The 72089-nt window shown below is 36.5% G+C and overlaps 1 protein-coding gene across 1 annotated transcript; it reads left to right on the top strand.

Moving 5' to 3' along the window:
* The first annotated feature begins 31450 nt into the window (after positions 1 to 31450).
* On the top strand, positions 31451 to 58543 carry Dsg3 (desmoglein 3). The gene is made up of 16 exons (XM_026400761.2): positions 31451 to 31498; positions 40898 to 40933; positions 41447 to 41578; positions 42443 to 42598; positions 43042 to 43186; positions 43836 to 44002; positions 44837 to 44965; positions 45225 to 45410; positions 47414 to 47685; positions 48591 to 48730; positions 49868 to 50095; positions 51553 to 51810; positions 53831 to 53970; positions 54266 to 54329; positions 55674 to 55921; positions 57929 to 58543. Exons 1-16 carry the CDS (start codon positions 31451 to 31453, stop codon positions 58541 to 58543), a joined length of 2964 nt encoding a protein of 987 aa, XP_026256546.2.
* The last annotated feature ends 13546 nt before the right edge of the window (positions 58544 to 72089 follow it).

Here is a 72089-nt window from a genome sequence, read left to right as displayed (position 1 = left end):
GGGGATAACAAAGGATATGTCAAATCATTTTTACAGAGTTTTCCCAAATTTTCCTCTCAATAAGAACTTCAATTTTTATTTCCACCAACTGTTCTTGGCAAGATTGCTTAACTATAAATAATAACAATTGATTTATTGAACAAGTATTAAGGTTTAATAACCTAGTATGACTTGATTACTTGATGTTACCCATCTATTATACAGAATCTAATACTTAGTAAATATAAGTTGACTAAATGAAAAATAAATCATTAAATAAATTTTATAAATTACCATAAATATTTAAATAGACTTTTCTTACAATAATATAATATTATGTATGCTGATAATTCTAATATTACAGCTATCCCACTCTATTATTTTTCAGTATGTTTTGGTATTTTGTAGGTACAATACCACTAATTTCTTTTTTTTTAATTATCTGGACATTTCTGATACTTAAGCTAAAAATATAAACTTGAAGGATTTTATTAGAAATATCTAATTAAATTGAATTTATAAATTAATAACTTTGAGACCCTCAAAACTTAAGCATTAATCTATATTTTTGCCTTTTATAGTATGAATGTTACATAGAATACTTCAGAAAAATGTTAAAACTTCTGGAAATTTGCAAGAGAAAGCCAATTGATTAAGAGATTGCCTTTCATTATAACCATTGGTTGAATGACAGCTTATATTTTCTTTCAAAAGTATTTCTTATTATAAATTCATAAAAACAAAAGATCACTCATCTGGAGAAAAGTAGAGTTGCCAATATTAAAATCAGTATAAAAGTTATTTGCTTTCAGTTATAATATATTTCTCAAAACAATCATAAAAGCCAACCAAATGATCCCAAAATATCAAATTCCCATGCTCCTGGAAAAAAATCCCATTCCTAGAAAGCCAACTTATTATTACAAAATATGATGTAATCATTTTTTTCATGGATGTTATAAGATCTAAATAACTACTACCATATTTTAAACATAATCTAAATGTTAAATACAGATAATGAAAGTTACTTTGCTAAGACATCTTCTTTAAATATTGTTTCAGCTTACTTGAAATAATAGTAGCCTGAGTTTATATTGGGAAGGAGTAATTTAATTGGCAGTGACTTTGCCAGGACTACTGTGGATAAAAATAGCAAATACACAAAAGATTGTAAGAAACCATGCCATTCTTTAAAATAATACAATAAAAGCAAGAAAATTATCTAAACTATTTTACAAATTAATTCTGTTTTATGGGTTAGAATGATTCTCTGGTTATTAATGTGTTGGCAGACAGCCAGCATGTGCTTAGACACCAGACAGTGGTTGCTCATTGGTTCATATGCAAGTTGAATTGTGCATAAGAAAGGCAGTCTAGGAGGGTCAATATATGATGTAGATAAAACAAGCTGAACTAAAGTAGAACAAATGAAAATTAAACACCACAACCTATATTTGTGGCTGTTGGCTTAAAAGATCAACCTTTTTCTTAGAAAACGGATCACACTTTGGTTACGAATTCATAGAGCTAAACTTCTCTGTGACTAATAGATGACTAAGTAAAAGGTGAGCGAGATGTTGAATGTGTGTCTAAAGGCAGGCAGTGAATATGTGATGATTGATGGTGGGTGTTGGTAGAAAAGTCACAGTGCACACTGTGTGATCAGCATAAACACTGATTGACTGGGATGTCTCATTACACATTAAACAGGGAGGCACTGACTGGGAGGAGACTTGAGTATCGGTAAGGCATGAGCCACCAGGTGAGAGGAACATGAACCTAGATAGGGGTTAGAGAAAAGAAAAAGAAAAAAATAGAGAGAGAGATTATCACATGTCTAGCACAGTGCTGGTTTCTTTTCAAAATCTTTTTCATTCAATCCACTTCATGATCTTCTTTTTAAAGATGAAGGAAATTAAGAAAAAAATTAAAAATTATGTAGAAACCACTGTGACCCATGAGCAGTTCCAATGTTCATTCTTCCATTGGCTAACTGGGGTTTTTTTGTTTTTGTTTTTGAGGAGATTTCGCTACTTGCCAGTGAGCTAAGAGCAGGGGTAGAGAAGTAAACTACAGTCTTCACCATCAAGTCTTCATAGAGAGATAACAGGAAGAAGTGAAGAGTTAAAATAGAGTCAAGCAAGTATTGTATTATATATATATATATGTGTGTTATGGATGCGTGTTGATGGAGGAGAGAAGAAGGGTCCCACGTAGTGGACATGAGGAAGACTTCTCCTCAGAACTGACCTTTGAGCCCAGTCCAACAGGAACCACAGGAAATAGCCAGATGAAGAAATGAGAAGGGCATTCCCAGCCAACAGAATGGGAAAGACAGTGGGATAGCTATATTATTAGAATTATTAAGCCACAGGGAAGGTGAAGAAAGAGATTGGCTCCTCCAAACCCTGAAAATAGTAAGACTGAAGGAGGAAGGAAGATGGTTCTACCAACAAGCAGTGAGATGCTTGGATGTGTGTGACATGCTAAGGAATAGTTATTTCTATCTGAAGGTTGAAGATAATTATCAAGCTATTTAAAGGAGAACAGTGAATTTGAAGTCACTTATGAAGTTTGCTCTGGTATGATTGGGAGAGTGATAGAGCTATTCACAAGGAGACCATCAGGGAAGATGTTTTAGTGAACCAATATAATCAGAAAATGATTAGTTTCATCTACATCCTAACCCTTAGGGTAACTGATTTATTAATTGCCCATATCCCCAAATCATATTACAATTGTGCCTTTGTCATCAAATGGTGGTAGTCAGTTAGGCCAACTTTGTCCCAAAGAGGGCACTGCAGCCTAAAATCACAGAGCCCAGTGAATGCCCTTCTGCAGGACTCTACCTGCAGGGCCATGTGCTGGAAGAGCAGAACAGGGAAATTCAGACCCAGTCTTTCACCTTCAGAATAATATGCTTTCTACATTTAGAAGGAAAAGTAGTGAAATCAAAAGAAAAGTCAATGTTGAGACTTTGAGCCTTTTTTTTTTTTTGCTAGTAGTTAAGCACTATTTTCCTAGTATAAAAGTAATGTGTGCTATTGTACAAAATTTGGAAAATATAAAGTAGAAATCATGTCCCATTAGCCAGAAACAACTACTGTTAATACTAAGATTGTTTTCCTCAGTTAATGCTAACACAGTTCTATCTTTCAACTGACAGCTAGTGTCTATGAAATCCAAAGTCATGACTGTTATTGAATTTTTCTCTACACCTTTACTCTTGTATATATTTTTAAAGTTGAAATTATCATATATAAAGGTTTGCACTTATTAGTCTTTGTAAAAGCATTTTAAGAGATAGTGCATCCTATGCATGAGGTTTTCCCCACTCTTTTTCGTATTATGAATAATGATGTGATTAATATCTTTGTGCATGAAGTTTTATATGCATTTTATGTCCTTTCCATTGGAATTGAAATTTCTGGTCAAAGAATCTGTGTGTTACAACATATTGTTAACAAGCTCATTCTTGATATTAGTGAAAACCTTATATACCAATTTGCAATAGTCATAGTTATATGAATTACTTTCATCTCTGGAGTTCAGTTTCCTTTTCAGTTGTGGGATTAAATCTGTAAGACTGAGTTAAAAATATAATATATCATATCACTATGACGAAGAACTAACACCAATCCTACACAAATTATTCCACGAAAGAGAAAAGGAGGAAACCCTTCCAAAAGCATTATATGATGCTAGTATCACCCTGATACCAAAACCAAAGACACATCAAGGATAGAAAATTTCAGACTAATCTCTCTGATAAACATAAGTGCAAAAATTCTTAATAAAATACTGGCAAATTGCATACAAAAACATTAAAAAGATAGTGCACCATGATCAAGTAGGGTTCATCCCAGAGATGCAAGGTTGTTTCAACATTAGGAACTCAATAAATATAATTCATCACATCAATAAATGCAGAAAAAAACATTTGACAAATACAGCATGCATTCATGTTCAAAACACCTGAAAAAATAAAGATAGTAGGAACATACCTCAACATTGTAAAAGCTACATATGTTAACCCAAGTTCAACATCATTCTAAATAGAGAAACATTGAAAGCATTCTCTCTAAAAACTGGAATTAGACAGAAATGCTCTCTTTCACCACTTCTATTCAACATAATCCTGGAAACTCTAGATAGAGCAATTAGAACAAAGAAATTTAAGATATATGGGTAGGAAAAGAAGAACTCAAACTATTTCTATTTGCTGATGACATGATTCTATATTTAGAATACCCCCCCCCCCAAAAAAAAAACTCCACCAAAAACTTCTAGACCTCATAAATGAATTCAGTGAAGTGGCAGGATATAAAAATTAACAACGAAAAATCAATTGCATTCCTATATATCACTAATGAATCAACTGAAAGAGAAATTAGGAAAGCTATCCCATTTGCAATATCATCAAAGCGGGGGGCGGGAATCAATCAAACAAAAGAGGTGAAAGATTCTATCATGAAAACTACAGAACACTAAAGAAAGAAATTGTAGAAGATCTTAGAAGATGAAAAGATCTCCCATGCTCTTGGGTGGGCAGAACTAACATTGTCAAAATGGCCATACTATGAAAAGCACGATACAGATTTAAGGCAATTCCTATTAAGGTTCTGATGACATTCTATGTAGAAATAGAAAAAGCAGTCATAAAATTCATTTGGAAAAAAAAATAAAAGAGGCCCAGAATAGACATACCAATCCTCGGCAAGAAAAGTGAAGCAGGAGGCATCACAATACCAGACCTTAAATTATACTACAAAGCTATAGTAACACAAATGAAGCAGAGCACAGTGGCAGAAGCTTATAATCCCAGTGGCTCGGAGGCTGAGGCAGGAGGATTGGGAGTTCAAAGCCAGCCTCAGCAAAAACAAGGCACTAAGTAACTCAGTGAGACCCTGTCTCTAAATTTTAAAAAATACAAAATAGAGCTAAGGATGTGGTTCAGTGGCTGAGTTCAATCCCTGGTTTAAAAAAAAACCAGGGATTTGGTATATATGGTATATATATATATATATATATATATATATATATATATATATATGGTATATATATATGGTATATATATATATATGGTATATATATATATTTTGGTATATATGGGAATCCATATATACCAAAGTGTAAGACCCCTATCTCTCATCCTGCACAAAACTCAGCTCAAAGTGGGTCAAGGACCTAGGCATTAGACCAGAGACCCTGTGCCTACTAGAAAAAAAAAAAAAAAAAAAAAGTAGGCCCAAATCTACATCATGTCAGCTTAAGAACCAAATTGCTCAATGAAACTCCTAAAGTGTAAAAAGTAAAATCGAGAATCAATAAATGGGATTTTTATCAAACTAAAAAGCTTCTTCACAGCAAAGGAACCAATCAAGAACATGAAGACAGAGCCTACACAGGAGAAAATCTTTGCTACCTATACCTCAGAGAGAGCATTAATCTCCAGGGTATTGTTAGGAGGAGCTGCTTCAGAAAACACTCAAAGTCCGAATTCAAATCAAAGAGAGCTTTATTTACCTGGCCAGGGACTGTCACCCACCTGTAGAGACTGAAGCTCTGTGGGAGAACAGCAATTTCCTTGCCTATGTCTTGGGAATTTAAGGACAAAAACCACAGCTCAGGGACTTTTCTCAGCATCATGCAAGCTGCCAATCACAGAAGCTAAAACAGTAGTTTCCTGTGAGCCCTAAGTAGGACTGGAATTTCCCAGTTAGCAAGCAAGAAAGTTGGAGAAGCTAAAAAAAAAAAAAAAAAAAAAAAAGCTGTTAACTTGCTACTCAGTTAACTGCATCTTGGATCTGAGCAACTGTTAGACAACTGTATCCTGAGTTTGAGCAGGTGGCTAGTGGGGCTGAGAATCTACTTCAAAGTCATGTAGGTCACCAAGACCACCATATCCTGGATTGAGTACAATTTGGGGGGAAAATTCTTAGGCCTGTCTATGACAGTTCTTGCTTTATAATTGTCTTTCTCACTTATCAAAATCTTATATCTGTTATCTACATTTTTTACTAATCTATAACCTGTAACTTACACTCTTATTTATTTTACTGATTATTTCGTATCACAACAGTATATAAAAAGCTCAAAAAACTTAACACCAAAAAAAAAAAAAAAACAAATAAATCAATGAATGGCAAAGGAACTGCACAGACACTTCACAGAAGAAGAAATACTATTGCTCAACAAATATATGAACAAATGTTCAACATCTCTAGCAATTAGAGAAATGCAAATTAAAATTATATTGAGATTTCATCTCACTCCAGTCAGAATGGCAATTATCAAGAAAACAAGCAACAATAAATATTTACGAGGATGTGGGGAAAAAGGTCCACTCATACTTGCTGGTGGGACTGCAAATTGGTGCAACCGCTGTGAAAAGCAGTAGTGAGATTCCTCAGAAAACTTGAAATGGAACCACCATTTGACCCAGTTATCCCACTCTTCATCATATACCCAAAGGATTTAAAATCTGCATACTACAATGACATAGCCACATCAATATTCATAGCAGCTAAGCTATGGAATCAACTTAGGTGCCTTTCAATAGATAAATAGATAAAGAAAATATGGTATATATACACAATGGAATATTACTCAGCTGTAAAGAAGAATGAAATTATGGCATTTGCAGGTAAATAGACGGAACTGGAGACTCCCGTGTTAAGTGAAATAAGCCAATCCCAAAAAACAAAGGCCAAATGTTCTCTCTGATATGTGGATGCTGACTCACAATAGGCAAAGGTGAGGGAGGAGTGGAGGTTCACCTGATTTGACAGTGAGTGGTGGGGTAAAGGGAGGGGAGTTGGGAATGGGAAAGACAGTAGAATGAATTGGACATGACTTTCCTATATTTATCTATGAATACACGACCAGTGTAACTCCACATCATGTACAACCACAAAAATGGGAAGTTAAACTTTATGTATGTTTAATGTGTTAAAATACATTCTATTGTCATGAATAACTAAAAAGAGCAATTAAACTTTGTTTAAAAAATGTTGAGTTTTATCCCTTGAACAAAGAAGATGGAAGGCCTGGACATGGGAAGAAATATTTGGCTCATACAGTCATCAATTTCCTAGTAACTATAAGCTTGGGTGCCAACTCCCTGAAACAAATATCTCAAGCTAATAAGATTCATTAACCTTTTTTTCTGTATGGTTATTATATTTTTATACAGCAGCATAATCTCCACAACATCTTAACAGTGATTCTGAATACTTTCACTAAGTACTAAAATCTAACAGTACTTGAGGGCCAAATCACGCACACAGCAAGCACTACAAAAAGTTTACTGGAGGGGAGGGGGAGGGAGTTAACTGGAAATTTACACCCATCCCAATTTTGTAAAGATGTATCAGTAGGGTTGAATTCGTGGCTCATTGGTACAGTGCTAGCCTGGCATGTGTGGTTTGATCCTCAGCACCACATATACATAAATAAAATAAAAGATCCACTGACAACTAAAAAAAAAGTAATTAAAAAAATATCAGTAAAGAATAACTAATTATTTGAAGAAATGAAAGAAAAGGAAAATCCTTTATTTTATCCTGGGAAACTCACCTGGTTTAGTTTAGGAGTTGTGCCTCTCGGGTCAACGTGAGGAATCTGTGATAAGTGGTGCAAGGAGCTTCTTTTCTACTGGAGAAAGCAAGCTGAGCATCTGGAAGAGGGAGCAATTCTATAGATGAACAGGAGGGGGCAGCACACTTACCTTCTTTGACTCTAGCTCGTCCAGCCTCTTCAAGACACCAGTTCCCTTCTGCCCAGCGCAGCAGGCTACCTTCAAAGACAAAGTCTGGGGAGCAAACCAGATTCCTCCCTCCACACACTTCCCTCCCCTAGGGGTAAAAGGAGGGGAAAGGAGAGAAGATTCCAGGAAGTCCCACTGGCTTAGGAGTTGTAGTTTCTGCAGAATAAAAAAAAAGAGAGGTCCTTTCTCTAAAGATGAGGGTGTGTTCACTTCACTGTGTGCTTTGGCAAAGGGCTCGTGAAGCACCCTCTGCTAAGGCCCCAAAGCATGTGGCTTAGCAGGAAAAAGACTCAGAAATGAAATCTGAAGCCGAAGCTCCTAAGCTCTGTGATATGCATCTCACTGATTCACAGTAAGAAGTTGAAAGAGAATCTCACATCTTTCACTGTCACCTGGAAAATCTAGTCAAAGTAAGGAAATGCTTTATAATAAATTTTGAAATCTGGAGAGTCTTAAAGTTTGAGTGAATAATTAGTAAGAACTACACTTTCTGGATTTTCAAGACAGCTCATGATTATTTTCACCACCCTTCTTAGTCTTATGATGGTCACTTGTTGCCACCTTATATAGAGTCTTGTTAGGTCAAGTTGAGTTTTAAAAAAATATAATCATCATAAAGGGCTTTCATTAAATACTTATCAATTAGTTTCACATGGCCAGTCAGTTATACATTATCTTTCACAACATGCACTGAATTCTTTTCTTTTTTCAAATCTGTAGAGACCCTAATCCAGGATTGCATCCCTATCTCTAAGTTCAGGATGTGCCTGGCACATATTGATACTTCATAAATGCTTGTGGAATGAATATTTGTTGATTGAATTATCTTCATCACTTCTTAACACTGCTAAAAAAATTATCCCTTCTAATAGCTATAGGTTGGTAATAGGAAAATCTAACTTGTTAAAACATAAATCATAAAAAGATGTTGTCAACCTATAAGGGAAAAATAAAGATCAGATGGTTCAAATTCCAAGGCTTATACCTCTGCATGACTAGATTGATAATTATATTTATATTTGGGCTCAATTCTTGGAGAAGTCACTAAAGTCTTTTTACCTTACTTTGCTTACTTATAAAATTAGGGAATTGGATTAAATCAGTGGTTTTCAGATTATTGGTCAATCTGAAAAATGTTATGAAGTCAGTTTGATATGCCTACCTATACTGTTTCTGTGTGTGTGGGACCAGGTATTGAATGAACCCCAGGGCTTTTCTCACAATAGGCAAGCACCCAACCACCCAAACTACATCCTCCAATCCCCCTGTTTTTTTGTTTTTAACAATATCTCACTAAGTGGATGCGGCTGGCCTGGAACATGTTATCATCCTGCTTCAGTCTCCTGAGTTGCTGGGATTACAAGTATGTGCTACTGCACCTGGCTATATTAACTTTTTTTTTCTTTTTCTTTTCTTTTCTTTTCTTTTTTTTTTTTTTTTTTTTTTGGTACCAGGGATTGAACAGGAGCACTTAACCACTGAGATACATTCCAGCCTTTTAACTTATTATTTTGAGACAGGGTCTCTCTAAGTTGCTTAGTATCTCACTAAATTGCTGAGGCTGGCTTTGAATTTGCAATCTTCTTGCCTCAGCTTCCAAAGTCTCTGGGATTACAGGCACGTGTCACCAGGCCCAGTTTATACTAACATTATTAATGGAATTAAATAGAACATTTAAAAATCAGAATACATTACACAAAGTAACAGGATTGTTCTATAAAACTTTGGTTTCATTTCTATATATGTATTTGTGTAGGTATGTATTATTGATGACATCAACTATGTTTTTGACCCTGATTTGTGGTTGGAAGAAATCTGTGAGCTATTATACTACTTCACCAGGTTGCTTCAAGTTCTTAAGTGCCTGAATTCAATAGATAAGTTGAAAGAGTTAAGAAGTGTTTAATTCTAGGAATGGGGAAGCTATCCCTAGCTTCCACACTAGTCACAGGGCAGTACCTCTTAGAGCAGATCAAATACTATATATAGGAAAGGTACTTCAGTGCACTTGATATGATTCACATTACATGAAGGTCAGCACAGGATAGGTCTTTTATACAGAATACCTCTTCCTAGAAAATGCTGGGAAGAAAGTAGTCACTCCCCTGGAGTTCAGTGGAAGAATTTGTAAAAACGAGAATCATCTACCATGGGCCTATTGTCTTTGTCACTAATAGGAGACAGTTGGCCTACGTGGAGTATAGGCAATGGGTTGTAGGTGTCTCATATTTCTTTGCTCATTTGAATTAAACCAAGCAAACCTGCTTTTCACTCCCTTTTTGTTTTGATCTCAACCTTTGGAGTTATACACAGATTGCATTTTGTAAAGGTTGATACATGGACCCATTATCCAGTGGTATTTTGTCATGGTAACCTGAAAATTGGGGATGAGATTCTGGCTCAGGTACCACCACAAATGAGTCCCTTCCCTCTCTGGGCTTCATGGTCATTGTTTTCAAAAAGTAAGTTCCTTGGACAATATGGTCTGGGGCATTCCAGTCATTTTTTTTTTCAAGAGGAAATAAATTCTGAAGAATCTCCTTTGTGAGAAAACTCCAGGTATGAAATTCCCACCATGTTTATGGCCAATTGAGTAAGTTGGGAATGAAGCCTCCGGGAGGGCAACGAACCATTGTCCCTAAGGGATAGACCTAAGGGACCTAAACATTGTCCCCAAGTTCTGAAAGACCTCAAGAATCCCTTGGGATGTTGTGCTACACCCTCCACTCTCCCTGTACTGGTGTCCTAAGAAAAGGGACCTGAGCTCCAGCAATCCACCTGTTATCGGGGTCAGGCTCAGGGCAGCCATCCCACCCTCACCCCCAACTCATAGTAGCCTATTTTTAAGTTCTAACATAGTGAGGTGTTTGTTTGTTTGTTTGTTTTGGTACCAGGAGTTGAACTCAGAGGCCCTAGAACACTGAGCCACATCCCCAGCCCTATTTTTTATTTTATTTAGAGACAGGGTCTCACTGAGTTACTTAGTGCCTCACTTTTGCTAAGACTGGCTTTGAACTCGTGATCCTCCTGCCTTAGCCTCTGGGAGCCACTGGGAACCGTGCCCAGCTTAACATGGTGGGTTTTAATTAATTCTAAATGATGATCAAGCAATTTAATTAGTTGATCTTCTAAAAGTGTGGAAGGGGGCATTTGGGGGCATTTACTTTTGTAAGTGAAAATACAAAACATAAAACTTCCTCTGATCAACTGGTAATACAAACTTGAACTTACATTCTGCCCACAAGTAGTAAAGAAGAGAGACGAGACAAAGGGAAAAAGTACTGGGGGGTCGGGGGCAGAAAGACAGGAAGGAATAGGAAGGAAGAGGCAGAGAGGGGGAAACGGGAGTATCCAGAAGAGAAAGAGGGAGGAGGAGGCAGAATAGAAATCACAGGGAGAGTGAGAGCAGGAAGGGCGTGCCCTAAAGGCATTAGAAGCCTGTGCTCACCTGCCTGCAGGAGCCTGCTGTTCTGCCCAGCCTTCTTCTTCAACCTTACCAGGAAGCCAGCACAGGGCAGAGCTGGAGTCCTTGTTCTAGAACAGAGAGTCACTTCTGAGTTTGGAGTTGGGTAACCAAAATAGTTGCCTATACGGATTCCTGATGTATTATTCCTATTTTGTACCCTATTTCTATTTTTTTCCAGTGTGGATTGTTTTTTTGTTTCTTTCAACCCAGTCTTTACTGCCAAGTCTTTTTCTGATCCTACATCCCCTTAACCCTGACTTGAATTTCTAAATACTATCTTAATGAATACTTTATCAGCCACTGAACCTTGTGCACATCCTAGAGTAAGACCTTGTATCTCAGACCCTGATTTTAGACTTCCTCCCAGGACTCCCAACCCTGTTCCTTGATGTCATCCTCAGAAACACAAATTTCAGCCCACATTTTGCTCAGCATTTCAATCTACCAAGTTTACTTCGGTTCCACAAATATTCATTGGACATCTACCATGAATCACTGAGTCACTGGGCATACAAAGAGAAACAAGGGACAGTCCACACTCTTGGGGATATTGCAGACTAATCAATAGATTAACTAACAGATCAACTCTTAAACATTTCAGTGTAACCCTGAAGTCAGCTCTGGGTTCAGGACTGAACAACGGTAGTTTTCAGTGGTAGTGCTCTTGCCTGGTATGCATGAGACAAGATGCCTTAATGCCCAGCACCACACACACACCAAAAAAAAAAAAAAGAAAAAAAAAAAAGAAGAAGAAGAAGAAGAAAAGAAAAAGAGAAAGTCTGCTCTAGCAAGGTTCTCTGGGCATGAAGACACAAATACAGGGCACAAGCTAGAGTGGGTAATCAGAAATGCATACCTGGAAAAGTGCCCATGTATTCAGAGCTTAGAGTTAGGGTAGTGCTACCAAAGAGGTGAAGAAGTGCGGTTCAAGGGAGTGGGGTTGGCAACCGCCAGCAGTCTGCAGTCTGCTGTGACACAGGCAACAAAGAGCATGAAGTGCATGCCAAGAAACACAGCTGGAGATGTTCACTACTGCAAGATGAAAACTCTGGATTCTAAAAAGCCACAAGTTCATCTTGCAGTAGTGGGGGAGATGTTGAGGGATTTAAGCAAGGAAAAGCACGTTTGGATTTGCATTTCCCATGTGCCTCTATGATGCTGATTTTGTGGATAATAAAATGAGAGGAAAGGAGGAAATTGAGCTGACTCATCTTTCAGGTTTGCATCTGCCCTCCTGTCTGAACCTGTATAGTCTGTGATCTATTGAGCACCACTGGAGGCAGTTGAAGGGCCAATGAGTTAGTTTAACATCTGATATATTTCTGAAACTTTGCACAACAGGTTAATATTTTGGAAATCAAGTCATAGTTTAATAGACCATCACTTCAGATCTAGAATCTTCTTTGAAGTTTGAATTCCTTGTTTTAACCTGAACTAATTTGCAGTCCGAAGACCAAACAGGAGAGAGAGAGAAGAGAGTCAACCAGATATGACTCTATCTTCTAATGCTGATGCAGTATGAAGTATCCAGAATGCATTCTGCACAATGTTTGATTTGAGTCTCACAAATCTTTAGAGATAATAAGGAAAATACAAAGGACTATAAATATGTAACAATAAGACAAGTTAAAACCAAAACAAAGGTGGGACATTTGTAGGATAACTGACTCAGCTTTTCAACAAGTTGATATCATTGAAATAATGAAAAGTAGAAGGACCCTACTAAAGTAAAGGAAATTTGAAGTGTAATTTTCCTGAATCAGATCCTGATTTGGACAAATCATCTATATATAAGTCATTTTTGTCTTATTTGAATTTTGAATATGAACCAAATATAGAAAAGATGACTATATGACATGACAAAGTAGAGATAATTCATAGGTCAGAAAAAGCAAGTGACAAAATAGCAAATACAGTAGAATCTTATTTTGGTTTTTAAAAAAATGAATACATGTAACTAGAAAAAAATTTCAAGAAGAAAGGGGAACTAATATTCACTAAGTACTTTCTATGTACTTAAATGTAATGCTAAGTATTTTAAGTCATTTTTAAATTACTTTATTCTCCCCCAAACTCTGCAAAGATAATTGTCTCAATGTTCCAGAGAAGGCATAAACATTAAGAAGTACATTAATAGAGGTAATCTGTGGATGATTGAAATTTGATGACTTTATTTTCTTTTTTGTTTGTTATTTTCTAACTTAAAACCAGGCACAATGACTTATTTTGTAAAAAATAAATAAATGGGAAAAGCATGGAATGTATATACCAGAAAAGAAGGAAGATCTAAAATAAACAATATAAGGTCCTACTTTAAGAAACTACAAAATGAAGAATGAATTAAATCCAAAGTAAACAGAAAAAGAGAATAATAAACTTTCTAGATCAGAAATCAATGAAATTAAAAACCAAAAGAAAAGGTCAATGAAACCAAAATCTAATTCTTCAAGATGATCAAGAAAATCAATAAACCTCTAGGCAGACTAAGAAAAAGAGAGGAAACGCAAATTATTAATCAGATATGAAAGGGGTAACATGACTATAGATTCCATGGACATTAAAAGAATTATAAAGGAATACTGTGAATAACTCTGTGCCCACAAATTTGATAATCCAGATGAAATGGACCAATTCCTTGAAAGGCACATTCTTCCAAAGCTCACAAAGATTAAAAAAAAAAAAAAGACTACTATCTGGCAAATTAAAAATCTGTATTTATGATTCAAATTAAACCCTTGCCTATTTCAAAACATATATATTTTCATACACATTTTCATATGTACATTCTTGTGAATATTCATGTTTTTGATATATATATTCATTCCCTAACCCTATGGCTAACCCTACACTATTCCTAAATTTAGTTTTATACATAAAACTACATTAATATAATATCTATTAAAGAAATCAAATCAATAAATAACAACCTTCCAAAACAGAAAACAATGGGTCCAAATGGGTTCACTGGTGAATTCTACCACACATTGAAGGAAATTACACAACTTCTCTACAATCTCTATCAGAACGTAGAAGCAGGAGGAATACTTCCTAACTCCTTAATAATGATACCACACAAAGACATCACACACATACACACACACACAAAAATACACAAACCAATACCTCTCAGGAACATAGTTGCAAAAATCCTCAACAAAATATTAGGAAATCCAACAACAATATATAAGATGAACTATACACCATAGATGAGTGGAATTTATTCCAGATATGCAAGGCTATTTCAACATTCAAAATCAATCAATGTAATCCATCACATCAACAGGATGAGAAAGAAAAATAGCATGATTATATCAATATATTAAAGAAAAAAACACATGATATAGCAATATATTCAGAAAAAGTATGCCAATGCCCACTCATAATAAAAACTCTCAGTAAATTAAAACAGAAGAGAATATCCTCACTTGATATTTTTTTTCTACAGAAAAAAAAACTAACATAATACTTAATGGTAAGAAACACTAAGTTTTCTAATAAGATCAGGAATGCAAAGATCTTCCCTCTCACCTCTACTTTTGAACACCAAATAGAAGTTCTGCTTAATGCAATAAAACAGAAAAGGAAATAAAAGGGATATACATTGGAAAGGAAAAAATAAAGCTGATTTTGTTGCAAATGTCATGATTGTTTATGTAGAAAATCTGAAAGAATCAACAAAACCAAAATGAATCTCCTGGAAATACTAAGCAATTAGAGCAATGTTGCAGAGCACAGATCAATATACAAAAGTCAGCCACCTTCCTATATACTAGCAATAAACAAGTAGAGTTTGAAATTTAAAACAATACTTTTTAAACTAGTATCCCCAAAATTAAGTATTTAGTTATAAATCTCATGAACTATGTACAAGATCTAAATGAAGAAAACTATGGAGTTTTGAAAGAAATCAAAAAAGAACTAAATAAATAGAAAGATATTCCATGTTCATGGATAGAAAGATTTAATATTGTCATCATTATTCCTTACATGATCTTATAGATTCAATTCAATCCCAATCAAAATCCCAAGAAGTTATATGTTGATATTGACAAATCAATTCTGAAGTTTTTGTGTAGAGACAAAAGACCCAGAGTAGAGAAAAACAATGTAAAAGTGGAAAAGTCAAGTTAGAGTACCTATCCCACCTGACCTCCAGACTTACTAGAAAGCTTCAGTATTGATAGTGTAATACTAACAAAAGAATAGGTAAATTGATGAATGGAACAGAACAGAGATCCAGAAAAAAATCCATATACACATAGTCAACTGATTTTTGACAAAGAGTAAAGGCAAAACAATGGAGAAATGATAGTCTTTTCAACACATGGTTCTGAAACAACTGGACACTCACATGTAAAATAAGTGGACCTAGATATAAATATCACAAAAATTAAATAAACTAGACCATAGACTTAAATGCAAGATGCAAAATTATCAAACTCCAGGAAGAAAACATAGGAGAAAAATCTAGATTATCTTAGGTGTAGAAATGACCTTTTTTTGCAAAAATCCCAATAATTGATAAGGTAGACTTCATTAAAATTAATATCTGCTTTACAAGAGATAATGTGAAGAGAATGAGAAGACAAACTACTAACTGGAAAAAATTGCAAAAGATAAACTGATAAAAGACTATTATTCAAAACATGAAGAAATCTTAAAATTCAACATTAAGAAAACCTGTGTCTCTGCAGAAAGTTAGGTCTTCATCTACTAAGGAATGTTCATGGCTCTTAAATTGCTCATGAGTCTTCATTACAAGAGCCAAAATATGACTCCAACTGATGTCAGTAAATGTAGCAGGTGAATAAAGAAGGACAAAGAAATAAGAAAGAAAGAGAGCAGGGGGTGGGGGAGGGAGGAAAGGAGGAGAAAAAAGGACAACTGGTCAACTTCAAATTTTCCAACTCATCTGCATCAACAGAAGCAAACTGTTCAGAGGGCTATACTCCCTGATGTCCTTCTAGATACTAGTGATTTGCAGGGAGGGAACTTATCTTCTGTACCCTGCACCTGACAAGTCCAAGATGAACAAGTGACTCTTTGGAAGAGGGAGGAATGAGGAAGAGGGAATGTTTTAATTCATGCAATTGAAAAGTACAGAGGAGAAATCACTTCAGGCATTAGCACTAGCAACTCCCTCCATGTACGGATTTCCCAGCTCCACATGCCTCAGTTCTGACTTCATTTTCCATCAGCTCTTCCCGCAACAACTCCACCCTGAGACTTAAAGCTTCTGTTCTGCTAGTTTAGCAACTTTGGATGAAGTGATTCAATTTCCTGATAAGACCCGTGGCACAACCCTAGGATTAAGTACATGGCAATTACCAATCTCCAGGGTCTGGGGCATGGACTATGATGCTAATTCAACCTGAGTCGCTTGCCTCATCCTGGATTTAGCATACATATACCAAGAAAAGTGACTTGTAGTGTAATCTTCCAGAAAAACAAAATAAAAGTGATATCTAAAACAACAAAACCTCAAGAACTGGGAGCTCACAGTCCATCACTCAGGCCTTAGTGTATTTTCTTTTTTTTTTCTGTATTTTCTTAAATAAAAATAAAAATGATGGTAAGGAAAAGACGAATAAAAGATAAAGAGTTCTATACACTACATGGAATTTCAGTGGGGGAAACAGTGTCTGAGGTTTTAAGAGACACACATTAAATGACCTCCAGGTCAGTGTTTTCAGCAGTTGACAGATGTATATGTATATGTATATGTATACAAGCTTTCATGCATATGTACAAAGCAGGTTCTCCCCTAGGAACAGTGGAAGACTTCAGCCTACAGAATAGAGCACAGGACCCAACTGTATCACCTGCTAATGTGCACTGCCTACTTTTGAAAAGTCAAATGTCAGCTTCTTTGAAATCAAATGACAGCTTCCCTGTCCATCACTCTAAAGAATGGCTATATATAGTACATTCCTTCTGCATAAATCATATAAACCCACCTGCTACATTTGCTGACATTAGTTGGAGTAATATTTGGGGCTCTCGTAATGAAGACTCATGAGCAATTTAAGAGCCATGAACATTCCTTAGTCAATGAAGACCTAACTTCCTGCAGAGACACAGGTTTTCTTAATGTTGAATTTTAAGATTTCTTCATATGTTTTGGATACTAGTCTTTAATCAGATTTGTCTTTTGCATTTTTTTTCCAGTTAGTAGTTTGTCTTCTCATTCTCTTCACATTGTCTCTTGTAGAGCAGAAGAGCTTTAAGTTTTCACGAAAAGAAATGATAAAACTTTTTCATAGAAGAAAAAGAGTTTCTAACATTCATCTAATTGATTTTGATAATAATGACTTTGATTAAAAATTTAAATTTTGTATTGCAAAGATTAGCTCTGTTGGAGCTGGGAGGATCTACTGTTTTCTTTGCTTTACTTTCTTTCTGATATTGATAGTGGCTTCCAAGTTTTAATGTAGCCTTTCTGAAAGCAATCAGAATGTCATGAAAAACAGAATGTTCTTTGTAGCTTTGGTCAAAGAGATTTTTCTGTTGCCTTGAGTGATAGACCATCACCCTGTCTCATTCCCTTCTCCACACTGAAGCCAAAGCTATCATTACAGTAACAAATGTCACTTCATTTCCCCTTCTTAAAGATTTTGGTGATCTTCCACCCAAGGATAAAGATCCCTGATGATCCAATGTCTTTCTACATTGTCTCCTGCTATCACATTGCCCAAAGCACCCTTGTGCCAACTATACCAGACAATTTTGGCCTCCAGAGTGAAGGATGGCCTGTAATTTGACACTTCCTTGCCACCCTGTTGTTCCCTCTAGAATGTCCTCCCTTCTAGCTCCTACTTAGCTTCAGGAAGATTTCCTAACTCTTTAAACCAAATGAGAGTCCTTCCCTGCGTCACGCTTTATACCCACAGCAAGTAAGGCACATGTCACATGGTACTGTGTCCTCAGTCCCCTATATTTAAGGCTTCTAGAAGACACAGTCTGCTTCTTATTCAACTTTGAAGCCCCAGTGTCTTTTTTTTTTTAAATGGGCCAAGACATGAGCAATTACCTCATCAAAAAAGAAATAGATGGCAAATAAGCTTATAAAAAGATCCCTCGTGTTTTATATCATCAGGGAAGTGCAAATTAAAAACAGAGATACCACTACACACCAATTAAATAGTCAAAACACTGAAAGCATCAAATGCTGGTGAGGATGTAGAACAAGAGGAACACACATTCATTTGGGGGTGAAAATGCAAAATGATACAGCCACTTTGGAAGATAGTTGACAGGTTCTTACAAAACTAAACATTCTTACCACGTGACCCAGCCATTGCATTTCTTGGTACCAACACAAAGAAGTGAAAACTTACATCCATACAAAAACCTGCACATCATTGTTTGCAGCAGTTCGATTATAATTGCCCAAACTGGGAAGCAACCAACATGTCATTTAGTAGGTGAATGATAAACAGAGTGTACATCCAAACAATGGAATATTATTCAACACTTTAAAAAAATGAGCTACCAAGGCATAAAAAGTCGTGGAAGAACCATAAATGCATATTACTACATAAAAAAGCCAGTCTGAAGAGACTACATACTGTACATACTGTATGAGTCCAACCATATGACAAAAAAGAAAAGGCAAAACTAGGGAGACAGAAAATATCATTGGCTACTAGGGCTTGAGAAGGGAGAAGAATAAATTGGCAGAACACAGGATTTTTAGGAGAGTTAAAATATTTTGATATTCTAACAGCAAATACATATTATTATATATTTATCCAACCCACAGAATGTACACCACCAAGAATGAAGTCTTATATAAGCTATGGACTTCTGGTGATTACGATGTGTCTAAAAATATAAAGCTTTTAAAATTTTGGGGGGGGGGCTGGGGATGTGGCTCAAGCGTTAGCGTGCTCGCCTGGCATGCGTGCGGCCCGGGTTCGATCCTCAGCACCACATACCAACAAAGATGTTGTGTCTGCCGAGAACTAAAAAGTAAATATTAAAAATTAAAAAAAAAATTTGGGGAGGAGGGCAAGAATAAGCAATTCCTAGCTGAATATTAAGAAGTTGTAATTCATCAATTGTTTTTAGTAAACTTCCAAAATAAACATTTAAAAATTAAGAAGAAAGTGAGCACAAAATAGGCAAATACAATTGTGATTGTCAGAAAAACAAAGTGTCTACTTCTCCCCCTTCTTTTACACCACAGCAACACTTCAGTGACCTCAAAATGGGTGGGGATTTCTCTCCCGCCCCCACCAAGCAATCCATCAACCCTACAGCATACACCAGAAGCTGTCCTCTGGTTCAATTTAGTTCAGACACTGTTTGTCTGGAGATAGCTTCAATCCCACAGCTGGGGGCTTTGGCCCAGGACCTGATATATTTTAGATGCCAGTCCCCAAATCCTGGAGTGTTTTACTTGTTTTTGTTGTTCTTCTTCTGGGGATTGAACCCAGGGCACTTTTACCACTGAGCCACATCCCCAGCCCGTCTTCGTTCTTATATTGAGACAGGGTCTCACCAAGTTGCTTCTGAGGCTAGCCTTGAACTTGCCACCCTCCTGCCTAAGCCTCCTGAGTCGCTGAGATTACAGGTGTGCACCACCACACCCAACTTTACCTGTGTTTCTGGCCACAGACTATCAATCACGTTTCCCTACAACTCCCTCCTCAGGTTATATCAATTTGCTGGAGCTGCTCACAGAATTCAGGGGTATATTTTCTTACCTTTACTGGTTTATTACAAAGGAATCAGATGCAGAGATGTATTGGGCAAGATCTGTGAAAAGAGGCACTGATCTTTCAGGTCCTCTCCCGACATATCACCCTCTAAGAGCTTCAATGTGTTCAGCTATGCAAAAGCTCTCTGAGCCCTGAACTTTGGGGTTTTAAAGGAGCCTTGGTTGCTAATAGGCTGGGTGGGGAAACCCTGCAAGGTCTGTCTGCTTTAAACATTTTTCTTGGCCTTCTGTGCAGCGTTCCTCCCTCCAGGGTGCGGGGCAGGACCCTCTGGAATGAGGAGTGTCTTCTGGCCTAGGATCCAAAGGCATAGGTCAGAAAATTTCTCCATGATCAATTATAAGACAGAGAGGCACAAGAGAAGAATGGGTTCTATAACCCACCTTGGGAAGTAGAAATTCAAGTCTCTACAGCCAGCCTTGGAGAGGGAGTTATAGAATAAGAGGGGAAAGACCAGATACATGTTTCACACTATAACAATATTTGCAATATCCCATTTTGATATGCATATGAATCTCTGCTATCTGGAATTCCAGAAAAATACCATGATTTTAGGAAACCAAAGGAATGGTACACAAGTAGATTCTTCAAGCACATTGCCTTGAAATTGCTGACAAGGACAGCTAGCTGCCATAACTACCTGTTGGGATCTGCCTACTTGCCTTGAGCCAGGCCCTCCACCAACACAGCTGGGATAATTTCTAGAAATTTCTATGCTCCTAAAAATGGCTAGCAACTCCCAGTGCACCTAGTAATGTCACTTTTTATTAACACCCCTTGCTAGAACAGCAATTCTCTTATCTTCTGCAATAAAAAAAAAAAGTGTTATTTCCAAAATAATGAATGATGCTCTTTGGGAGTTTTATTTCAAACTTACTGTAAAAATAATGCTCCTTTTTATTTTTGCTCTTGTCTCTCTCAGTTCTCATGCACTTCTCTACCAGTCATACCAGAAATAAATGCACACAATAAATCGATCATTCTGACAACACTTTCAGCAGCATGTGTATAGCTGATTCATATTTCTTTAGACCGTGTTGTTCTTATTCAAAGCAAAACACATAGTTCAAAAAATTTAATAGCTTCACATTTTCAGGCTATTTTTATTACAAGACAAGCCCATAAAATAATAACTACGTATACCTTTTCAGGTTTGGGGTCAAGTCCATTTTTATGTAACTGGTTTTAAACATCAAATAGAACATCCCTGCTTTCTTAATAGTTAATGCTTTGAAAGGAAAAAGAGTAACTGTAATTTCTCAAAATGTTATTTTTCTTTTTAATATTTTATACATGTATATTTAATTTGACATATTTGGCATAGATGAATAAATGTGATGTTACCAAATATTCTGTCAAAAGTTGTCAGTGAAATCTTTCTTATTCCGTTTCCTTTTTAGTTTAATTACCTCCCCTCTCTCCTGAACACATATTTGTGGTTTCTTTTTTTTTTTTTCTTTTCTTTTTTTTTTTTTTTTGGTACCAGGATTGAATCCAAGGGTACTTAGCCACATCCCCAGGGTACTTAGCAGGGTACTTAGCACCAGGGTACTTAGCACCCCAAGGGTACTTAGCACCCGGCCATAACTGTGGTTTCTTTTTCATAGTCATTCATTCTAGCAGCTTGGTATTTGTCCATCATATTTTCTCCATGTTCAAATAATCATTTACAGTCCTATAAAACATACAAATCTATGTCCACATATAAACACATGTAACAATGTTAGATATACTATTCTACATCTTGCTCTTCTCACTCAACAGCAGTCAGTTGTTGACCAACAAATCAATAGACATATCTCAAATCAATTCCTTTTATTGTCCACAGAATATTCTACTTTATGCATTCTACTTAATCCATCCACTTCTAGAACAACATCATCTTTGTTAGATGTTAGGGCACCAACTTCTCTCATCTTCTTATATGGGAAGCAATTGCGAAATAAGATAGAGGAAACAGACAAAAAATATGCTTTCTTATTTGTACCATAATAGATGTGAATGGGGGGCAACTACAATGAGCATCCTGAATCTCAAGTCAGAATGAACGTACTCAATCACAGACAGCCACTGATACCACGGCAAAGGCTGTGGTACACCCTGGCACACCCCCACCCATGAGCTTATAGCTAGAAGAGGCACAAACTGCATCTGGTGAACAGACTGCTTCCAAAAGAGACAACCCTAGATGGAGAGTCCTGGGGACTGAGCCCAGCAAGTTCAGCTCCTTTTCCCAGGATCATCAATTAGATGATTTATTTCTCTATCCATAATTAGGAACTAAAGAGGGATGGAAAGCTAAATCAGCCTAGCCTTGCTGTAGCCTAAGTTCTCCCACATGGAAACACTCGATCCAGAAGCAATGGTTGTGTCTAAAGTTTGTTTTTCTGGATTACAGTAGCATTAAGTTTCCATACCTGGTAAGGCAAGACCCTTCCATATTCTTTTTATTCTTAGTTTTTTTTTTCCTGACTCATGGCCTATATGTTATGCTAAACACGCACACATTCTACCACTGAACTATACCCCCACCCCCACTTATTATTTTATTAGCTTTTAGAAACATTTTTTTCTGCCACATAAACTTTCAGATTTGAAAAATCTTCCTCCAACCTCCATCCCCTATTTAGACTAGATGTCAAGTATGAGATTTGCATTAACCTTTTGTTAATAGGAATTGATTATTTTATTTTATTTCTTTTCATCCAGGAATGTAATTATATCTTTCTATTCTCTTTGATCTTATCCTTCATTAATATTCTTCTTTACAGTTTTAAGAAAGTTACTCCTAAGTATTTAACAATTTTTAATTGTGATTCTTTTTACTTCCTAGAGTCTCACTGCTAAAATTACATTTATTCCTTAAAAATCCACCATAAAATGTCTAGGAAAAGTGCTGTGTGCAAATATGTGATAATAAATTTAAAAATTCTAAAAGATGAGAATAATTTCTTAGCAAAATGTAAATTATCAAAAGATAATTCTCTCCATCCCCAAAAGGAAAACTCTTGATAGACCAATTGAATATTGACGAGCTTCAGTATGATAACACTTAGGAATTAGAGGTAAGACTTCATAAGCTCAAGGCACTTCCTTCAAATGAAAGCTGACCAACCCAACTGAACTTAATTTGTATCACTTCAAAGTCTAAGTAAACAGAAGAGTGTCATGAGAATCTGACTTCACCCTGGAGAGTGGAAGATTAATATTAAGCTTCAGAGTTGAGCAACATGTACACATATCCATAAAATTGGCCTTTTGTCTAAGGCATCAAAAATGAAGCCTAAACTGACTCATGAACACGCTGTGCTCATAAGAGACAATAGAGATGGAATTTCTCTCTCTCTCTCTCTCTCTCTCTTTTTTTTTTTTTGTTTCCCCAGAATGATGAGAATCAAACTTGTGAGCCCTTGCATGCTTAGCAAGCACTCTACCCCTGAGCTACAATCCCCAACCCCCTTTCATCCCTCTTTAGGTAAACTTTCCAGAACAAGTCTATATATGTTGCAGCTTTCCCAGTCTTTGATCAAAGAGCAAAAATTCATGCTGCAGGGATTGTAATTTGAGAAACACCTATAATCAGACTAAATGAACCATAGGAATCTTTAGAAATTTCTATAAAGGAAAGTAAACTGAAATGATGTTTTTAAAAAGTTAATGTGATCTTCTTCTCATGCTCTTCCTAGGAAGAGAGTTGGGAGGGAAAAGGAGGGAGAAGGGGAATTGCATGAATTGCACCGATCCTGAAGGCATCAGTGCATGATGCCTAAGAACAAAGCTGGTGACGTGTGAGTCCTTAGTGCAAAAATGCACTGGCCCTGAAAAATGAAATACGATCAGCTGCTTATGGTGGAAGGGGACCCTCATCGTTATACAAAATACATGCATGAAGATGTGAGAAAAAAAATAGTGTTACCTTAGATTAGTGGGAGGGGAGGGGAGAGGATGGGGGGATAGGAAGGATAGTAGAATGAAACAGACATTATTATTACTATGTGTATATATGTGACTGCATGACCAATGTGATTCTGCAACCTGTACACTCAGAAAAATGAGAAGTTATATCCCATCTGATTCAGGTCTATGATATGTCAAGGTCATTGTACTATCATATGGAACTAATTAAAACAAATAAAAAATAAAATAAGTTAATGTGAAATATAGAAAAAATATAGAAATAATATAATATAGAAAAAAATTATATAGGGAAGATTTATAAACAGTTCAGGTAGGTAATGAATTCTAATCTTTGTTTGTCAATGGATGGGATAATGATGCTTATTCAAAGGAAAGCCAACTAGAATGTCCAAAACTATTAGGGGGAAAAGTGTTTAAACTGAAAGTCAAAGTTTTCCTACACACTAGGTAAGGATGAAAAAGATCTATATAAGATGGAAGTATTGTTCTTCCCCTTGAAAAATATCAACAACACAATATACTTAAAATTTCTGTTCTCTCTGATTAATCTTTTCAGGAGGTTTAGTAGCTTCTGGTTAGGATGCCAATAGTAAAATACAGAGTACCATAACTTGTGCAAGTTTTACAGTTTTGACAAACCTACTGGGAACTTGCTGATCCTGAGGCATCAGTGTATGAAGCCTAAGTACAAAGCTAGTGACATGTGAGTCCTTGGTGCAAAAATGCACTGGCCCTGAAAAATGAAAAACGATCAGATGCTTATTTTCAGAAAGCATCCCATTTCCTCCCACGCTGAGGTAGATGGTTCTCAGTAATTCACAGTGAGATTGTTTCTTCTTAATTCCGTGCTGCTCCCAGACTCAATTATCCTACAGATCAGCATCTGTGGCAGAGCATGAAATTTAGATGTTGCTTCCAACAAACCAGAGTGTCTACTGGCAGTCACATCTCCTGACAGCAGAATATTCACCTTGCTATTTCTTCCCATGAGTGGAGAGTTGAGATTTAATTTAAAACAATTATTTTTCTTTCTGGGAGTGGTAGCATATGCCTGTAATCAATCCCAGCTCCTCAGGAGGCTAATGTAGGAGCATTTTTTTGTGAATTCAAGGTCAGCCTTAGCAACTTAGAAAAATTTTGTGTCAAACAAAAATTTTTTTTTTTTTTGTGGTACTAGAGATTGAAGCCAGAGACACCCTAGCACAGAGCCATATCCTCATCCCTTTTTATTTTTCATTTTTATTTTTTGAGGCTGGTCTCAAACTTGCTATCCTTCAACCCCAGCCTCCCCTTAATGGGATTATAGGCAAGAGCCATTGCTCCCAGGTTCAAGGTTAAAAAAAAAAAAATTAAAAGGGCTGGGAATGTAGCTCAGTAGTTGGTTCAATCACTTGGTTCAATCCCCAGTACCACTAAGTAAATGAGACAATTTTTTAAAAAAAAAATCTGTCTCCTCAGGAATTAATAATAATAATAATATTGATACAATTTGAGCACTAGAAAAACAGAAGTCAAGGCTCCCATGACACTTAAAAATACTTGAGAATGTCTGGGGCTACGGTTGTGACTCAGGGGTACAACTCATACCTAACATGCATGAGGCACTGGGTTCGATCCTCAGCCCCACATAAAAATAAAATAAAAAGGTAATGTGTCCACCTACAACTAAAAAATGTTTAAAAGACTACTTTGGAACCACTGTGAAATGCTTTATCATCAAAAGGAAGATTTACAATGTGTAAATGAAGAAGACATAAGATAATTGGAGAACATAGTAAATTCATATTGATTTTGTATACCTTGTTTCCATACCTTTTTGTATCATATCATTATATCACTTGAGATGGCAGAAAGGCTAAGACAATGTGCGCCAAGTTTCCTGAGTCTAACCAAGATTCAGAAATTGGTTTCTAAATCTAGATTCTTAAATTGACGTATTCATAATTTTAGTCTTATTTTAATTCTTATAGTCTAGCAAAATATTAGCACTTAAATATCATTTATATCTCTTTTTTATTTTATTTGTTCTAATTAGCTGTACATGATAGTAGAACACATTTGATATACATAAAAGGAGTGTAACTTCTCATTCGTCTGGTTGCACATGATGTAGTTACGCAGGGCATGTAATCATATATACTATCATTCTGACCCCCATGTCCCTCCCTTCACTCCCCTCTATCTAGTCAAAAATACCTTTATTCTACCAACCCCTCTTATTGTGAATTAATATTCACATATCAGAGAAAACATTTAACCTTTGATTCTTTGGGACTCACTTATTTTGCTTAGCATAATATTCTTCAATTCCATCCAATACCAGCACATATTGGAGAAAGATAGCCTCTTCAAAAAATGATGCTAGGAAAACTGGAAATCCGTTATCTAGCAAAATGAAATTAAACCCATTTCTATCACCCTGTACAAAAATCAACTCAAAGTGGATCAAAGACTTAGGCACTAGAACAGAGACTCTAAGCCTAGAAGAAAAGTAGGCCCTAATCTCTACTATGTCAGCTTAGGAACTGATTTCCTTAACAAGACTCCTAAAGTGCAAGAAGTAAATACAACAATCAATAAATGGGATGGAATCAAACTAAAAAGCTTCTTCACATTTATATCTCTTAATAATGCTAAAATATATTTTTTTCATAAAAATACTCTTTTCTCATAACTATTCAGAAAATAATTACCGGTGATCCATTTTATGAGAAAGAGGACCAAGAGGAGGGACTGGCACTCTCCTATATTATCAATAGGAATATAAATTGGGACTATAGACCTTGAATGACAATCTATTAAAATTTTGAACTATATCTTCCCTTTGACCCAGCAACTATACTTGCACAGATTTCATAAAGATATTTTTATTTATTTATTCTCCAAAGTCCTGAAACTATTCTAGTAAATTAAGTAGGCCTGATTTCTCCCGATGAACCTCACAGTATGATGGTGGAGAAAAAGCATCATAAGAAAATAACAAATTATGCCATGTGTGCAAAGCTCTATACAGGAAAGAAATTGGGATGGATGATTTAAAAAAAAAAAAAAGAAAGAGGGTGCACTAATGTTAGGAATAACAAGGAAAGATCTCTGGGAGAAGCTGCCATTAGCTGTCAGCTGGTGAATGAGAAGTCAGCCAGTGAGGAGAGGGACGGAATGAAAACGTGAAGTAGAACTTATGGATTTAGAAGACTGAAAAGGGGACATTTTGAAGGGAGGAGGGATTGTGTGATGTATTTGGTAAGAAAATTAAGGACTGGGTCAGGCAGTTTCCTATAAACTATAATGGATTATAGTTTCAATTTTGTTCCACGTACACTGAAAGCCATGATCTTTCTAAGAATGGCACTCAGGCCTCCTAATGAGGGGTGACCTGGGCAAGAGTCCAGAAAGGAAGAAGGGCAAAGTTATAGATAGATCCACTCAGCTCTGTGAGAGAGTGTGGCTGGTGAGGGAGCTCAGAAAAGGAAGCAACTACGTGGCTTCAATATATATTTTGTAAGTAGGTTCAACCTTGTCCATTTTACCTCCAACAAACCAAAAAAAAAAAAAAAAAACGCTTTTCCTGCAGAAAACGTTTTGTTGAAGTGAGCAAGAAGAACATTCTCTGGAAAATTTATAATTCATACTCCCACAAATAAGCAATTGCTGAATCAGACTAAATCAGAGCAAAGAGTGGTCAATTCCCTATTTCACAGTGTAAGTAAACTGTTTAAAAAGATACATTCATCAATATTTACCCTTCTGAAGCCTGGATTTGAATCAGTATATGATAGAAATTATGCAAATCTTTAAAAAAAATAATTCCAGGAATCACAGAAGTATGATGAATGATGTTGCATACAATCCAAAAGGATATTGGGCCAGCAGTCTCACTTTTGCCAATTATTGAAGTACAAATTGTTTTCTACAATCACACGTACAATTTCGGACATGCCTGGATTCCTTCAGGTGATGATCCTAATGGAAGAGGTGTATGATTTCCAATACCTTGAAAAACAAAAAGGGGCAGATCACTTACTTTTGCAGGCCATTTCAAGATATATGTGTAATAACATCTCAATTCATGGATTTGAGGAAAGCACAAACATCATATAGTAGTAACATGTGACATATAAGATTTATTGCATACATGTTTCCAGGCAAAACAAAATCCAGTGAAGGCTTGCCTCTGAAGCCAAATTTTAATTAATGTTCTCTACTTCATGGGCAAGAGAACTGCTGCAGATAATGAGCATTAGAAGCAGCATGGAAACCTCTGAGGACACTGCCTCTTTGAATAAATATTCACTCTCTCTACTTTGCTTCTTATGCCACAGTGTGACATGGTTGGATTTTCAGCAAAGAAAAGTTTTCTTTAGCTTTTTCAACTTGCGATGTGTTGTGCCTACTTTCTGACTCTCCTGCTTTCAATATGGCACATTAATTGAAGCATAGCATACACATAAAACGATGTTCCCTTTTAATGAGTATTATTGTTATGATTCTTGTTCTTATTTCAGCCTCTTGAACAAGAGCCAGTTTCAAGTCAGGCTTTCGTTTGCAAAGTCATTATCCAGAGAGTAAAAACTACCACCCGAGCAGAAGCTGCTGGAAATCCCTCCCTTCTTTCCTTTATCTAAACACAAATTAAGTGGCAAGAGAAAGCACTGCTTACCCCAGAAAACCGTGCAAACGCTCCTTCCAGACAACCTCCCTAGCACCATGCAACTGTGACCATAACACCAAGGTGCTTTGAGGTCCACATCTTCCAATGTCAAGGGCACATATAAAAAAGCACAGAGAGTTCTGTTTGTCTATGGGGTGCTCAGTAAGATTTGTCACTGATTTCTATGACCTCCCTTTGGTTGGAACAAGTAAATGAACCAGCCTGCATCAAACGAAGAACACTGTATTACTCTCCTATCGAAGGTGCCCATACTCTCTATGTATCACCTCACCAAGAACCTTTAGGGTACATATCAAAATACCAAAGTTCAATACCAATGAGTTCTTTAACTTTTATTCAAGTAAGGAAATAAACGATAACCCTTTTAAAACCTGCATTCATTAAATTGGTCAATACAATGAAATTTTAGGAAAGATAAATCAGAATAAAGTGAGACATATCTAGAATTTAGTCTACAATGCAACTCAAATGCCATAGGCCTATAAATATTGTAATTCACTGCTATTTTTCTATGTCCTTTGTGATTTGCACAATGATACTCTAAAGAATTGCAAAATATTATATTATGGGCAAGAACTGGAAGTTTATTAATTTTGCCCCTTTTCCCCTGCTCCAGAGTTTAGAATATTATTCATGAAGATTTGCTTTCTTCACATTAATTTCAAAATAGTTTTTTAAATTGTAAAATGAATATGTTCTCATTACAATACAAAATCAGAAAATATGTAAAGATGCAATGAAGAAAATAAACAAAATATAATATATCCATAACTCTCTAATTAGAAAAATAAGTTCTAGTGTATTTTGTTAGTCCCATCTAGAGTTTGCTCATACTGTTTTTCCTCATTATACAACATGAGAAAAAAAAACACACACCCAAACCTCTCCCCACTGTTAATCAAATTCAAACACTAAACTCAGAAAGGTAACCAACATTTTAGTAACTGAGTTTCCCATTATACAAATCATTAATAAATTCAGTAATATTTGTCCCAGCTTCCATTCACTTGTATTTGCCCACTAGTCTAGTTACAGAAAAATCATTTATTAATTTCTCAAAACTTTGTCCCATGCTTCAACTTTTCCATTTTGGAAAGGATTCAGTCATTGTTCACTTTCTGATTTTATCCAAAACGGCATAATATAAGTTTATGGAATTTGGAGGGAACTCCACAAAGAATGTCAAACATAATCTCTTGAAGTTTTCCTTCTAAGAAGAAACTGATTTTAAAGATTCACTCATCTTCTTCTAGACTCAACACCCCACACATTTGTCACAAATGTTATTCAAAATATATGGTGTTGGCCAGTTGCAGGGGTGCACACCTATAATCCCAGTGACTTGGGAGGCTGAGGCAGGAGGATCCCTGGTTCAAAAACAGACTCAGCAACTTAGTGAGACTCTAAGCCATTAAGGAAGACCATGTGTCAAAATAAAAAGAGCTGCGGATGGAGCTCTAGAGCTCAGTGATAAAGCACTGGGCTAAATTCCTAGTCCAAAAATATATATATGGCATCATTCAGGGGTCAGCAATTTTTTTTCTTATAAAGAAGTCTAAATATTTTTTACTTCATGGCCACACTGTCTTGAGTCCAACTACTCTGTCTTGTAGCACCACAGCAGCCATTCACAAAACAAAATAAATAGTCACGGTGTGCTCCAATAATATTCTATCCACAATAACTTTATTTCAAAAACAAGACTTTTCTAGAGGCAGATGGTGGTGATGGTTGATTGCACAGCAATGTGAATATTCTTAACGACACCAAACTTGCGCTTAAAAATGATAAAGTTTATGTGCTGTATATTTTTTCAAAGTTTAAAAGAAACAAAAACTAAATTTTTCCTCTAAGATGTTTTCCCAACTCCTGAACTATGTGATTCTTTCTGTCCAAATAGAGTCCCTGAAACCAAAAAGCTTCTAAAACCTGATGCAATACACACTGCCAAAAATAAAATTGATAGTTTACCAACCAAAATTCTTTGGATATTCTGAAACTTTTAAAATTAGCAAAACTAACTAAAAATGATGTTACTAGCTTTGCCCCACCACCCTAAATTGGGGTAGAGTCCAAAAGTTGAGGAGCTTAGACGTATGCAGAAACAGGCAGGTTGACTTCTGGGGAAAATAATTAAAACAACACAAAGATAACCCACCTTACTATCAATTTGTTTGTTTGCTTGTTTGTTTGTTTTTAATTCACAAATTAAAAGAAATACAATGAGAAAGATGTCATTTAAGTATTATCAGAGATCTGACTTTGCCATGCATGATTTCTACATCTCATATATACATGGTACCATTGGATCCTTCAATTTTATTTCTAATTGCTTTACTTGGAATCTACATTAATAATTGCTTAACATGATTTTTCCCTGTATTTTCAGATGTTTTCAGTGAAATGCATTATTACTTAAAATATTCTATTTAATTTTAGATGTACCCACACATACTCAGTCTGAAATCACATACTTCTCCACATGCAGATTTTGGGGGAATTTTGTATGTCTTGTTTTGTTTTTTCAGTTTCAATTGTAACCACAAAAAATCACGTAACTTCTTTTTCAGGGTGGTCAGGGCTAGCCGCGACACTTCCACATTCTGATTAATTATCACTCATCTGGTACCTTCCCGTTCAACTTTGTCTTTAGCCTGTGAGCTTTTCTTTCAGCTTCCAACAAAGGATTGCATTGCTGGAGGAAATGAGGTGTGTCGAGTTTTTACCTGGGAGAAAAGAGTGATGCAAGTGTTTCTGTTGGGACCAATCCCTGGTTTAGGGTGGGGAGGAACTGCCTAACAGGCCACCTGTAGACTCCTGGGCAGACAGCAGAGACAGGGCTTTTGCAAACATCACAAGCAGACAGCTCTGAGGACAGCCACAGTGGATCTCCTGAATTAGCTCACCAGGGAAATCAGAGACCAACTATGGCTTGGCTTTTCCCCAGAACCACAGGGGCTCTGGCTGTTTTAATGGTAAGTCCTGTCTTATTTTCTGATAATAATCACCAACTTTCCTTGTTCCCTTTCTTGCTAGAGTACATTACATTTGATTGCTAAATCCCTATTATCAAATTCCTAAACAAAAACAATGGAACTAAAGGTTATAAAATGAAACTGCCAAAATTTTCAATTGCCTCCTTTTGTTTTTTGTGGTTCTTTTTTTTTTTTAATGTTGTATTTTACAAAGAAAAGTAAACCAGAAAGGAATTTCGAGTAACCATTTTTGGATTTTAAAGTAACCATTCAGTATTTCTTAAGTTTACCAATTAAGTAGACCTAATCTCCAATAATATTTTTCACAGTACCTTCATTTTCCTCAAAGTAATGCTCTTATTCTTTTTTTTTTTTAAACACACAAAGTAAAACACACGAGAATCCCTTCTGTTTTCCAAGATTACGTGTCTCTTCTAAAGCATATGACTAAGATCTCTACATGTCTGGACTTTAGTACCTGACATGTTTTTAAAATAGTTGAAGACTGGGGCTGGGGTTGTGGCTAGGTGGTAGAGCACCCACCTAGCATGTGTGAGGCGCTGGACTGTTGAATTAAAATCAAAGTGATTTTGCTTTTAGAGAAGTTGGGGGATTATTAAGAAATCAGTTTCTATGCTTAGCCACAGTGTGCAGATCATATCCATCCTTTTGCAGGGGGCAGGGAAGACATGAATCATTGTATAATGTAAAAATGTTCAGGAGAGTAATATTTGTGATGATTGGGAAAGTTTGATAGAGTGTGGTCTAAAAGAGAAGTGGAATCTAAGGAGCAAAACAGGAGCCTAGATGTTACAGGCTGGTCTATACCTTAACTATATTGTATTAAAAGGAAAAAAAAAAAAGATATGTCATAGCATTATCAGCTACATGAAGACAGCCAAAGAGCAAAACAACCATAAATGAATATCGAAAGATTCCTAATGCTAATTCCGCTTTGTGGATGGTAAGTGTGATTGGCCTAGGCATCAGCTCATTTCATTTCCTCATCTCAAAAGATTGAAATAAAGGAACTTCCAGAAGTTACAGGGAAATTGATCTCAAGGAAAAAAAAAAACTTTCTAAAAACTACAAGTTATCTAACAGAATGCCTTATGTGGTAGAATCCCCAGCCTTCCCTCTCAAGACAAGGTACAGTCAGAAAATGAATGCCATCCCTTCCTAAGACTCTTTCTATTATGACAATGTAACTGCTTTGGGTATCTCGTGAATTTTTCTGACCCAAGAATATTGTAAAGAGAATGTGATAGCTGCATGGCTGTTCCACCTTTTCAGATGGGAAATTTCTGGACTGAACTGCAGGTAGCCTGATCAACCAGATGTCCAAGTTAGGGACAAAGCTCAAGAAGTCAGGGGTCATGTGGCCAGGGATGTCAGAAGAATGTTGTGATAAGAATGTAGAGTTGGCTCACCATGGCTTAGGAGAGCTTTGACTTCTAGTAATCTCTCTTTTTCTACAGTGACTGTGAAATTCTTACAACAGGGTTGTTGCTTCATCTTTAATAACTTTCTTACAGAGGACACAAAGTTGTTGGCAGGATGAATAAATGATGGAATAAGGCCTAAACCTCCTTCTCTTATAATGCTAGTGACATGGGGGAAACTGTGACATGGAAGACATTTTTCTCCACCCAGGAAAATTTCACACACACACACACACACACACACACACACCAATTTAAACAATAGTATAACTTCACACAAAATATTAAAATTAGTGATCCAGACCTGACCTGACCAATATGGTAGCCACTAGCTACATGTGGGTATTAAGCAATGGAAATGTAGTTGGTCTGAAGTGAGAGGTGTCTGTAAGTGTGCAATACACATCATAATTTAAATACTCAGTATGATAAAAGGATGTAAAATACATCACGAATATTTTTTCTTGATGACATTTAAATGATAGCATCTCAGATATAGTCATTTAAGTAAATATATTGTTAAAATTCATTTTGAAGTTTTTAATGTGACTATCAGAAATTTTAAAATTATTCTACTGGCTGGCCTTTGTGCCTCTCATTACATTCCTATTAGAGAGTACTGGCCTACTATGAATGTTATTAGTGGAAGGCAGTGTCAGTCAGGAGTGAGGGTGGTAAGTAAGGTTCCATGAATTCATTGAGATTTGAGATGTGATAAGTGGAGATGGGTCCAAGGAAGATATCTTCTGTTTTCAGACCAACATAAGCAAAGACAGGAATAATTATGGTATTTGCCTAGAGGCAATGGACCCAACAGTTTGACTGGAGTAAAAATTTGTGTTGAAGAATCTGGACATGAATTGGAAAGGTAGATTAAGGTGAGATTGAAAAGTACATTCTGTGAAGGTGAACGTAATCCTTTCAGAAATGGGGAACCACCCAGAGTTTTGAAATAGTGTGGTTATGGGAAAAAAAGCAATGTTCCCAAAAGCACTGTTGAGTGGGAACGCTCACCTTTTGTTGTTGAAGGGTGGAGTCTGAAGGTTGGAAGACATATCTGGAGGTTTTGAAATTCTGCCATTCAATGACCTTACAAGGGTGGCTTAGTAAGGTGAGATAGAGCAACTAAGTCATTGGCTTGGATCTATAGCTGTTCCACTGACTCATTCCACGCCTGGTGGCCACAACTGTCAAGTAAGAATAATGTACTCCACCCTCTGACGACTTAAAATGACCATAGTGAGAATAAAGCAGAAAGTGTGAAAAAAAAAATGCTATGAGAAATATAAATTGCTTTGTAAGAATCTAATATTAATCATTTGTAATATTGTAGTAATCATGATAATTCCTGACATCTTCTCAATATCGTGTCTTCAGATATTTTTTAAAACCACCAAATTTTTAAATTAATTATGAAATTAATATTTTTGAAATTTGACAGACAAAAATAATAGCTATATTTTAAATGAATATAATGATAGGGGGAAAAAGGATATTTTCAAATGTGAAACTTTTCACAAAATTTCAGCTATTGTCTTCTGAATTAATTATTTGGAAGGGGAAGGCATGAAGAATACCTGCTTATTCTTTCTTTAAAAAATAAAAAGTCTTATTTTTAATTTCTTACACTTGTCTGATATTTCACATAATACAAAATGATAAACAATTTTAGGAAAAGATTTGTAGTTGAAAATGCTTTACCCTCAGAGATAAAAAAGACTCTTTTAAGAGACAAACCTCTTAAAAGTTTTGTCTTCAATGGAAACCATTGTTCACTGTTTTGCAGTTCACAAATATCCAAAACACATTTTGTCATCTAGCATTCCTGTAAATATTTGAATAATGAGCCATCTGATTTCATGTTATTATATTACATAAAGCTTTACTCACTGCAAAATTAATAGAGATGTTTGAAACCCAAAGATTTTTAATACAGTTGTTTTAAAGACACAGAAGGAATTTAAGCATCAAGTTCAGAGTAGAACGTGTTCTAAATACAGGAGAAAGATCTTCAACCACCTTTTCCATAAAACATTCAAAAATTAAATTTTTAGAAAAAGGGTTTTAGGCTAAATGGCCCATTTTAACAAAAGGAAAATCTTTTCTTAACTAATAAAACAATTGTTTTCAGTACTAATAAGTCTATGAAGATAAGTTTCCTACAGAACTTTTCCAAAAGTTAAGACTCTAAAATAAGGATAACCTTGTCAACGGATTCTGCCCGGCCCTGCCTGACTTGGGCAGAAGTCAGGAAAGGTGTAATTACTTCTACCAATTAGCGCTCCCACTTGCTTCATACCTGAAACTGGTTTTCATCTGGAACTAGAACACACAGTGTCCATGAGATTTCTCATAAACCTCTTAGCCTTTGGCCATTTCTTCCCGGTAAAGAATCAATCTGCTAGCCTAGGGTAAGGGCTTGTTTTGGGAAACTCATCACAAGAAAATTATATAGACAATTGGTTACTATCCATAATTATATGATTAAAAAAAAACTGAATCTATCTAATACACACGTTTTTCCTACAGGTTCGCTGGGCAGCTGTCCAGGTTGTGCATTGCACAACTCCAGTAGGAGTTCCCATAAACGACAGTGGGAACAGTACCCCCTGGAGTTGTGCAAGGAGCAGCCTACACAGTTGTGTAGTGGAGCTCTCTTTGCTCAAGAAAGAAAGTGTTCCTATGCGCCTTGTCAGAGATGACCCATATTAGTCAAAGTAGCTCCCCTTCCATTTTGTTTTGTTTTGGTTTAGTGACAAAAGTGTCTTTTGGGGGCCGGCGTATCAGGGATTGAACCCAGGGCACTTAACCACTGAGTCACATCCCTAGCCCTTTTTACTTTTTATTTTGAGACAGGGTCTCATTAAGTTGCTTAGGGCCTCACTAACTTGCTGAGGCTGGCTTTGAAGTTGGGATCCTCCTGCCTCAGCCTCCCAAGCTGCTGGGAATACAGTCGTGCACCATCGCACCTGGCTCTGTTTAACAGTTATTAAGCACTTATTATGGGCCAGGATGGGCTAGGGCTATCAATTAATTTTTTAAAGTCTCACAAGTATAAGGGCAGTAAGATACCTATATTACAGATGAGGAAACAGAGGATGAAATAATGTCCCCAAGTTTTACAATTGGTACATGGCTGGAACTGGGATTCAAATTCAGGTTCGGGGTCCAGTTTTGCTTTACCACACTAGGCTGCATCCTAAAGAGCATTCTAAAGGAATGTTTGCATATATCTAAGGGTATTTGATTTTCTTAGTATCTCCATCATAATGCAAAGTTTAACTTTCTAATTTAATTGAGTTTATAAATCTTTTATTGGAAATTTGAATTATCCAAAGTAAATAGTTTCTAAGTAATGAACATGTATAATTTTGACTCAATAAAAGAATTTGTCTTGATGGAAACAAAGTTTATTAGAATGTTTGGGGGTTCTTAAATTTGAAAAATTCAATGCAGATAAGTCCAATTAATGATAGTTCAACTCGTGAATTTTCAACTTATGTTGGTGAGAAAGCACACCCAAACCACCATCCTGTTTTTCCCTTTCAGTATACAATTCAATAAATTACATGAGGCATACAACACTTAATTATACAGCAGGCTTTGTAATAGACGATTTCCCAAATGTAGGCTAATGTAAGTGCTCCGACCATCTTTAAGGTGGGCTAGGATAAGCCGGGTGTTCAGTGAGGTAGCTGTATTCAATGTATATACAACTTAATGATATTTTCAACTTACAGTGGGTGTATCAGGACATCATTCCAACATAAGTTGAAGAACATCTGTTCAGGGAGAAATCAGGAAAGATGAAGCACTCACATCTTCCAAATTGTGTGTATATAATTTATTCATCAGTTGTGTATGGAACCAGTTCTGTGATCTGATACATTCACAATCACTGTTTTTGACCAATTATAGAAATAAAACCACCATCATATGTGGATTTCAGGACTTTTATGCAAATACATTAATAAAATAAAAAGGAAGAGTCGTCATAGACTAGCCTCCTGCATCTGATCATAATCTAATAATCCTCACACTAAAGTTTCAGGTAATTCTAGTCAAAATCTTGGCCTAACCAAGTAAAATATCAGGTGTCATTACAAATGGTCTATAAAAATGTAGCCACCCATATCCTTAAATTCAATTGAAACATTAATAATGATACTATGCTCACTAGCAAATAGGGTACATGAATATTAAATTACTTTATTTATATGCTTTCTTAATAATCAGGTTTGCTTATATGTACTTAAATTCCTATCTATACCAAAGTAGTGAGTCTGTATCAGTGCTCTAAAAATCATGTAATCAAAATTTATAAATAATCAGGAAACAAAAATGAAAAAGAAAGGTACAGAAGTTCTCAAGATAAGAAATACATTTCCACATTGGTATTTCCAATCCATGTTATAAAAAGAGAAAACTGATTTAAGTTGTCAGGAAACTATATATATTATTTACTAGCTCAATTTAGCTATTTCACAACGTATACTTATTTCAAACAACATTGTAAAAAGTTTATACAACTTATTTTATAAATAATTTTATAAATTGTTTAATAGAATTAATTATATTAACAATTTAACTAAAATAATTACCTATCGTATAAGCATTTGTTAACTAAAAATAACATTGTTCAGAATAATATTTTTTAGAAAATACTATTCTAAACAATGAGAGACTTTGATTATATTTCTAATATCTGAGGAGCATAGTAATACTCAGAAACATATCTTACCAACTACCTCTTATTTCTAGAAGAAAAAAGAAAAAACAAAAGCATCACAGTTTTTCAGTGTTTTCTAAAATTAGAGACATTCTTGGTGGTCTGACTTTAAAAGAAAAGACAGGAAAGAGTAAAGACTTAGAAAGAATAACCTTTCTCAGCGCTCTGATTCTAGAAAAACATAGAAAAATAAATAAATAAACATCTGTCTATAATGTTAATTGTGCATAGTCAAGGGTTTGTCTCTCTTTTGCTTCCCAGGAAAATATAAATTGTGCCTTACTGCCTACTAGAAGAATCCTCCTCTCTGGGGCTGGGACAGACATGATTCATATTTTCTGGATGACTCTGATTTTCCTGTAAAGGCCAATGTGCCTGGCTCATCCTTCCCCTCACGTGTGGCTGAGTCTCTCCACTTATGATCTGAGGAAGGAGTTGTTCAATCACTACCTTGCTAATAAAGAACAACGATGTTGTAAAAATCATTTTGAGACATGTTATAATGATTCCTTTTCAGGACAATTTGAACACACACTCTTTGAAATCAGAGTTTCAGTTGAAAGGTTTAGAATGGAATATTCCGGACATCCTAAGACTGACATGATTAATCCTTTGGTTCAGACTTGGACTTGCCCTTTCATTAAAACCTTTGAAAATAAAAAAAAATGTAATAAATTTATGTTGTTTCAGGAGCAACCCTAGCCTTTAGCCAGACAGAAACCTAAACTGACTATCATGTAACTTTCTTCCCACTACTAGTTTTTTTTTTTCCTATGTAATTCTGCCAACTTTGGTTAGAATCTAGTATAGTGCTGATGTACACACTCTGGGGTCAGGCTGCTGAGGTTTAAATCCTGACTCTACCAGGGCCAATGGCTGGAGCAAAATATTCATTCTCTCATGGCTGCCTTTCGTCATCCATAAAATAGGGATTATAACAATAGAATCTCCTTCCACACTGGCTTCTGCAAATATTAAACAAGATAGTAAGTGTAAAGCTCTACGAATAAAATTAATAAAGTCACATAATGAACATTAGCTACTATTACTAGTCTTCTATTTTTTTTTCTTCTGATTGGTTTTCCACAGTCATTTTCAAACCAAATTCTCTTTAGGTTGCATAATCAGTGGATCACCAAATAATGGTTAAACATCTGCTGAAGGAAAAAATAGTAAGATAAAAGCATGAAATTTGAAAATTTGCAATTCTCTTGGCTTAACTGAGAAATATTTAATGCACATAAAACAGTAAAAAAAAATAATAATAAATCATGATAAACCAAAATGCTAACTTGCATGGTATAGAATGTGAGTTGCACAAACTCAAAAAAGGAGACATCGGTAAAAAGAGTTTCATGGAGTATTTTAGAATTTGAACACAGACCTTAATGGATGAATAATATTTAAGTGGAGGGGAAAGAAGAATGAATCCCTGGTGATAAGCAAGATGGGAAATTGTACATGTGATGGTCCCATATGCTCTTGAGAGTGGGAGCAGTTTGCCTGACTTCAGTAATTCCATTATACTCTTTTGGCTCTTGTACAGCTAAAGAAACTGTTCTATAACTGAAGCTAATATGGTTTGCTTTTGCAAGCCAGATGGATAGGTGATGATCTTTAATCAGCTCCTATGACCACTTTCTTACTTGTTTCCTGAAACAATGCCTTCCACTTATCAGGGAGAACATTTGGCCTTTGGTTTTTGGAATTGACTTATTTCACTTAGCATGATATTCTCCAACTCCATCCATTTACCTGCAAATGCCATGATTTTATTCTCTTTTAAAGCTGAGTAATATTCCATTGTGTATATGTACCACAGTTTCTTTATCCAGTCATCTACTGAAGGGCATCTAGGTTGGTTCCACAGTTTAGCTACCGTGAATTGACCTGCTATAACCATTGATGTGGCTGTGTCACTACAGTATGCTGATTTTAAGTCCTTTGGGTATAGACTAAGGAGTGGGATAGCTGGGTCAAATGGTGGTTCCCTTCCAAGACTTTTTTAAGGAATCCCCACAGTACTTTCCAGAGTCTTTGTACATTGCCACCAGCAATGTACGATTGTACCTTTTCTCAGCATCCTCACCAACACTTATTGTTGCTCGTATTCTTGATAATTGCCATTCTGACTGGAGTGAGATGAAATCTTAGTTTTGATTTGCATTTCTCTACTAATGAAGTTGAACATTTTTTCATATATTTGTTGACCAATTGTACATTTCCTTCTGTGAAGTATCTGTTCATTTCCTTAGTCCATTTATTGACTGGGTTATTTATTCTTTTGGTGTTGAGTTTTTGAGTTCTTTGTATATCCTGGAAATTAGTGCTCTATTTGATGTGCATGTAATAAAGATATTTTCCCACTCTGCAATTTCTTTCTTCACATTGTTGATTGTATCCTTGCTGAGAAGAAGCTCTTTAGTTTGAATCCATCCCATTTATTAATTCTTTACTTATTGCGCTTTAGGAGTCTTGTTAAGGAAGTCAGGACCTAATCTGACATGATGAAGATTTGGGTCTACTTTCTCTTGAATTAGTTGCAGGGATTCTGGTCTAATTCCTAGGTCCTTGATCCACTTTGAGTTGGCCGAATGTTCTCCTTGATAAGTGGATGCTTATCTATGATGTGGGGGCATGGTGTGAGAAGAATAGAGGAACTTCAACTGAGCAAAGGGGAGAGGGGAAGAGGGGACATGAGGGTAGGAAAGGTGGTGGAATGAGATGGACATCATTACCCTAGGTACATGCATGACTGCACATATGGTGCAACTCTACATCATATGCTACCAGAGAAATGAAAAGCTATGCTCCATTTATATACAATGAACCGAAATGCATTCTGATGTCATGTATAACTAATTAGAACAAATAAAAGAAAAAAAGAAGAAATACCTTCCATAGCTTCTGGGAACTGTTCAGAGAACAGCCACAATAGAATATCTGGTTGCTGCAACTGGTTGTTAGTATAGTTTTGCAAAGTCCTTCTTACATTACTAAAATTCTGTAGTCAGGTTAAAGAACTGGAAGAACTAGTTTATACTGAAAGCAGCATTCCTTTTCATGATGGGAATTTATGCTTTAAATACCACCTCTCCAAAACTACTTCTTTTGAAATGGAAACAAACTATAACATGAACAAGAAAATGAAATAATTAGGATAATTCATTGTTTATAATTACTTATTTTAAGAACTCATATAATTTGACTCTATTTAAATGTCTACAGGTGGTGGTGTTGGTTCATGGAGAATTGCGAATAGAGGTAAAGTATGAAAAATTTTTTGCAATTTAAATACAAGTTTAATATTAAAACTTAAAATTGTATTTAGGAAAGATGAGTATTTAATGTTTAAAATCATTTGATAATTTAATTGTGAAAATACATGAAATTAAAATTCTAGTGACCACACCAACAATACTTAGAAAAAGATCATCTTTAATATTATTCTTTTGATTTATATCATGCATTCTTTCTTCTTCTCCTTAAAAAACCCAACAGGTCAAATCCTATGAATCTAAAACACTTAGATATTGTGAAGCATTTAAAAAATATAAAATATGATTAAAATGCTAATATGGGAAGTCATATAACTTTGTAATTATTTTAGTTACTTAATTTTTTTTCCTTAAATATTGGGTTGAGCAAATTGAACATCTAACAGTCTTAGTTACCTTGAAACATAGGGCATTCCTCAACACAGGCGTCCATAATCAATATTCAAAGTAAAAATTGCCAACAATATGCATTAAAAAATGGAATTCCTTTTTGCATAAGACAAAAGGACAACATGGAGAAGACGAGACAGCAATGCAACAAGCCAGAAGAAGATACAAACGTGAATGGGTAAAATTTGCCAAACCCTGCAGAGAAGGAGAAGACAACTCAAAAAGAAACCCGATTGCCAAGGTAAATCATATCAGCAGAGATGTGTGAAGTTTTTTTAAATAAATGCATTACATGTAAATTAAAATAATATAGAGATCCCAATGTCCATAAAACAAATGAACTAGAATATCCAACCAAAAAGTACAATAATTATAACAACATAAAAATGAGAAAGAAAAATGGAGGAACTCTGGCTTCTAGAATTACAAAATGGAATTAAGAGACATATTGACTAATTTTAGTGTTTAAGCTTATTTGGATCTAGATTTAATAAAGAAAGAAAAAAATAGAGATAAGACAATTAGAAATATGGTTGGTGGTAAACATCGGATTAGCCATGTATGGATAATTGGTGAAGGTGAGTGCTGAAATGTATCAAGTTCATTATACTGTTCTAACTTTGTGTACATATTTTAAATAGCCCCATTTAAAAACTTAACAAATAATTTTAATGCATATTTTCAACACCTACTATATAATTCTTTTCTCTTTCTTCCTCTCCATTTCGTCCTCTTTCAGCTTACAGAAACTTTCTCTTTCTAATGTTATCAGGTAAGGAGGGACCTAGCCTTGCCAATTGGCTTTGTTAAGTGCCTTTGACCTTCTCTTAACATTTTACTGTCACCGTTGTGGCCACAATCTGAGTAAATATTCTAAAAGTCACAATGATGAGCACATATTGGTCCATGCTGGTCTGCAGAAGCAACAACTTGACTTTATTTCCTCTTCCTACTACCTGATAAGACAAGAAGTAAATGCCACAGTATCAGAAAGTGGACTAAGGGAACAGGTGACTGAACTATGGAAGGAAAGGAAGGCAGAGGGGAGGAAAAGACCTGAGGGATGATCATCACCTTATCAACAGCGGGTTATTTTTGTTTGCAGATTTCTTCAGATTTCCAAGCAACCCAGAAAATAACCTACCGAATTTCTGGAGTTGGAATTGATCAATCCCCCTTTGGAATCTTTGTTGTTGACCCAAACACTGGTGATATTAACATAACATCCATAGTTGATCGAGAGAAAACACCAAGCTTCCTGGTAAGTTTGTGTCTTCAACATCAGTCTACATTCTCCCTGTACTTCCTGGCTTTAGAAGGTGGCTCTTCTACTGGTGAATTTATGAGTACATGAGTCAATTCAATAACAAGTAACAACATTAGTTCCCCTACCAAGAGCGTCCACTGATGGTTTGTGCACCTGAAGGAATACCTAAATGGGGAACAAGAGTGAGGGCCAGACTCCAGCACACAGCCTGCCAGGAGCTTTGTACTGCTGGGAGACACATTAGCCTGGAGGAAGGGACAATTTGCCCCATGGCAAGAGTGGGCATCTTTTTCCATTTTGTCTACCGTTTAGGGAAGTATTTTTCTTCTTTGCACAAAAATTCTGTACATGCCAGCAGAGACTTTATGTATACAAGTTCTAATAATATGCAAACTAAGTTTGTAGAGTAATAATGAACATTTTCCTTCTGTTTCTAGATCACATGCCGAGCTCTAAATGCCTTAGAAAAAGATGTAGAAAAACCACTTATACTAACGGTCAAAATTTTAGATATTAATGATAATCCTCCAGTGTTTTCACAAAGCATATTCCAGGGTGAAATTGAAGAAAATAGTGCTTCAAGTAAGTCTTTTATGCTATCTACCACTTCTAATTCATCTGCTTTTCAAATACAAGTATCACTATGGTGTCATTCATAGAAAATAAGTTATTCTCTTTGTTTCCTCAGTAATTAAAAAAAGATCAAGCTAATTTGTTTGTTCCTTTGTAAATGTTGTAGTTCACCTGATTACTCAGCACCATTGTGTTTCTAGATTGTAGTCCTGTTATAAGTTGATAGTATTTTATTCTTCATACATAATTTACATGAGTATCAGGAAGTCACAAAGCTGAGGGGGCATCCTCAGGCAGCCTGAATGCATGATCTAAGCTTTTTTTAGTTTATAAGGGGCAGAGACTTTCTTGCATTATTTGGATAACTTGGGAAAGGGGGAGAAATATAAGACCATCCATTAAGGGAAGAAACCAGTACAGAAAATGGTCTCAACTGCCACAAAACCAGGGCTTAGGAAAATCAGAGGATTTTTATGGAAAGCAGCAGGTTCTATCTAGTTAAGAGAGAAAGCTATCACAAGTGATATGCAATTTTTGAGTGTATGGGTGGTTTTTAAAATATTTTTAAAAAAACAAAGTGAAACTGTGTTGAATGTTTAATTTGAACATAATGTCAACCTTTACATATGCTTTCATGAATATTTTCCTATATTTGCAGACTCACTGGTGATGATACTGAATGCCACAGACGCAGATGAACCAAACAATCTGAACTCGAAAATTGCCTTCAAAATTGTCTCCCAGGAACCTTCAAGCATGTCCATGTTTCTCATAAGCAGAAATACTGGAGAAGTCCGAACTTTGACCAATTCTCTCGATCGAGAGGTAAAGAAAGTCACTTGGAAGCATGAAAAAATAAAGAATTTGATTTTAAGAAACCCAAGAGAGGTGACTCCATTTTAACTGGGAATAAAAAGAGAAAGGAAAAGAATGTGCCAGTACTTACCTGAGCTAACCTAGGGACATGGTTTGTCTTCTTGAGTGTGAATCTGGTGGTATGAAATGTGTGCCTGTGACCTGCTGCACCATCAAATGCACCCTACATAGCCAAGGAAATTAAAATGACAGCAAAAGAAGCCATTGTAACTTCCTTTGCTATATGTGCACCACATAGAAATAAATAAATAAAAGGTATTGTGTCTAATAAATAAATATTTTTTTAAAAAAGAAACCATTGGCTTACATGCACAAAGGAAGCACGTGGCCAATTTCTCAGAAAATGGAGAAAGGAAATCTCTTAGATGGAGGAAGATATTTCTATCTGGAATCAAGCCTTCTCTGATGTTATACCAAAGAGTCTCCTTCCGCTTTTCTTCCCATCCCCTCCCACCACCACATCTGCTTCTATGACACGGGCTGCCCTGTCAGATCCCATATTGCTTTCATGCAAATGGTTTTCCCAATAGACTAACGGAGAAGCCCCATAAGTGAGCTTTCCTCACATCATCATTCCACCAGACTCATTGATGTCAGAAGTTTACAAAACAGGGAACTGTTCTAGCCCTACAAACTTCCTTTTTTATGAAGAGCTAAAAGTGCTTGTGATCCAGGGACCATGAACTTCAATGTCTCTACTGGCTTATCGGTGGAAAGAAAGTAACAGCCTTTCACATTCTTAGAAGATTGATAATACGTCTTTTTTTTTTTTTCCAAATTCAGCAAGTTAGCAGCTACAGTCTGGTTGTGAGTGGCGCAGACAGAGATGGAGAAGGGCTGTCGACTCAATGTAAATGTAATATTAAAGTGAAAGATGTCAACGATAACTTCCCAACGTTTACAGAATCTCAGGTAAACCCATTATTCCTTGAAGAATTGTGTTGACATTTATTTAATACTTTGCCATCCCCATGCAGTATTTGCCTACTTGTCGGCTCTTAAAAGTTTCTGAGCTTTCCTTTAAAAATAAGCTTCATGAAAATATTTGGGATCTAGAAGGAAGGCAATACATAATTTGAGAGGTAATGACTAATGCCATTTAAAATAACTATCATCCTTATAGGTCAAATCTAGCAATGTGATTCTTAAATCCTGCTTTTCTCTTTTTCAGTATTGGGCACGTATTGAAGAAAATGCTTTAAATTCGAACTTGCTTCGGTTTCAAGTGACAGACTGGGATGAAGAGTACACAGATAATTGGCTGGCCGTGTATTTCTTTACCTCTGGAAATGAAGGGAAATGGTTTGAAATAGAAACTGATCCCAAAACCAACGAAGGCATCCTGAAGGTGGTTAAGGTAAAACCTGAGTTGCTTTCATGGGTAGAAATCTTCAGTACTGACCAAAATCATCACTTCTACAAATAAACTTTATTAATAATAATGCCACTTCATTATACACAACAGCAAATGCATAAAAGTAGACAGACTTTTAAAAATCCCATGACAGAGTCATTCCTAAAGACAGTCTCTCTTAACATGATGGTTTATTTCCTTCTAGGCCTTCCTACTTTACAGAGTTCACGAGTCACAGGAAAGCAGGGAGCCGAAACTCCAAACCTCACAAGAAAACTTTATTATAGGTGAAAATAAAGTAAAAGCAAGTGAAGCTTAAGCAGGGAGCACGTTCAAGAGAGAAAGTGGGCTGTCTCCACACAGAGAATGACAAAGGAGAAAAGCTGTCTCCAAGTTCATTACTGTTTGATGTTGACCAGGAGAGCTGGGGACCACCTTCTGTACTCTTTGCCAATCAGGTGTTCAACCCCTCCTTCTCATCTGGAGTTTTTTACCTTAGTTGGTCCTCTTCAAAATTGTCATAGGGGTCATCTTATTTAGGGGGGCTTCATCTACAAGTCAATCCCATGTTAAAGTGTCACTGGGGTCAAGAGCTGGTCAGAATTTACCTGGTGTGCCTGCATGATAAAGAAATCTTCCTTCCCAGACAGAGGAAGACACTTATAACTATAATTCCTAATTTTACACTGACCTCAGTGGACCCTGTCAAGAGTTATTCCTATTAATCCTTTTTTCTTGACACGTTTTACAAATAGCTCCTTGCTTTTTTTTTCTACAGATTAATTGCCACCATTTGATTTCTTAAGAGAGTTTAAAGAAGGACCCTAAAGAAACTTAAAGAACACTTTAGGACCTTCCCTTGCATTTCACCGCTCATTGATGGCTACTACCTAACAACATGTATGGGCGGGCATGCTTTCAGCTCAAGAGAGCAAAGTACATTTCTTCCATTAATAAAATTCATTATCTGCAATCGAGTTGAAGTTAGCAAGGGATGAGAATACACACAATTGTGGCTTGCACGTTTGTCAACCTGGTTTAAATGAGGTAGCTGTAATGATTGGAGAAAAAAAACCCACAATGTCTAGAAATTAGGAATGGATGAACAAAACCTTCAAGATAAAAAAAAAAATAGATAACTGTGTAAAGCTTGCATTTAACAGGCTTCCCTGTGACACACAAGGATATTTCTGCCTGAATATAGTATAAACCAGAAAAAATAAAGACAATCGGGTGACATTCTTTGACAGGACTTTGGGCCATATGGGAGCTTTTTTATTTAACTCCTTAAGTCCAGTGGAATGACAGATTCACAATGTTCCCCAGTCTCTTAACAAGGGAACTGCTAGAAGATTTGCAGACTGTTCCTTATGACTTTACTTTTCATACTCTGCCACAGCCATTCCTCCTTGCAAGTGTTCTATTATAAACTTCTAGCACTGCCTGGGAATGAGATGTTCCCTATCTCATGTATCGGTGTTGTTCAGTCTCCCAGACTAGAAATCTGGGTCTTTCCCTTGAACTGTGACATTTCCTGACAACACACAGCCAAACACCTGACTGAGTAGAACATCCTTTAAAATATCACTCCCCTCAACCTTCCTCCCACCAGTCCTCCATCCTGGCCTTGCTGCCTCTAGCTAGACAGCTTCAGTCTTCACAACCTGATGAGGTAAGGTTTGTTTTTAGATGTGAAAACTTGAGGGTCAGAGAAGGTGAGTATTGTGCCCTGAGCCACACAGCACTTAAGTAGCAGAACCCAGATTCACACTCTGTTACTACAGCAAATTTAGGATTCTTTCCCCTGTACCTCACAACCTAAAAAGACTACAGTGATGTTTTGCTAGCGTAAACAGGAGAGATCCTGCTTTGTAAATATCAGTTACCAAAATGAATCTCATGATGTAGAATCCTATATCTTTTATCTTGCACCAAGCTCTCTGTCCTCTGCTAGGTTTGTCGGATTGTGTTTGTGACACTTCCTTCGAATTTTATTTTCTCTCCAGCCTCTTGATTATGAACAAATGCAAAGCATGCAATTTGGTATCGCTGTCAAAAACAAAGCCGAATTCCACCGGTCCATAATCTCTCAATATCGAGTTCAGTCAATCCCAGTCACAGTGCAGGTCGTAAATGTCAAAGAAGGAATTTCATTCCGCCCTTCTTCAAAGATATTCACTGTGCAAAAAGGCATAAGTAGTAAAAAACTGATTGGTTATGTCCTGGGCACATATCAAGCCACTGATGAAGACACTGGCAAAGCTGCCTCCTCTGTCAGGTAAGACTATTTTATGAAATCGTGTTCTTCCTAGGTATAGCTTTAATCTATAAACCACCCCAACATAATACACAGACCATCATGTGCCAAAAATATACAAAAGTGATGAAGATAAGGACCTGGATAACTTGAGAAGAGACAGGCAGAAATATTAGAATAATATTTAATTAGAATAAATATTAGAATAAAAATGTTATTAGACTAAACTGTGCTAAGAACAGAAATAAGTGAAAAGTAGAAGTGAAGAGAATACCCTAGTCCATCAAGAGAGATAAAGAAGAGGTTTCACAGGGACTTCCAGTTGAGTCTTAGAGAAGATTAGAAATTCATCAGAACACTACACTTCAATCACATAAAACATGATTGCACATGATTCCAAGGAGTATACAAAGGTATAAATGCCTAAAATATCAGAGTATGATGCAATGGCTATATTATAAAGAACAAGGCAAAAGGGAAGGAGAGAAAGGGAGAAGGTATGGGGGCAAGAAAGATGGCAGATTGAGATGGCCATCATTACCGTAGGCACTTGTATGACTGCACATATGGTGCGACACTACATCATGTACAACTAGAGAATTGAAAAGTTGTGCTGCAATTGTGTACAGTGAATCAAAATCCATTCTGCTGTCATATATACCTAATTGAGATAAATTACTCAATTTTTAAAAATAAAAAAAAAACAAGGACACAGGTGTTTCAATTGAGAAACCAGGCTAATTTATACATTTAAGGATTACAAAATATGGTTCATGCATGTCATGTTAATTTTCTGAAACTTTTTATAAGCCCATACTTCAAAGTTTTTTATTAAGCATAAATATGCTAAATATAAAATGATTTATTTTTATTAATCAACATTTCAAGTCTGAAAGAAAACTATTTTTTTTTCTATTATAAAACAGATATGTCATGGGTCATAATTATGGTGGTTTGCTAACTATTGATTCAAAAACGGCTGAAATCAAATTTGTCAAAAACATTGACCGGGATTCCACTTTCATCATTAACAACACAATCACAGCTGAGGTTCTGGCCATAGATGGTAAGAAAAAATATTCCAATAGATTTTAGAGAAATGCTTGTGCAGTTCACATTTCTTTGTGACTTGTTGATTGTAATGATTTCACATACTTCCTTTGTCACTAGATAAAGATCATTATTTCAGAGGCTGTGGACTTCAAAGTCTTGGGTAACCTACTCTAAGAGAAAGACTGAGAATTTCAGCTGCTCAGTGGAGTTTGTGTCACCACTGATTCTGTTTGTTTCCTCTGACCTTCCTGTGGTTGAGGGAGGAATTTTTCACCTACAGAAATTTCTGGGTTTCAGAGAATCAATACAGTTTCCTATGGAAAACCTAGTAGGGAAGCTCAACTCAAAAGTGAAATCTGTGTGTTATCCACAGAGACCTTCTATGCATATCATTGAACAATAAGACTTCTTTTAATGAAATGCTTTAAAATAATACTCATTGATTTTGTGTGTTCCCTCAAAAATAATTTTTTTTTTGGTCAATGTAATAAGCAACACCAAAACAGAACCCCTGCCAGCAAATTTATTTATTTATAAATACATACACACACAGACACAGACACACACACACACACACACACACACACACACACACTACTGGGGAAACTGCAAAAAGCATTAAGAGTAACAGCAGACATGACTAATAATCTCACCATCAAGAGATATTTATTCTGTTGTTTTCAATTATCAAGATTTTAAATTTTTCTCTAATAAATATAAAAACTAAATTTTATATTTTAGATAATAAAAATAAATCAATTTTTTATTTACTTTGGCTCAAGCTTTAGAAGTAGAAATCTTTCACACACTGATTGCAAATGAAGCCAACATAGCTTAAAAAGTTATTATTGTGTTGCTCTCATTTGTAGTCAGTAAACTTGACACCATATAGATTTTGCTTTTGAGCATCTTAAATTAATAGGCCATGCTACTCTTTAGAGACACTGGGCAATTTGGTAAATTTCAAGTTGTTTTTTGTGAGCTGTAGAAATAGGATGACATCTCTTTACTTTTGACAGTAACAAATATAATTTCTCATGAGAAGATATACTGACTTAACCTGCACGAAGAGAAACTTTGAACGATTCTCTTCTTTTTGGTACAAATTTATTTGATATACTTCTTTAACTTTAAAATGTTATTCTTACAGAATACACAGGTAAAACTTCCACAGGCACCGTGCATGTTAGAGTACCAAGTTTTAATGAAAATTGTCCACCAGTGGTCCTGGAGAAGGACGAAGTCTGTGGTCCCTCACCTTCTGTGGTTGTCTCTGCTCAAAACCTGCAAAGGGACAGATACCCTGGTCCCTACACATTTTCACTGGAAGAGAAACTGCAGAAGTTGCCAGTTGTTTGGACTATCACAGCACTCAATGGTGAGTAAGAGGAAAGTTGCTTCCATAAATAAAAGTTGCACTTCTTTACGTTTCCAGAAGAGTATGAGAATTCATTGGAGAGCAGGTTTCCAAGAATTATTAAAAAAAAAATCTTTGTTATAAAGATGTGACCTCTCACTTCAGAAAAGAAATAGTAAGATAAAATTTTAGCACCACTTAAAATTCTCTGGTTTTTATTGAATAACTTTTATATTTCTAGTGTGTTTATTTCTACCTCCACAGTAGAAAAAAATAGGGTCAAGCATCTATTTTTTTCAGAGAAATGTCTATATCTCTCCATACATAAGGTTTTCCTAATGGGGCAGGCAGTAAGCAGACAGGAAGCACTGGAAAAACCCACTAGCCAATGGAGAATATTTATTCCTTTTCTCCTAATCTTTACTGTGCTCATTTTACATTTTCTGTCTTCCAGAAGTCTTATATATAGAGATGTTAGACTTAATAAAAATCTGTTCCTTTGGGGAATTTTATTTTGGCCATCAGTCCATTTCAGATCCCTTGTAAACTCACTTACTTTCCTTAGCTCTTACCCACACCAGTCCTGCCAACTTTCATGGACATGGTTCGTGGTGCCCTATAGTCATAGATTGATTACAGCCATCACCAGAGTCAAAAAGATTTTGTTCTGTGTCACCTTCTGCCCTTGGGCCTTTCTGATGCTGGTTAAAGATCTAGCTCCAAACTACACATGTAGCATTTGGCTCAAAATGAGTTTACCTGATACATAGTCACTAAAGATGCCACTGAGAGGCAGCACAAGGAACCAGCTCAGTTGAGTCTGGGCAGGACAATCATGGTTGGACAGGGTGAACAAGACCCAATGTGATAGAGCATGGAGAGGTCAAGAGTGATTCAAACAGCAGCACTGCTGTGGGTTCTCACTTATAAAGGGGCAATGTTGCCATGGAGACTAGGAAACTACTGGTGCTCAGGAGTCAGGCAATAGGTGACACCCCTGGGAATCCCATCCAACAGGCCATCATCTCCTGGAATGAGAACTAGAAGGAGCAGGTGCAGTAGCAGCAGCCAAAGCTGAAGTTCACTGTTGATGAGGCAGACATAAGAACATGGAGTTCAGGGGAAGGCGTACACTCAGAAGGCCACATGTATCTGAGTGTAGACATACTGGAAAGTAGTAATGCCATGGTATAGGGGCCTAATATTTGCAACATGCTCATCTCCTATCCTCTGGTGAGAAAAGCAGAGCAAGATTGAGTCTTCATGGTGAGGAACAACGGGGTGTCTGGGTCAGAGAGGACAAGAAGGCATGTAGACAGATTTACCCAATTGATCTCTTAGAGCCCCTCATTGCTGCTCCGTTCACATCAGCCCTCTGTTTGTGCCAGTAAAGCATTCTAGCACTGTTATCAAAAATAAGTCGTTTTCAGAACGGAATATACTTGTTCTTGCTATTGATTGCATGGCTTTCTCTACAGGTACCTCTGCTCTCCTGAGAGCCCAGCAAAAGATGTCTCCTGGAGTGTACAGAATTCCCCTCATAATTACGGACCATCAGGACAGGCAATGTGACACACCAGAGATCTTGACTCTGACAGTCTGTGACTGTGACAACAGGGATGTCTGTGGAACTTCTACCATAATCAAAGAACCTAAGCCCACGTACAGACATGGGCTCTCGAGACTGGGACCTGATGCCATTGGCCTGCTCCTCCTCGGACTCTTGATGTTGCTGTGTGAGTACCCACCGCCTAGCTCTGTGTCCACCAGGGTGGCAACACTTGCAAAGACTTTGTGTTTCCCATGCTCTTCTGTGCAATGTGGGAAGAGCCATTCTCAAATCATTTTATATGCATAGCTGGGAGAAAATGGCATTTTTTGAAAGAATCTAGAAAGTTTAACTTGTCACTTGCTAACAATCTATATGAACATAGCAAAGAAATTCCTATATGCAGACATTTAGAATAGCACAGGAGAATCAAGAGGTAGAAAAAGAAATCATGAAGCTGGGGATGTATGTAGCTCAGTGGTAGAACACTTGCCTAGCATGCATGAGGCCTAGTGTTCAAACCCCAACATTGAAAAATAAACAAAAAATCAAGAAGATTCTCTACCTACTGCCAGTAATATTCATGGGCCATAAGCATGGTGCATTTTTTTCCTCTTTATCTTCTTTGTGTTTTTTTTTTTTTTCTCTTTGCAGTGTTGAAGATCACCCAGGGCCTTGTTAACACTCCAGCTCTGACCAGTATCCCCAGCCCCAGCACTTTCTAAGATGCTTCTCCATATTCAAGTCCCATGAGATTCTAAAATAGAAAGAAAACCCTAGTCAAGCAAACTTAGGGGAAATAAACAGGCCGATCATAGACTTTGAGCTTTACAATGTGCATTAAAAGAGCATGGCTCTGAGAAGTTATTGTTTAATCCAGCATTTCCTCAAAGAAAGAGCTAACTACCTGAATATATATCATTTTAAGACTTAAGGGTTAAGTATATTGAACACATTTAGGGAAGCTACACATATGTATTATTTTTTAATAAAATTAAATTTTATTTTATTCAGCAGACAGATTTCTGGAAATTTTCATTCAAATCAAAATCCTGTGAATCAAACAGTAAGAGGTCACTATTTAAAAGAATTTTGTGACAAATTCATGTATAAATAAGAGAAATCCTTGATCCATTTACAATAACTACCCCAATTTATTATAGAGTCATCGATATTTAGGGCTAAATTTTCATGATGATACTTTCTACTTCAATCCCTTCTTTTAAATTTCTTTTGATTTATGGAATCAATTAAACCACTAAAAAAGAACAGAAAATTTTATTAAAAACATCCATATAACCATCACTCAGACTTAACAAATATGTCCTCAGATCACTTTTTTTTTTCAATTAAGAAAATCATTTTTTGGACTGGGATTATAGCTAGCATGTGCAAGGCCCTGGGTTCGATCCTCAGCACCACATAAAAATAAATAAATAAAATAAAGGTATTGTGTCCAACTACAACTTAAAATAAATATTCTTAAAAAATAAAAGAAAAAAAATCATTTTTATAGGGCTGGGGTTGTGGCTCAGCTGTAGAGTACTCACCTAGGTATGACCAAGGCCCTGGGTTCAATCCTCAACACCACATAAAAATAAGTAAATAAAATAAAGTAAATAAAATAAAGGTATTGTGTCCAAATACAACTAAAAAAATAATTTAAAAAAAAAGAATCCATTCATCACCATTTGTTAGGGTCATCTCTCTAGGTGCTTAGGGTGTTTGCTGACCAAGTACTATTTACTAAGAACTTTTTAGAAACCAAATTATTAAAACAATATCATACCCACCTAAAATCTTGGGCATGCAGGTATCATGGTCATCTCCACATTTACCTAACACAATATATATTTAGCCTCAATATGTACAAAGAAACACAATCATCAAAAAATATATTCAGGAAAAGGATTGAGGAACTGAGCAACCCCCTTTATAATTCATCAAACAAAGTGTATCTTCAACAACAATATACCTGCAAAGAGAAATGATCTGGCCTGTCTCCTTCAGTTTTGTAATAATTTGAAATTTTAGCATGCTCAATTTACTACATTTTATTTTGTAGAAATCAATTTTACTTTTAATTAGGAATTTTCCTTAAGTATTTTAAAATTTTTATTTTCTTTGTGACGTGTCTGACAGTTGTCATGTCAAATGGTTTTTGAGTAATTGAAATGTTCTGATTATTTGGTCTTGTTTTTCACTAGTGGCCCCCCTTCTGCTGCTGACCTGTTCCTGTGGGACAACTCCCATCGGAGGGGTGACAGGTGGTTTTATCCCAGTTCCTGATGGTTCTGAAGGGACAATTCATCAGTGGGGAATCGAAGGTGCCCAACCTGAGGACAAGGTAGGGGTTCTGTTTGTAAAATATGTATCATAATCACATAGAGAAAAAAAATGTATTTAACGTTGATATAGAAAAGGGGGGAGAGGAGTACAAAAAAGAAGAGATTTCTTGACCCCAGTGTGAGTCACTGACGTAATTTGACATCTGAAGAGCTAAAATCCTAAAAATAAGGTTACTCCTAAAAGGATTTGGTACTCTTATAACGTTACCATTAACAGAGGACCACATTTCATCTGTATTGCTCTAACGTCTGCTTTGCTTTTAAATGTATTTCTGTTTCGAACATGGTTTGCAGGAAATCACAAATATCTGTGTACCAGCTATAACAGCCAATGGAGCAGATTTCATGGAAAGTTCTGGTGAGTAAACATCAAATGTCTATTTGATAGCAACAGCGGGTTAAATGAGAAAGATTTTTTAAAAATGAGACACATTCAAAATTACTTTATTAATTTGTGTATGTTAATGTAAAGGAAAAGGTAACCAACATCTACGTAACCACAGCCCAACATCTGTCTGTTCTTAATCGCAGTCACATTAGCCATTAAAGTCTCCTGTGGACACATCCTTGATCTTGTTTTCCCTTTTTCCTTCCTTAAAATCAACAGTATATTTATTTGAGCTCAATTACTAATTCTTATATTCAGTCACAACGTAACATGATAGCTTTGTGATCTTATAACTGAATTTATTTATTTGTTTTTGTCAAGTGACTATTTTATTCATAATATCTCAATTCCACAACTGCACTGTAAGTTAAAATAAGACCTGAGGCCTACTAGTAAAATTTCTTCTTCCTTCCATATTAGCATTAGTTTATTTTTAAATGTCCAGCCTACAGAATCTGCATGATAATTCCCCAAATATGTAATTGTCTGCCTTTGTCAGCTGCTCTAGTCTTTATCTGCTTCTCCCATTATAATGACATAGCAAGGACTACATTCAGAATTCTCTAGAAAAAAAATAATTCATGAAATCATAATGTAAAGTTATCCTGCAAAATAATGCATTAAATTTCTTTAGTCTCCAAGATACCAAATTAGCATCTATTATTTACATGATTGCATAATATATATTTCCTCTTTGGTTTCCATACTGAGCCAACATAACTGCACAATTACATTTTTTTTTCAAGAGAACAAACAAGGACTTCCTTAGAAGCTTTCCAAGCCTATCTACTAAATATTTTCTTTTTACTTTTCTATTTCTGTTTGTCTTTATTTTTGTTTTTGTTTTGGTGCTGGGGTTGAACCCAGGGCCTTGTGCATGTGAGGAAAGCACTCCACCAGCTGAGCTATATCCCCAGTCTTACTTTTCTATTTCTGTCCACTGTCATCAAAAATATATTTCCTCTGTACACTTTTTAAATTAGGATCTTTTCAACCTTTTCATCTGCTGATGTCCCCTCTTATGTTACTGTCACATAACATACTCTGGGGTGTTCTTGGAGCCTTTAATCACAAAATTGTATTTTCTCCCACATTTATGTTTTACATAGCAATGGCTCCTGGACATTAGAAATTACTTTTTTAAAAATACAATTCACATAAGGGATTCAGGATATAGCTCAGTTGGTGGAGTGCTTTCCTAGCGTGCACAAGGCCCTGAGTTCAATCCCTAGTCCCACATAAAAAATAAAAATAATAAAATAAAAACACAATTCACAGCATGAGATGTCAAAGAATTTTCTCCCCTATTTTTAGAAGTTTGTACAAATACATATGCTGGAGGCACAGTCATGGAAGGAGTTTCGGGAATGGAAATGACAACCAAGCTTGGAGCAGCTACTGGATCCAGAGCTGCCACAGGATTTGGAGCAGCCTCCGGACTTGTCACCTGTTCCTCGGGACAGTCAGTAACAATGAGGACAAGGCATTCCACAGGGGGAACCAATAAGGACTACACTGATGGGGCCGTGAACATGAGTTTTCTAGAGTCCTACTTTTCTCAGGTAATTGGATGGCAAATTGTGTGGCTTTTTTTTTTATCTTATTTTCATTCGATTTTACTTGATGATATACTTCAGTTGGGTAATTCATTGTTCTTAAGGCATGTTAAAATGTTAAAAAAAAATGGCTTCTTTTTGCCAAAATAATACAGATAACTTGGGTCACCAGTCAAAAAGAAGAGTGGGGAGATAGCCCCAAACCAAGAAAATATGGCAAGTGTCCCCTCCTTTCCCAACTGGAAAGACAATGAAAGGCAAAACTCTTTCTCATTTTGAGAATTCCAGCACTGAATACAAAGCAGTTTGCTTTGCTTTTTCTGTACCACAAAGCATGCTGAGACATGTGCACATAATTAGTACTCTTTGCATTTCTTCAAAGAAATCCATGTCCAAAAGAGTTGAACCGCAGGGCTGGGGTTGTGGCTCAGTAGTAGAGCGCTTGCCTTCATGTGTGAGGCACTGGGTTCGATAAAATGAATAAAATAAAGGTCCATCAACAAATAAAAAAAAATTATAAAAATAAAGAAGAGTTGAACGACCACTGAATTAATGACCCAAAAGTCAAAAGAGAGGAAAGAATGGAATTGAAGATCAGTGGTGGGAGGAATGAATGTCTGGAAAGATCAATCAGAAAAGGGACAAGAGTGCTGGAACAGAGAGGGCTTTGGGGGTTGGGTTGCTTACCCCTGGTTTGGTAACTTCTCGCCAACTGCCTGAGCTGTCAAGATGAACTGGGTTCAGAGGAGCAGGCTGCAATACTAAGAAAATAGAGAAGAAATCACACAACACATGGACATGAGTTTCTCAGGCCGAGGTGGGACTGTTCTGCGACCTTAAGGGTCAGCTTCCATGCTGGATGGTGCTGGAAAGGGAGCAAGTGCACCTGGAACCCCTCTATTTATTAGGGAAAAGACATTTGGTAGAATTACTCCACCCAAATAAGGCAGGGGATAGTGTTTCAAAAGGGGGGTTGCCCAATCCCATTGGGTAACTCTCAAGCCCAGAGCTGAGGCATTTCCTTGCCGATTGGAGGTAAAGGCCACTTGCTTCCCATAGCGTGTGGCATGTGATGCCAGTCCAATACCCTCTTGACCCAAGGCTAAAGTGAGGTGCTTAGTTCATGCGCAGGGCGCCCCTGACAGTAACCATAGGCTAGTGGATAAGAGGCATGTTTAGATGGAACCTCCCCCTAGATTTTTGATACCAGAACCATGATAGATTCTGATAGCAGATAAAGGCCGACGCTATATATTTTTTGGGGGGTGGAAGTGTACCAGGCATTGAACTCAGGAGCACTCAACCACTAAGCCACATCCCCAGCCCTATTTTATATTTTATTTAGAGACAGGGTCTCAATGAGCTGCTTAGTGCCTTCCAGTTGCTGAGGCTGGCTTTGAACTCTCGATCCTCCTGCTTCAGCCTCCTGAGCCACTGGGATTACAGGCGTGTGTCACCGGGCCCAGCAAGACTGACACTATATTTGAGGCAAGGTTGGCAGGGAGTGCTTATTTTGAGTGAGGATGCTTTAGAGTATTTTTATTTCATTTTTATTTACAAGTCAGGCTCCTGCAAGGATTGTAGAATCTGTGTATCTGTCAGGGTGAGCATTGTCTCCATGCACAGTGGGAGACCTCCACTGCCACCACCCCAACACAGACAAGCATCCACAAAGCCCTCACTTGAAGCCAGGTGATAACCTCCAGACGTCATACAGATCTGCTCTGTAGACCTAAATCCTTGCAAGTGCCTTTAAAGTTGAGAACTAAAACATAAGCCCAAGCTAGACTCAATGTTGACGGAATGTCAACCCTGTTATTATCCAAATCCCAGATAATTTCTATAATAATATTGTTCATATAAAAACATTTCTTAACTTCTATGGATTACCAAATTTGGGCAGTCATAATCCAACCTAGAGTTCTATGAACAGTTATAGATTGTTCAAGAATCTTCCTTAAAATTCTTCTTCTTTTTTTTAAGAAGTCTTTTTCTCTCCCTCTCCATCTTTAGAAAGCATTTGCCTGTGCAGAGGAAGAAGACACCCAGGAAGCACATGACTGTTTGCTGATCTATGATGATGAAGGCGTGGCTGATGCCCCGGGTTCTCCCATAGGTTCCCTGGGTTGTTGCAGTTTTATTGCTGATGATCTGGATGACAGTTTCTTGGACTCCCTCGGCCCCAAATTTAAAAAACTTGCAGAGATAAGCCTTGGTATTGATGATGAAGCCAAACAAGCTCAGCCATGCTCTAAAGACAAGGGTTCTGGCATTGACTCCTGTGGTGGCACCATGGAAGTCCAACAGCCAGGATTTGACAGGTGCCAGACTCTGTCTGGTAGCCAAGGGGTTTCTGCTTGGTCCGCTTCTGGGTCTGTCCAACCAGCCATTTCCATCCCTGACCCTCTGCAGCATGGTAACTATTTGGTAAAGGAGTCCTACTCTGCTTCTGGATCCTTTGTGCAACCTACCACTGCAATCTTTGATCCACTTCTCACACAAAATGTAATAGTGACAGAAAGGGTGATTTGTCCCCTTTCCAGTGTTCCTGGCAACATAGCTGTCCCAACAGAGCTACGGGAGTCATGCAATATGCTCTATTCAGAAAATCCTTGCTCCCACCTATGATCGGCACATAACAGAATAACGTCCTGGAAGAATCTGAGTATTTGGACCAAATTTCTTAAAATAGCAGCAAAGCTCACTACATTGTGTGAATTTAGCATTTATTGGATACTCTGATAAACTGTTCATGATTATAATTTAAATATTCTGGTTCGTACCTCAAATAGGATGTGTCATCACTCCTAATTCTGGAATATTTTTCAAATTGTGGTAAACATTTATGTTTTTCAAAAATCTTATGATCATATTGGGTGGGAAATTTTCCTAGACACTTTTAAACGTATATGCTTTCAGTGCCAAAGAAAGGTGTTTATCACTTTGAACAGAAATGTGGTTCAGTGGATTAGCACTTGGAGTCAAGAGTCCTGATTCTTGTCTCTGTTGCCTTTTCTTATATCATTACTAATGATATAAGAACATTATTACTAATGACTTCAGAATCTCGAGGCATTTGCCAAAGCATTTTGAGCTGCTCAGAATAAAAGAAATAACTTCAGTTAAGTTTTTTTCTGTCTTTTTGGTGTTGGGAAACCATTAGTATGCATCTTTTGCTCAAGCTAACGGGCTGTGGGCTTATGCATTCAACTTGCTACATCTACAAATTCCACATATGCTCACACTAAGACAATTTTGAAATAGAAACATCATAAAATGTTTAAGAAATTCTAGTCTAGTGTAAATAATATTTTGTGTATTTTTGTATTCTTAAAAGAATCTATCAAAAAAATACTTTACATTGAACTCCCTCCTAAACACTTCTCAGTAGTAAATCCTGTGTTAATCTTTAAAATGGGTCCTTCTTTAGAAAGTGTCACTAGGTAGGTACAATTTACATATGACATATAGTGATGTTATGTAAACAGTGTCTACAGACTTTGTGGAAATACAAAGCACAGCTTTTCTTATAAGCTAAAGGAGTTATGAACTAGAATAACACAAGGTGAAATTTGTGAATATGTATTATAAACAGAATTTCAGGAAAATAATTAGTGATGTGCTTTTCTAGTAAAAAAAGGAAGTGGAGGTGGGATTATATGTAAACTATTTTTTTAATCATTGCTTCTAAATTTAACAGCTACCACAACTTAATACTTGAGTGTAGCAATGTTAGGAGAGAGAAAGTGTAGAATATATTTTACATATGTTACCCTCATGGTAATGGTATTCTTCCAGTCATTTCTATTCGTTCGAGATATTACCCCTTTACCCTACAGAGAACGCCCTACCTCACCTGCTTCCCAATGTTATTGTTTAAACGGAATCTTTACAGGGTCATTGTTCAACTTCATTATTTCTAATTGTATATAAAATACAGTTTTTGATTTTCCTGGGTTTTTTTTTTTTTTTTTTGGTTATAATAAAACCTACATACGTTTGTCCAGATGCACTGTAAACTAACCAAGTGTTTATGGTTTAATCTAGAAGGATACAGTCTGAGAACACCCACAGGAAAGCTAAGCCCTCAACGCCGCTATCCCTATTTTTCATCCCTCTCCTTGGCACCTTGACCACCAGGAAGGCCAGTGATAGAATAGACCAGAAGCAGAAGTGCAGGCAGCCTGAGCCTCCCCATCAAGCCGCTGCTGCACTGAGGCTTTTACTGTGCAGGTCTTGAAATGAGAAGAGCTGGATCCTGTGGAGCCTCCTGCTGAGAGTTGAGAAGTTGCACTTCTTGAGCTTCTTGCTTCCCAGTGGAAGCTGACTCTGGGATTAAGAGTATGCACTAGTGACTCTGTTTATGCATGAGGGTCAAATTAGTAATCATAATGCTTATTTAAAGCTCAAAGATATATTCAATATCCTCAAAGCTTTTTAACTTTGCCTATTAAACCTCAACACAGAAAGCATTATTAAGGTGCAGAGAAAACCAGATCATCATAGTAAAGTTTATCAAGAGAAAAATTGGAATTAAATGTTTTTAATTTTTAAAAATTATTGGTCTTTATGATGACCTAAATGTTTATTTTCTGTATAAAATGTATTTGCATTTTTTCACCAAAAATAAAAAATTGTTTTAAACAGAAAAACAATTAAACTGTTCTTTGACTTGATGTGTTATACATTTTAAACAGTATATATTAAAACACAAGAAGTATACCATTGTTATAATAAAACTGGTAATAAATATATGAATACTTCCTTTTCCATTTGGTAAAAGCTGAATCTCCATAATGAAGAGTTACTAAGGAATATGATGTAGAAATGGCTTGCATATGAATTTTTAACGGTATTTTACATTTTTCTTCTAGCTGATACCTTTTCTGCATCCTCCCAGACAGAGGGAAGTATCATGGGGCTCAGGATCAATCTGGGTGGATAAGGTGCTGGATTAGGTCAGGGCAGACAGACTTTATTAACTGGACACTTTCGATCATTTACGTTTATTTGGTTTCCTTGGAATACTCTCCTAGGAGAAAATTGTGACATTCTAAGAAGACTCAGATGGTTGGAGTAAAGAGAAGGTAATGCTTCCAATCTACCTGGACGGAACGTTATGCCACGGCACTGGTGAGAACCATCTGCCTCAGTTTGAGGCACTTGTGCCTTATGTCTCCTAAGGAATGCAACAAAAATAAGTCTCTTCAGATTTTCAGAACTTGCTTCTGGCTGACATTCCTCCTTCTTAAATCTGGACAGAGGCCTGGACCCTGGGTGTAACGGGAAAAAGAAAACAAAATTAAAGCAAATATTGGGTAAAGAATGGTAGATGGCTTAACTCAGTGTTCCAAATCGATTCCAGAAAAGTGAAAGTTACATAGGTAAAGTTCAAAAATATTATCAGCTTCTATTCATAGCAAGTTTAAGGAATAAAAATGGCAAAAAAAAAAAAAAAGGTTTACCACAATTTGGAGACCACATCCTCAAAGATCACATAATGGTATAAAAGAAGCACAATAAACTGACAAGCTTCAATGCAAACAACAATTAAAAAGCAAGTAAAAGTTTAGGATCCTTCTTGTTCTTGGCAGTTTGGCATTTTCTCATATTCGTTACCGGGTCTATTAGAGGAATTCTGAATCCGGGATCCTATGGTTTAACACTTGTGCAATAGCATAGTCTGAGATGGTTTCATGGAGGGGGGATAACTGATAAGAAAAGAAGACAAACAATTATTTAAATTCCAGGTGCCAGAAACCATGTGTTTTCCATGAGAAATACTGAGCTTTCTGCTTTGCCTGGTCTAGAATGGGCTGAGATTCCTCACCACCAAGATATTTGCCATTCTCAGGTTGGTGTCTTTCCTTCTCTCTTTTTTATAGATTAATTTTTTATTTTTTACAAATGTGAAATAATAAAATCTAGAAATGACGATGTGATTAAAAATCAAGAGAATCATGTCTTAAAAAATAAGACACGATTGGAGGTAGTTACCAAAACAGGGAAAAAAAGAGTCATTGGTGAGGTTACCAGACAGTCAGAGGAGCTCCACACTCCAATTTAACTCCTACAGTACACCTGAGATTATGGTCACAGATTCAGAGACTCAGAGAAGCAAAGCAACCTCCTCCAGGTTGTACAATAATATGGCACACATATGAAAGTGTATCTACCATCATCCAATGTTAGAAACAATTATTATTCTCAGAATAATCTGCTCACTTTCCATTCAGAGACTTAAGTAGTACATGAAAAAGTAGAACACAATAGAAAACAACAAAATTTCTAAAAAGGATTAAAAATATAGATACTAATTCTAAATATTAAAGAAGCAGTGTGATAGGAGCAAATACATAGAGGAAAAAGATGAAGATGATGAAGATAACAGAGAGATGTTAATACATGATTTGCTGCTATTTTGAAGCAATCATGGCATTATTATTTCAGGGGACGAAGACCCATTTTCTTCTGCATTTAACAAATACCAAAGAGTTTAAATTGCAGAACCAAGTATTTAAGCTGAATTTAATTATAATTCTGGCTCCTCTGGATGCTCTAAGAACTGAAATAAGTTACCTGAAGTCACAGAATCTTTTCCAGTAAACTTTTAAAACGTATTTGGATAGCTAAAAACACACTATCTAGTAAAGGTCATGTGAAATGTGTCTAGATAAAAAATTAGAGCCTTAAATGGGTCTTTCCAGCACAGCATTTCCAGGAGTCGCAGAAAAGGACACATTTAAACAACTCTGATGCTTTTCTTACTCCTTGACTGACGCCTTCTCCATTTCTACTGTTATTCCACTGGAATATAAGGGATCAAAGTTTTTAAGTTTTATGCCTCAGAACATTTCTGATGTTTTATGTGGGCTGAATTAATCATTATTGACTTAGCAAACCATGACTTTTATGTGAAAACACAAAGCACCAAGTAATGACAAAATCAGCAAAACACTGATATTCAAATATATGTGTATCATTTTCACAGAAGGCAGAAGTATTTGTGTTCTTTCAGAATCAAAGCGGGTTGCATAGAAATTTTCTTAAATAAGGCAGTAAAGAATGGAGTTTAAAAAAAAAAAGAATGGACTAATTTTCTAATTTTTTAAATGGGCATGATGACATGGTCTCCATTCCTGTAAGAAGGTATGGTTACTGAACCATAAATAAATATTTAAATACAAAATGTGTGACTAACTTCAGTCATATCTCCTCATGGCCACAGTGTCTAGTATTGATATAAGATTTATATGGTTCAACTTCCAAGGCAAAGCACAGGCGCACACATGCATGTATACACACACACATACACACACACTCCTACCTGCTTGGTGTGGCTGAAGCAGTGTCTTTCCACTATCAGAAACATTTGCTAATGTTTAGTTTACATTGTGGATATAAAGTTTTTGAAATGAATGAGTCTGTTCTCTAGTTTTGAGAATTAAAAAGTAATAACAACACCTAGAGTTTCCAACTAGCCTTCTTGAGGTAAGGCTTAATGAAAAGGGCAGATCTGAGCAGACTTCACTCTCAAGCAAGGCAGACATCCCCAACTGTTGATGCATTGAAACACGTAATCAATTCCCAGTCTAGTTTTGATTTGCATTTCTCTGATTGCTAGAGATGATGAGCATTTTTTCATATATTTGTTGATTGATTGTGTATCCTCTTCTGAGAAGTGTCTGTTCAGGTCCTTGGCCCATTTATTGATTGAGTTATTTGTCTTTTTGGTGCTTAGCTTCTTGAGTTCTTTATATAGTGCTATATCTGATGTGTGAGGGGTAAAAATTTGCTCCCAGGATGTAGGCTCCCTATTCACCTCACAGATTGTTTCTTTTGCTGAAAAAAAAAAAACTTTTTAGTTTGAATCCATCACATTTATTGATTCTTGTTTTTAATTCTTGTGCTATAGGAGTTTTATTAAGGAAGTTGGGGCCTAATCCCACATGATAAAGATTAGGGCCTACTTTTTCTTCTAATTAGACACAGAGTCTCTGATTTAATTCCTAGGTCCTTGATCCATTTTGAGTTAAGTTTTGTGCATGGTGAGAGATAGGGGTTCAATTTCATTTTGTTGCACATGGATTTCCAGTTTTCCCAGCACCATTTGTTGAAGATGCTATCTTTTCTCCAGTGTATGTTTTTGGCACCTTTGTCTAATATAAGACAATTGTAAATTCTACCAGTATTTGCTTTTCTACATCTTCCCTCTTCCTCTCAGCTATTATAAATTGCTATATATTTTTCCTCAGAAGCTATTCAATGACTGTAAATTGATATACAATTGATTTTGTTTTTTAAAAAAATTATATATAAATAAACACACACACACACACACTTTTGGGGGGTACTGGAGATTGAACCCAGCAACATTTTACCACAGAGTCCCCAGCCCTTTTAATGTTTTATTTTGAGACAGGGTCTCAGTAAGTTGCTCAGGCCTTGCTAAATTACTGACACTAGCCTAGAACTTGTGATTCTCTTCACTTAGTCTCCCAAGCCACTGGGTTTACAGGCATGAGCCACCATTCCTTGATGCATGTTGATTTTCTGACATGCCCTTCTTTCTATCTATACCCTCTTGGATCCTGGGAATGTCCTCTTTTGTGCTGCTATCTGACTTTTAAAGACTAAAACCAACTATGAAGGCTTATGTTGCAGTAGAACTTTTATTCTTCATAGTTTCTCAGGGGCTCTTACAAGCCAGTGCATGTGACTGCTACCTTTGCCAACTCTGGCTGGAAAAAAGATCTCTCCATTAAAAGAACAAGTCAAGAGATGTTTCTGGATATAGAAAATGATGAGTTGTCAGGCAAAAAAAAAAATAACAACCTACTAAAGTTTGCAGAAAATCAAAACTACTATTGGAAAAGCTAAGACAAAATTTTAAATTTTATTCCATCCCCTATTCAATCAGAAATAACTCTACATTTTAATGATTAGCAAAGGTAAACTTGAAAAAGTTTTTGTTCTATTTTGTCTTTTGTGTGTCCTAAGTTATAGATTAACAGTTCTTAAATTCTAATCCCAACTTCGCCACTTAACTAGTTATGGTTTTGGGCAAGTAGTTCAATCTCTCCAAACCCTTTCTGGTCTATTATTATGGAGATAATAACAGTCTATCTCATGGGGTTTCTGTAAAACTACAGGAATATAATTTGGACAAAGTAAGTGCTCAGAAATAGTTGTTTTACTTGTTTTTAGTTCTATACTTTAAATCTTCAAAATAAACTCATAGTTGAGGGTGCTGACATAAGAACTATCAAACCACCTTCATTTCTTTACAGATGATCAAACAGAGGCTAGGAAACCTCAACTGAGGTTGATCAATGGCACATATAAGAATTAGCTGGGTTAATTCTCTTTCGGCTACTCCAAACTGCCACCATAATATTTCTTTTCTATTTATCTTGTCCCTTAGCCAGAAGGCTTGTCTCATCTAGTCTACTGTGCACTGGAAGTTCCTATGAATGCACAGTCAGATAGAGATGTCTAATTTTAGGATATCCAAACTGATCAGAATTTACCAGATGATTGCAACTTTTCAGCTGAGCTTCCTTGGAAAAGTGGATTTAGACTTCAAAAGGGATGACTTGAAATTATTTTGTTTGGTGTATATCATTTAAGTGTGACAAGATGGTAGTGTAAGTTGTTTATTTTATTGCATTCTGCTGACATCATGGCAATGAAAAGAATAGAAGATCCTTTACTACAAAGTTCTCATTATGTCATTTCCACCAAGTACACAGGGAAGCCAAGTGGATTTGGGGAAAAAAAATAATTACTTAAAAATTAGCTTGTAAAGAATGATGCCAATTGACCCAATCTCCTGTGGTATATATATTTTATTTTATTATTTTTTTTTGCTGGGGGGTGTACCAGGGATTGAACTCAGAGGCACTTAACCACTGAGCCACATCCCAGGCCTAATTTGTATTTTATTTAGAGACAGGGTCTCATTGAGTTGCTTAGCACTTCACTTTTGATGAGGCTGGCTTCGAACTGATCCTCTTGCCTCAGCCTCCTTAGTCACTGAAATTACAAGTGTGTACCACCGCGCCTGGCTTGGAGATATATATATATATATATATATAAATATACATTTTTTAAAGATTTTTTTCACAATGCCTTTTATTTTATTTATTTGTTTTTATGTGGTGCTGAGGATCAAACCCAGTGCCTCATACATGCTAGGCAAGCGCTCTACCATGGAACTGGATATATATTTTAGGTAATGTTAGTAGGAAAGTGATTAACTACATGAAAACACGATCAGGCTTCCTTTCAGTTTCTGCATGATTTATGGTGCCAGGCTGCTGTTCAGGTGGAAAAAAAAGAGTTTTATCTGCAAAAGCTAGTGCAAAAGCTAAAATGAACAGAAATGAATTTTTTCTTTATTTTTGCCTGCTTTCACTTTGTTTTTACCACATGATATGCCTAATGGCTTCATATTCACTACCTCCAGATTCCTTTAAAAATATGACCATAACTAGTAGATAAATTTTTAAATCATCTGAGAAAGTATTTCACAGTAAGCACTTTAAATCTATAAATTACATAATACACTTTGTTTCTCCTTGCTGGAATATATTTCTCTAATTCTTCAAATATGTTACCTGAGGAAACAAAGTGAGATTCCAGTATCATAAGCAATGTTAGTAGGCAGGGAATTTGAGGAACAGACATTTTTTAGTATTGGACCACCTATGTGTGCATAAACACACCAAGGACTCAGGTCTCACATTTGGGGTCTTTTATTGTGGCAGGGTGGGGGTTGATTTTAAATTGCTTATTCACACTTCTAAAGTGAAAATCCAAGATATGAAGAACAAGAAACTATACCCTTTTCATATCCATAAACTGTTCTCAAGATTCCACTTATTGGAAATTCTGAGATCTACACTAACTCTCACAATACCAAATAATGAAGAGTCACCTGGCACTCTTGTCAACCACAGAGCGATTCTTTACATGAAGTTTCATGTGGATTTAATTTTGTTCAGCTCTAAGTCTTCCCTGTAATACAGATCAGCTTAACTCATCAAATTGTCATGAGATTACTGATTACTTCAGATGAAGTTCTAATCCCAAAGCTAAGAAAGAAAGACAATGATAGACTTTTTTCCTCCTCCTTCATAGGAAAATTAGTTACAAGAAGTCTTTGTTGACTGACTTACCTTTATTGTAGCTCATTCTGCATGAAAGGGGTGTGATGTTATTAACTCTCTTCAAAGTTCTGATGTTATTCTGATATTATTTCAATAGAAGTTTCAAGAAGGTTGCACCAGTTGTGAATGGAGGGGTTAGAAATGGTGTCATAAATTCAAGAGTTGTCTAGCTGATCACTGACGGGCCAGCTTTCAAGGTATACAGTAAGGTGTATTAAAAATGTTTTGATTTATATAGAAAATCTTTAACCACAAATGTCTTCAGACAAGCTGGTAAGAGTCACTGATCACTATATCTAAAGTATCCACGGGAATTTTTCCCTTTGTTTCCTTTGTAGCAAACTTTTGCTTCTGTTTTGCTTGATGTTTGAACATAGTTCTATCTGACAAAACTTTGAGAACTAGAAACTCCCCACCCCACCCCACCCCCGCCAAAAAAAAAAAACAAACTTGCAATCCAAACAAAATAGGTTTAGAAACCAACACCTTCCTGAAATGCTGGACACTAGAGACAGGTTTTGTTCTCTTCTCTTACAGTATCTGAAAGGCCACTTCAACTTTCCAATTCGGCAGGTATGTGTTGATAGGACTTCACTGATTAAATTATTTTTTATCCTGTTATGAGGTTTTCAATTACTTTTGCTGCAAAAGTGAAGTTACTACATAGAAATAATTCACTATTCATAATATCTACCTTAAGTTCAAGAATAACAATATTGTAGTTAGTGCAGCTCATATAAGCATAGCCTCCAGAGTAGTGGCTCCTGATACTTTTCCAGGACTGTGTATGTGAGAACTTTCACAAGCTCACACTGAAGTTCCTTTGTCCCTTAATGGAATCCACCTCCTTTATCCACCCAATGTGGTACCAGAATGCGAATGAGTAACATCATTTTTTCCTTATGCAGTGCTAAAGTACAAACCCAAGACTTTGCACATCCTAGACCAGCACACTACCATGGAGCTACATCTCAGCCAGCAGCACCATTAGTGAACCATCTCTAACTTACTCCACTCATTTTCACAAACTAAGCCATTTTACAAATTAATTCAGAACTTCATTATTAACAAATTACTGCATTAACAGGTATGGTATTGAAGTTTTTAAAATACCACCAAAAACCTAATTTTTAGGGTAAATTCAAACAAGTAATTTAATTTTTTTTTGAATTCTTGTTTTTCCTTTAGAATGGAAATCATTTAGTTTTGAGACTCTGTACCTCTCTACTAAAGCATTTCTAATCCATCGTCCCAGAACATTTCAAAATGATCTTGCAACCCCCTCCCCCGTTTTACTTTTAGGTTTTTCTCTGCAAAGCTAATGTTCTGCTTCTATTTTGCTCTTTTGGTTACACATAAGAGTGGCATTTGTGTACAAATGAATGAAACAACCAAGAAAATAGTGAGAGTTTTTTGTTTGCTTGCTTTTGATTGTTTTTTTCTGCTTCTGGGGATTTCTTTCTGTCTATCTACCTGAGCTGATTAGTCACACTGGGTCAGCGCAGTGGTTTTGTCTGACACTCTGGGTAAACACTGCCATGCCTGTCTGTTAAAAACTCTGCAAGTCCTGTCATGCTGCTGATGGATTCCAGTCCAGGGCCGCTGTTAACAACCAAGAATTCCCTCCTCTCTTTCCTGGGCCATTGCTGGTGCCCTTATCTTTCCAAGAATTCCCATAAACAAAATCTAGAGCAAAACCAAAGCCATAGATTTATCACAAGTAGAAAAAAAAAATCAGCATTCCCAAGCCTCACACTCCTATAATGAATGCCTGCTTGTTCATCTCCAGAGGGAAAGGGGGATTTCCATATTGTTTGTTTTCTCACTTTGTTCCCTCTGCAAGGAAGAAAAGTCTTAGAAAAGAGCACAGAAATGCTCTTCCCTAACCTCTGAGCTCCTCCAACTTCACCTAGCTCAGACAAGTCTTAGCAATACCTTCCCTTGACAAATTTTGAAGTGGGGGAGTTTTGCCCACAGTGAACAAAGTCTCACACTGAGCCCCCTCCCCAAATTGGTGACAGTTATCCATATCCTTCCAGAAATTTAGTGCTCTCTTGTTCTTCCATCTTACATAGTCCCTCCCTCCCTCCTCTCCCTCCCACTCCTCTTCTCCCTCTCCCTCTCCCAAATAACACTGCAAAGTTATTCATACATTCAACCAACATTTACTGGATGAATCAAGCCATTTTTAAAGTGCTGGATACATAGCAGTTCACAGAGGAAAATCTTAGCCCTAGGAAGTTTGCAATCTAGGGAATGGTAACAAAATACTAAGAGAACACACCATCTTTTACGATGCAATGCACCAAGAAGAAGCATAAAAGTGGGAAGGAATAGGAGGACCTCTGGGCATCCGGGTACTAAAATTTAAAAATCATCCATCAGGAAAGGGCTTCACTGAGAGGGTAACATTGTAAGGGGATAAAGTCCAGCATACATTTTGTAGAATTTTGGAGTAGAACCCACTAGGGAAAAGAGACACTAAGTACAAAGACCCCAAGGTGGAGCATGCACCATGTATTTGTGATGTAGGACTAGGATCTAAATAGCAGGTAGTGGATTAACAGGCCACTCTCCCAGGAACAGGCACTGAACCGGAGGGAGCCTTAGGCTAAAGGTTTCAGGCATTACTCAGTGGGAGGGAGTGGCAATCTGGAGGAACATCTAGGCGTAGCTGGGGTTTCCCAGGCAGGTGACTGTTTTGTATATGCCTCAATCCAGCATTTTTATATTCACATTCAAAAACTAGTGTGACTCACTTAAAAAAAAAAAAAGTCTCTTAAGATGTGCTCAGCATTCTACTTAGGCCCAAGGATAGGCTATTTTGTTTTCTCCATTGCACCAAATCCTGTTTTGCAACTTTTGCATCTTCCTTCATTCTTCTCTACTTCGTGAACGTTAACAATTTCCTTAAAATAGTTAGACTCAGGGACTTTGCGTCAGAAGCAAGGGTCCTCACATACTGACTCATAAGGAGGAGCATGTGGGGAATCGCCCTGGGAGACGCTATGACTCACTGAACTAGGCCTATCTCTTTCTCTGGTGTGTTGATATCTGCAGCTCTGCTCTCTGGGGTGATATTTCTGCCCCAGGAGTGTGGTAACTGTTCATTATGATATGCTGGCTTCTCTGTGCTAGGCCAGAAGGCTTGGAGTCTGCTAGCTTTATTACTCAGTAAATTCTAACTCAAGAAGGTAACAAAGCTTTTCCCCATCACATTTTCAGACCTTACCTCCTCCTTCAGTCTGCCAATTCTCCTCTCTCAGCACATGAGGCTGAGGTGGCTTCTTAGTCCCTCCAACTGGAGGGTCCACTAGAATTTCAGGATCCTAATTCCTAATGTCTTATGGTGGCTTTCACATCTTGGCTACCAAGGCCTAAGCTCTTGGCTCCTTCTCCAGGATTGGGGGGAAGATAAATCTTTCCCGTTTTTCCACGACCAGGGTAATGAGCTCTTTGTCTTCACTTGGCCCATGAACTCCTCCGGCTTTTCCCAGTCTATGACTCTCCTGGCCACACTGAATTCCATGTATATCCTGGACACTCACACCGCTCCACTATCAGCCAGTCCACTCGATCACCCTGACTCACACCCATAATCTACTAACCTTGTTCCACTGCAGTGTTGTTAGGGAAAACACACATACACAAACCAACATGTACATATGTTTTTCTGACTACATCCACTATTAATTCATCCAAGGTGAATATTCCAAACACCTTCCCTAATAATACTCCTTTTGCACTTATAAATAATTCCTTCGGATATGTGGGCTTGGTTCAACAAGTCTTTATTGATCACTTAGTATATTCTGGATACTACAGGCTGAGCCTACCATGAATACCATGTGTGGCCTCTGCTCTCATGGAATTAACAATCTTGAGAAAGAGAAATGGGTGGAGCAGTAGATCTAACTGAAATAACCATAAACCACCACTCTACAACGGTTGTTATGAATCATTTTGAACAAAGTTCCAGAGAACTGAAAAAGTAAGTGACTTGATATGGAAAGGATGGGAAAAGGAGAGTTGAGGATGACAGCCAGGGTCCTGGCTTAGGTGACCAAGTTGACAAGGCTGCCATTGATTGAGTTAGGTATAGGAGGAAGGAGCAAGCTTGCATTGGAGGGTGGTAAAAGAATGGGGAAATAATCCAGCTGAAGTGGAGAGCCCTACAAAAAAAATTATTTCGACTATGTAAGATTTCCATGAAATCTCCAATGATGATGCCCCATGTTTGTATCTTAGAGAAAACTGTGATGGGTTTGCACAATGGAATGGCTGCAGAATTATGCCTAGTATCGAGTAAGAAGAAAAGAATGAAAGGACAACCCAAAAGACAAGCATTTTATGAGCAGACAGAAGATAAGAAGTGGATTCAGAATGGCCAGATAGATGGGAACAAAATTACGTTATTATTTGTGCCTCCCAAATCTATTTGCAATTCTCTTCTCATTTCAAACTGTTTGCTAGATTTTTCTAATTGAATACTCTTCTAATATATCAAATTCAATATATTTTCACCAAAAGGAAAGCTTTTGATTCAGAATTCCCTATTTGTGGTAGTGTGATAAGAATGTCAAAGCCCATGACTCTTCACCAACAGCATCTATGCTTTGAGTTACTCTGCCCTGGCAGGTTCAATGTGTAGCCCACAATAACTCATATTTCAAGAATCAGTTCACCACACCAGCCCCAAACAACCATCTCTAATCTGGGGATTGCAATTGTGAGTTAGGGACTCTCCACTGCTCACATTCTATCCTGCACATAGTTTTACCACTGCAGATATATATATATATATTTTAAGTACCTATTTTTGTTTCTTTGGATACAGGAACAATTACATTATCTTTGTATTCCCAATTCAATGTAAATCAAAATATTTGTTGAGCTGGGGCAAACTAAATGTTGAATAAATGAGTGAAACTAAACCCAAACCAGATTATTCCTTTTATTGTCCTTCTCACATTACTTGGAAATATTTCATGGTTTGTTCTGTG

The sequence above is a fragment of the Urocitellus parryii genome, chromosome 13, assembly GCF_045843805.1.
Source record: "Urocitellus parryii isolate mUroPar1 chromosome 13, mUroPar1.hap1, whole genome shotgun sequence".
Taxonomy (NCBI): domain Eukaryota; kingdom Metazoa; phylum Chordata; class Mammalia; order Rodentia; family Sciuridae; genus Urocitellus; species Urocitellus parryii.
The sequence above is the reverse complement of the archived record's forward strand: the minus strand, read 5'-3'. Positions and strand labels throughout refer to the sequence as shown.

What these genes read in the sequence shown, in the direction of transcription:
- Dsg3 (XM_026400761.2), top strand. Translation starts at nt 31,451, where the DNA reads ATGGCTTGGCTTTTCCCCAGAACCACAGGGGCTCTGGCTGTTTTAATG. An exon ending in GGGCTCTGGCTGTTTTAATG is followed by an intron (nt 31,499 to 40,897) that starts GTAAGTCCTGTC and finishes AAATGTCTACAG; the next exon opens with GTGGTGGTGTTGGTTCATGG. An exon ending in ATGGAGAATTGCGAATAGAG is followed by an intron (nt 40,934 to 41,446) that starts GTAAAGTATGAA and finishes TTTTTGCATAAG; the next exon opens with ACAAAAGGACAACATGGAGA.